The sequence below is a fragment of the Pezoporus flaviventris genome, unplaced genomic scaffold (assembly GCF_033815535.1).
Source record: "Pezoporus flaviventris isolate CSIRO_AGI_PZ_B2104156 unplaced genomic scaffold, CSIRO_AGI_Pfla_v1 ptg000021l, whole genome shotgun sequence".
NCBI lineage: Eukaryota > Metazoa > Chordata > Aves > Psittaciformes > Psittacidae > Pezoporus > Pezoporus flaviventris.
Genome location: NW_026892569.1, coordinates 4739224 through 4810632, shown reverse-complemented (window position 1 = coordinate 4810632; position 71409 = coordinate 4739224). Strand labels below are relative to the sequence as shown.

General features: G+C 43.0%; 2 protein-coding genes across 2 annotated transcripts; one reads left to right on the top strand and one right to left on the bottom strand.

Annotated features, from left to right (window-relative positions):
* Positions 1–1427: 1427 nt before the first annotated feature.
* LOC133270741 (2-epi-5-epi-valiolone synthase-like) lies at positions 1428–7746 on the bottom strand. Its single transcript, XM_061456220.1, has 5 exons — positions 7577–7746; positions 4843–5476; positions 3077–3310; positions 2218–2470; positions 1428–1528 (listed from the first exon to the last, which is right to left on the bottom strand). The coding sequence occupies exons 1-5, from the start codon at positions 7744–7746 to the stop codon at positions 1428–1430; spliced, it is 1392 nt and encodes a 463-aa protein (XP_061312204.1).
* Positions 7747–17918: 10172 nt separating this feature from the next.
* LOC133270738 (D-threitol dehydrogenase-like) lies at positions 17919–46011 on the top strand. The gene is made up of 9 exons (XM_061456218.1): positions 17919–17925; positions 18299–18531; positions 25571–25807; positions 27032–27109; positions 28339–28555; positions 33414–33622; positions 34147–34219; positions 39259–39376; positions 45464–46011. The coding sequence occupies exons 1-9, from the start codon at positions 17919–17921 to the stop codon at positions 45657–45659; spliced, it is 1368 nt and encodes a 455-aa protein (XP_061312202.1). The 3' UTR covers positions 45660–46011.
* The last annotated feature ends 25398 nt before the right edge of the window (positions 46012–71409 follow it).

Sequence of the window (71409 nt, the reverse complement as noted above, 5' to 3'; positions counted from 1 at the left end):
ACCATCTGTGTGAAAACCCATTCTGAAGCTAGAGCTACGTGTGGCTCTGAAGGAGGGACGAGGAAGTATTTTTGTGTATCTTTAGGCACATCTTCTCCAGGCTAAAGAGGAAAATGGATTTATTATGTCAGCTCTATTCCTCATCCCCCCAGTGTCTGTCTCTCGAGCTCGTGCAAATGTCCACAGGCACACAATGAGTGCAGTAATGAAATCATTATTTTAGAAGTTTTCCAGTTTTAATAGCTTTTATTACTTCAGCACAGCAGCACAAACAGGTATGGCATAAGGGGAAAAAATAATGCTGTAAATAATTCAAAGGTTGTTTGCTGATTGTGATCCATTTGATTTACCCTCCAGGGAGAAGGATGACATTACCTTTACATTTTTCAGCTAGCATCTGACGTACAATCTGCTGTGAGTCTGTCAGCATCCTGAGACGTGACGCCAAGGCTGCCTGAAGATGATGAACTCACTTGGAGTCCTCTTTCTCTTGGCTTTCCACAGCTCACCTTATCTACCCAGAAGGCACCACAATGGGGAAGCAGCCCCAGCCAGGTATGAGGAGACCCATGGCACATGCTCCATAGCGATGCCCATGGGGTTCTGTGCGATAGCCTGGTAGCTCAGCTTTGTTCATAGGCAACACCAATGCAAATCCTACCCTATTTGTCACACCACTTGTAGGGGGTGTGCAGTAAAACCACTGCTATACATTTTGGCAGCAAGATGAGTCTTGCCAGCATGTCCTCAGCGTCTCAAGAGTCCCAAGACATAGGGCTACCATGCTGTCAAGATACAGCTCCCATTGTGCTTCAACAGCAGTGATATCTGCTGATCTGTGGCTATGTAACGGTGCCTATAATCCAAGTGTGTCATTCCCTTATACCAGGAGTAAAGGCTGGTTCCTGAGTTACTTTTTTAGCTAGTTTCAGTGAGCTGAAAATCAAGAACAACCCAGAATGCCAAAACCAATGAAGGACATAACCCACTTCAAATATTTTCTATAGCATGGAGGCTTTTCATGGTGCCATGGAGATGCCCCACTTCTTTTTACATGCTATATGAGTGACATAAACCTCCTGGCTTCGGGGGTCCAACAACAAGCATTGGTGTGACAATGGGAGCTGGGAAAAGCTCTGGCAGGCCCAGGTTGGATTGAGTGAATGAATAAATATTGCTCACTACCTCAAAGGAGACAGTTTGCTATGAACTATGCTATGGGCACTTGGTGGTTTCACATCTGAGCCACCACTTCTTGAGCACTAATGAATTCATTTTAAATAGAGCAACTGAACGAGGTAAATCAGGTCAGAGAATACCTATATTCTTCTTGGTCCACGCAGCTCTGGGGTGTAATCCTGCCCACTAAGTTACGATGTGAACAGCTTCAGGTGTGGGACAGGACCATCAGCTCAGGATCACAGGTCTCAGAGAGCAGCTGGCTTTTCTTCCAGCTCCGTCTTGCAGTCCCTGATCCACAGCTTGTATGCTTTTTCCAGGGTCTCTTCACTAGTGTCATTAAATATCTCTGTGAAATAAGACTTGTAGTTAAGAGAACACCAGAGAAGCTTTTCCTGCTTTTCTGTGCTAACTTGTTATGGGGGAGAGTAGCTCCAAATAGTTTATGAGAGTCTGTTTTCTTGTGAGTGTGTAGGGACTGAGCTTCATGCAAATAGTCTGGATGGATACTGATGCAAGAGATCGCAACCTGGTCCCATGCATTGCTTCTATGCCAGGGGTTGGTTGTTTTGGGTTTTACTTCTAAATCTTATGAGTGTTTAATCCCAGCTATTGACAGATACTATTTAGTTTTCAAGTATTGTTTCTAGGCACACTAACATGTTTAATTCCTTTTGCTAAGGATTATTTAACAAATATTCTCAAGTCTTACAGAGGAATTGTTTTTCCCTTATGACATTGTTGGTTTGTCTGCCAGAGTACTACATTTAGACTGTCCATTTGCAAACACCTTTGTAAAGCGAATTGGTTGATCATACTATAATAAATTATACTCAGTCCTTAACTGAGTGGTTACACACAAGAGAAGGATCCTGTCTCTCAGTGGGTGTATTGAGATGTTAAGGAAAGCACAAGTAAAAGCAGGAATGCACAACTGCAGAGCTAAGGGCATGTTTTCCAGCATGTCACTGTGCTGGATGCCCATTGCCACCCAAGCACCCGCTCCTGGGCCCCCGTTGATGTCCCTCTTTGCAGTACCTGCTACACCGAGGCCGGTGGGGAGAGGCATCCGGGGCTGTCCCCCACTGTGTTTCAGGCGCTCCATGAGAGCTGTCTGGATGAGGGGCCAGCTGCAGCCCCTGTGCCACACGGGCAGCTCCAGGCCTCTCATGCACTGGATGATCTGCTCCTTCTCCTCGGCGGTGATGAGCCCGCGTGTGTGGGCAACGTATGTCATGAATGCCATGTCGATGTTCACAGCTTCTCCATGCATCAGTGCTGGCAAAACCCTCTGGAATGGAGCAAAGGCGTGTGGGAGGAAAGGTCTGGGTTGGCAAATAGTAAATACGTAGTTCTTTCCTTTCTAAAAGTACTCGTGAAAATTGACATTCAACTCGCAGCAGTACAGGTTTGTTGGATGTTAGCATCTTGATATTTATGGGCTGCAGAGGATGATCTGGTTTATATGTGATTAATTACATGTAAAATCTCTCATAGGGTTCCAGGATCTAATTTTCCTCCCATTCAAATTGCTAATAAAGAGCACTATGGCATGGAGGGAAGAGCTCTGAATGTTGCCTAAGGTCTAATCTTCCCCCTTCATTCCTTACTGGCAATTTCTGGTTGTCTTTGTGCTTTGGTAAGTGCCTGGTAAGAAGCAATAACTGGCCTGTGGTCTGAATTGGAAACACAGGTGGAAGTGTGGGAGAAAAGGGCATGGGTCTCTTTATCCAATAGGACCAGGCTGGGTGCATTGGGTGACCTGAGGTAGCATGCACAAACCTGGAGTTTAGCTACTTTTCCACAAAGTTTTCATGCTGCTGACTGAAAACATCTTTCTTTCTTTTTTTTAATATTTTTGTTCAATGGATGTTGCAATATAAAATCTGTCACTCACCATTTCCAGCTCTGGGCTTATAAGGTGACCAAAATCAACCAGTCTGTCCAGGTCATCCTCCCAGAGGTTGGGAGCCAGTTCTTCCAACATGGTTTCAATAGCAATCCTAGTAGTCTGCAGTGCTGCATCCCCGTGGTCAGCACAGCCACTGCAGGACTGGAACTTGGTGTCCAGCAGGTATTTTCCATGTCTTTTGAGCAGGTCGAACAGCCCTTTGTGTTTCATGAGTGCCATCTAGGACAAAGAATGGGAGAGGTAATTAAAAGATAACTGTGTGATCCCTGTATGTGCTGTTGAAAATGTGAGTTTCAATAGATTGAACTATAATACCACATTATCATATTATACACTAGCAAAGAAATCACAGAATCATAGAATGATTTGGGTTGGAAGTGACCTTAAGCATCATCTATTTCCAACCCTCCAGTACCTGAGCACTTGGTACATGGGCAATTTCTACCTCTACAACCTGAAAAAGTGTTTCTGTATTTCTGTAGACACAGCTCCTGGTTAGCATGTGTTTATTTGGTGAATATTCAACAGGTCCCTAGGGAATGTGACCTGTTACACATCTTCTCAGCTATGGTAAGTGAAGATGTGTGCAAAAGGTGGCATGGAAATGACCAGTGGGGCTCTGTTAAAATGGCAGAGATGATGGGAGCACTTGGGATTGCTCTTTGAGCAGGGGAAGATGGGAAAGCATTGCAGTATAGAGCCTCTGAGGGTTCAGAAGTGCTTTTGTTTTACAAGTGTGTAATTTTTTGCCCTCTGACTCAGGCATTTGCACTGTCTTGCAGTGGGGAATGGTAACCTGTGGCTTTCCCAGTGACTGCCAGAAACCTCCAGGTGTCCTGGGGAATTCCCACTGTGCAAGCACTGAAAAATGCTACTGACGAACTCATCTCTAATACACTTTAATAGCCTGAACCTTTGCTTTATCAAAAGTTTTCAGAGCTCTTCAGGCATAAAACCATTTACTGTGCACTTTCCAGGTAATTTTAGATGTAGACTTTATCTCACGGTGGATGGGTTGACCACACTCGACATAGCTAGCGAGGTAGGTGCAAATGATCTGGCAGATTGTTATTAATCCCCAGTATAATGAGCCTCGGGTTCTCTGCCAGCAGTTCATTTGAGTGCTATAGATCAGCCTCAATGGGAAGATGCTTTTTTTTCCCTGGTTGTGCTGTGTCTGTGTCTGGCCTTGAGTGCTGGGGTTTACTCCACAGGGTTAGTACCAGGCACTGTGTGTAAGGGGGTTCTAACAAGTTTAGCAGCTGTAAAAATATATATATCTGCTCAATGAGAGTTATAAGTCCCCATGCAGCCTAATGGCCAATCTTTGTTTCTATAAGATGGTTTATACAATGCCATGAATGCTGATGAACATTTTAACAGCACTGTGGCCTTTTGATACTTAAAAAGAATTTATAAGAAAGATGGGAACAGATTTTTTTAGTAGGCCCTGTTGTGGACAAGGGGTAATGGTTTAAACTAAAAGAGGGTAGATTCAGACTAGATATAAAGAATTTTTTATGATGAGTGTGGTGAAACACTGGAACACTTGCCCAGAGAAGGGCTAGATGACTCATCCCTGAAAATACTGAACATCAGGTTGGACGGGGCAGTGAGCCATCCGATCTAGTTGAAGATGTCCCTGCCTGTTGCGGGGGGGTTGGACTAGATGACCTTCAGTAATCCCTTCCAACCCAAACTATCGTTCTATGATTTCAGCTTTGGAAAACTGCAGTTGCAAAATTTCATACCTTTAAAATTTCACCAAGGCCGTTGGAGATGTGTCGCCGAGGAATGCTCTGGATGAAGGATCTATCCAGGAAACTGGCTACAGGGGGGGTGTAGCCCCCGAGCTTGTTCTTACACTGCAGAAAATTCACCCCAGTCTTTGCCCCCACACTGGCATCAACGTACGAGAGGAGGGTGGTTGGGACCCGAATGTAAGGGGTACGTCTTCTATAGAGAGATGCAGCCAGCCCTACGATGTCCAGGCAGACGCCTCCTCCAATGGCAATGATGGGCTCGGTTCGCCTGTCAATGCTGAAGTTCTGGACTTCTTGTAAGATGTTCAAGACCAAGTCCATGGATTTTGTCTCCTCAGTGGTAGGCAAGGCAAGGATTTTGTGCTGAACATTATTCTCTTCAAAGTATTCTCTGACTTTGGAGCCATAAAGTTCATCAACGACTTCATCTATGACAATAAAGCGCCTCAGCTTCTTATTGCCACTAGTGGCTAGCTCTAGTTGCTTTGGGTCAGTAATGTGACCCCAGAGCAGAGTCACGTTAGCAGGATCCAGTATATTGTATGTTTCTACCACTTTGTAGCAAAAATAGATTGGAGCTTCAATTGTCCAGGAAATCCCACCTTCGGAGATGCATTCACCTCTGGCAAGGGTCAGAAAACATGGCTTGAAATCAGTATGTTCTTCTTTTGTACTTTGCATGTCTGAACTAAGTTTAAGGATGTAGCTGGGAGGTGGGGAATGTGGAGTCTTCTGCCTGTGCACTGCAAAATGCAGGGCTGTGAGGGTGGGATGGCTCTCCTGGGTGTCAGGGCTCAACTGCTTTAGTACTGGAGAAACCTCCCATGTCTTAGTGTACAGTCAAATGTCTGAATTTCTATGTGGTAGTGATCAGACAGGGCTGGAGCATGTTATTCATGCTGGGAGTTGAAAACCTCAGCAGAAAACCCCAGACCAGTCATTTCAGCTTCCAAGATGTGAGCGGGGAAAAGATTGTCAAAATTTTCCAAAGTATTTATGGAGCAAACATCCTTTGCCCAATATATGTGGGTGATAAGAGTCGATTTATTCCTGTCTCTACACACAGCCACACACCTCCTTACCAAATAGTGTTTCTGCAATGCTCCAAATGGAGCCCTGGATCTCTTTACCTTGACAGAGGTATGATAGAAATTTATCCCAAATGGGAAAATAGTGATTTGAGGGTTGGGAAAGATTTCCATACTGGAGTTTTAAAGGATAGACAAAAGCCTACAAAGCCAACATGTAGTATCTTAAAACAGTGAACAAAGCCCTATGACTCACTTATTACTTCTGTGGGACAGGGGGAGCAAGGGGAAAAGAAGTGGCTGTTTTAGTTTGTTTGGAATCAAGAAAGAGAAACAAAAAAAGGAGAGAAGGAAACTGCAAAATCTATCTTATTTAAGACCTCTTCTTTGAGCTGCGTTTGGGTAAAACCTGACGGTTTCTGTGAACCTTTGTTCTGTGTTTTGAATGAGCAGATGGCTCATTGGATAATCAGATTTCCCTACATGCCCAATTTCTTTCCACATGACTGAAATTTCTCTTACAGGTCCAAATAGATGCTTCTCTGTTTTCTTTACCAAATTGCCTCTAAGTGAAACTTCAAAGTGTTAAAGAAAAACAGTGAGGATTTATATCTCCCAGAAAATGTCTTCTGGGCTTTTAAAATGCAGTATTAGAAAAAACATCATTGTGTGCATTTTAATGCACCAAACATACACCTTTTAGCTCTGCTTTATCTGCTTGTGCACCTTATCTCTGGTATGTTACCCTTCTAAGAGACAGGATGATTTTGAATGTTAGTTGGTGGAATCAGATTTGGATGCCACATGGCACAGCTAGCATCCATTGCAACCTAGGCCTTAGGCTCATTCTGCTATTGACCGAGGTCCAGTAGACTGCCTTTGAGTCTGCTGAGATCCTATTACATCTGCTGCAGCTCCCTCTGAGCAATGCTTGTGGGCATCCACAGCCCATTGCCAGCACTGTTGAAGATCCTTCCAACCTGCCTGAATAAAGGGTTAGATTTGTGACATTAAAACCTGAGTATGAGAAATGCTAGAAAACTGTCATGAAAAACGTAGCTGTATTAAAGAAGACTCGCATCAAAATGGGGCTCCATGTGCTCATGACAAGGAGTATCCTGTAATTAAAGGATAATTCACTGGAAGGAAGTAATATCAGCAAAGAGCTGTATGCATCCCCGGGGAAAATTTGTCTCTGTCCTCTGTCTGAAGCAGCATTAGGTGACTGAGAGATGTGTTATGTATGGGTTTTGCTCCTGTCAGTGACCTACTGTGTTTATTTTTCCCATCTAGGCATTTCATTTATCTACAGCTGTCTCTAGAAATGCATCTCTCTCCCATGCCTCTACATGAACGTTTGTACACAAAGATTTCATGTACATACAGGAGGGAAATGGAGCCCATGTGCAGCATTCAGAAATCCCTGCCTGAGCTTTCCACAAGTTTAAAGTAAACTTCTCATCTATAAAAATTGAGGCTGTTGATAAAAGTCCCTCCGTAACTTGGCTAAGTCATGCCAAGAACAACAAATAGCTGTGCTGCCATGTTGCACCTTGAAGCCCACTCTCCCATAGTTTTACACATAATGGTGGGTTTAAGGTTCTTCCATCTGAGATGCATCCCTCCATGGAGAGACCACACAGTCTGGCTAGCCAGAGCAGTCGTTCATGACCAACATGAGCTCTGATACTTACATTTTTGCTTCGGAGAGAGTTATCTTGTCCTCGCAGCCAGAAAGGGCTTCTCCTTTCTTGATCCGGCACCACGTGCTCTTGACTCGCACCAGTTGGAAGTCTGTCTGCCGGGGCTCCCGTGGCACAGTGACCAGGGCTGCAGTAGCAGAGGCCTCTTTGGACACCGGCATGCTTCCAGAAGGTAAAATCTCCCTGTCAAGAGATCTCCTGTAACTTGGTGGGTGGCTTTGAGGTGCCTTTTAAAGGCTGCAGGTGATCAGTTGTTGGGAGGGGAGGTCTTGTCTCCATGGAGGAAACTAATTACAAAACTAAGCTTACCTAATGCGGGATACATGTTAGGGATGGCAGGAGCTTTTGAAGACACGTGCAGGTACCAGGATGGGGTTGTATAATCGGCTGATTTTATAATGCGTAAGAAGTACAGTAGAGTGCATACATTAACTTCCAACACGATGCCCTACAGCAAATTTAAAGTTATGAAAGACAATCTGTGTGATTCGCCACAACGTTCTCCACTTTGCTGTGTGGAGCCTCTGGTCTGGCTGCGGCTTTAAGCCTCCCTTGTGAGGTGAGGCAGGAGCATGGGGCTGGGGTCAATACCAGCTGGTTAAACCTCTTTTGGGCTCACATTCCTGGCAATCTCTTGCATTGAGGAACTGATTTTTCTTTATTTGATGTTGTTTTTAGTTTTTATGGTTATGAAAACAAATAGAAGGGCTCTTTGAGGGATGAGCTGAGTTTTGAGACCCCATCGCCCTGCCCCAAAGGCACCTTGGTTCTGGCGGGGGTGGAGTCAGCCAGAGGGATGAATTCGCCTTCTCTAGGAAGCAATGGCGTGGTGGAGTGACCAAGGGATGCACAGTTCATCTTCCAGCTGGGGCTTTCAGAGGGCCCTGGGCTCAGCTTGCCACACCAAACATTCCCTTGGCATCCAGCTCTGTGTGCTGAGCACAGGGGAGATCTTCCTTTGATTTCACCAGCACTGCCCAGAGGTACAAACCTGTCTTCACCATCTTCTTGGCCATGTTTCTAAAAGCTATCCAGAAACAGAGATTAAGAAAAACAAAACTAGACGTAAAAGCAGAGGCTGGAAAAAGTGGTTCTTCAAGAGCCCATCAGGACAAGACCACTTCATTGCAGATAGATGTAACTACAGCCAAACTCACTTAGGAACCTACATTTACCTCAAAATTATTTTGGGAAAGAGCTATAAGCATAAACTTTAAAGCAATGTAGCCTTGCTTCAGGAAGGATAATAATTCCTAACATCTAGATCTCACTGCTACCTTCATCTCTGGATTGCAAAGAGGGAAGGTTGTTATCTCCATTTTACAGAAGAGGAATATAGAGTCACTGGAATAGAAAGAACTTGCTCAAAATCACCTCCAAAGCTAGTGGAGGGTGGATTAGATGTCGTACTAAGGCTTTTAGCCAGTTTATCAAATTCTATTCTGAATTTTTACCTCCCAATCCAAACACAATTTGGATTGCTTTCTGCAGGGACTACAGGTCTAATGCAGTTTGTTTACTAACTCATAAAATGGAATAATCTTATGCATTCAAGGAGGTCTGTCCTCTTTGCCTTGTTTATTTGTTCTGATTAATAGCAATCCACTGAGCACTGGGACTTTATTTGCTTTTCTTTCACTCTTTTGTCCTGTGCATTTACTTATTTTCCATTTATACTTCCCTATTCTATTCTGGGGGCACTGAAATACCTTCAGTTTCATTCTAGACATTTACAAAGTGACTTTCCAATGTCCATTTGCTTGCTGTGGCCAAGACCTGCTACGTCTTTGTACCATTGGTCGTGTGGAATGGATGCCAAGAGCCTTGAAGCAAAGACCTGCTCCTCACAGCTTGTTCACCTCCTCTGCCCACCCATGGACTCTAGCCACACTTTGCAGGAACATTGGGCTGGTCCTTGACTGAAGAAGCCAAGGGTGATACATCCCAGAGGTGAAAGATGCTACTCTGGTTATGGGGTAGTCCATGTTTCCTCATTAACTTCAGTTTGTGTTTCATCCGTGTGAAGAGGAGACGGCTGGCTGACCTCGGGTCCATCACATGCTCTTCAGTTACTTTGCTTTAATTCCTCACCAGCCTTTTCTGCTCCAGCTCTCCTGCCAGCCAACTTAGGCTTTTGAATACTTTGAATGTTCCCACTTGCTTCTCCTGATGCTTCCTCCAGCCAGTGCATTCCTGGGACCCTTTCTGGGGGTGCAGGTCAACTGGTACCTGTGTGACAACCTCCTCCTGCCCGTGCAGAGATCTGGCCTCTGAGCTGGACCCAGAGCATCTCTGATGTTCAGCTGTGCAGGGCGATGCTGATCTCATAATTATGGATCACTTGTAGGTAATCTGGGGTTCAAAATCTTGGGACTTTTTGGCCTCATACCTGATGCTTTAGCTGGGACACATGTCTATGTAACCAGAAGGTTATGAAACTGCTGATTACCTCCTTGAGACCCAGTAGCTTCCTGGGGTCAGGATGTGAGCATTGCTCTTACGTAAAGTGAAGGCACTGAGAGTCTTTTGTCTCTTTTCATGTGAGGTGGGGTTGGATCTCGCTTGCTCCTGTGCTCTGGGTGGGGGCAGACGGGTGCAGCTGGAATGGGTGCAGCCCCAGCCTGGGGCCATCCTCCCTGCGCATCCTCTGCTCAGGTGATTGCGGGTGAAGCCCATCCCCTCGACTAACACTGAGCGCCGCCGTGCTGTTCTCCAGGGCAGCAAGCCCAGGGCAGCAAAGCCACAGCAGCACCCTCTGCGGCCGGAGGACAAGAAGCAACATGCACAACCCTGCAGGTAAACTCCCCGTGTGGGGTGGGGACCTCCAAGGACAGATGGCGTGACAGGAGGGGACCCTGTGATGCCGCAGTCCTGGGTCACCCAGTACCTGCAGAGATGTGACCTGCAAGCTCTGTGGCTTGGCAGAAAGGAGCAAACAAAGGGCTTAATGTGGAGAGGAGTTTGAGGCTGAGCAAGGGAGACGTGTCTGCAGGAATCTGAAGTGGAGGGAGGAGGATGCTCCCAGGGGGAATCAATGGGTGGGAAGGTGGGCACTCGCAGTACCAAGAAAGCTTTGGCTGTAACTGCTTTCTGATGGATTGGGATGCTTGTATAAGTATTTTTTCTTCAGCTTTAACCTTGCCTTGGTGCTTCCGATGCTAGCCCTGTGTGCCTGGCGTGACACACACATGAGGTATTTGCTTCCTTTCTTGTCCCATTTCTGAAATCAACAGTTGAGGGTGGGAATACAGGCTGCTCTGAACAGAGGGACTTTGCTCTCTCACAGCTTCATGTAAAGCCCACTGGAGCTGTCAAAGACTCCCCTTGACTGCCTTGGGCTTTTCAGGTGTGTACCACTTACCCCTGCCTCATGCACTGTCCTTTAGTATGTATTAAAGGTGTACTTTGCATGCTGTCTGCCAGTGACTCCAGAGCCTCCCCAGTGCAAGCAGGGGAGCACAGGGCAGCATCCTGCTTTTCTACTGCTTTTTCAGCAGTGGAGCCTATAGAAAATGCACCAGTCTGCACATGTTTTCCTTGCCTTCCCCTGAAGTTCAGGTAGAGTTTAGCACCCTGGTTCCTCCCATGAGCAGCAGCTTCCCCGCCTCAGCTACTTCGGCTCTGCTCAGGATGCTCTGCAATGTTTAACAGCCAAGCAGTTGGGTTTGGCCCATGCTGCCTGGCTTTTTTCCCCTTGTGGGCCATGACAAGTCTGTGCCCAAGTGCATGGCCTTGCCTGGGCTAATGGGTGGTGGGTTTGGAGCCACTGAGCAGCCCCAGATGTGCCACAACCACATCCTGCTACCGCTCCATCCATATGGTGGGCATACATCACAGCTGGGTTTAATGTGTTTGGGTCAAAAAGTATCATAGGTTCTACTAAGAGGCTGCGATTTTGTGTGCAGGGTTCTGGTGGGTAAGGACATAGTTTGAGCATTTTATTGTAGGTTTCATAAACAGGGTGGCCTGGTATAATGCAATAGCTGAGGTGTATTTGCAGGCTAAAACAAAGTGGTGAGTGTTGTGATAAGCTGTTGTCAATGCCTGAGGTGCCTTGGTGAATGAGATGGCTGGAATTGCTCGGGATGGTTTAGCACTGAGCATCTCCTGCCTGAGCACTCGGTACCTGAGCATAGAGCTGTCTGGCAGCATGGTGTTTGAGTGGATCAGGATCAGTGCTCTGCCCTGGCTGGGAAGTGAAGCTCTTCTGGGGCTGCAATATTGACCTAGAGGCTGGAAGGTGAAATGGGAACCAAAAGCCCCAAAATGGGAACCAAAGATCTGGTCCTGCATCTTTGCTTTGATTTTGCCAAATCCAGACTGCCTCTGTGCCATCCCCTGGGCAGCACCCTACAAATCGGACCCTGTTGTTGGCTTTCCTGGCTCCCCCACCCAAAAAATGCCATCTAAGCCCAAGGCTCAGAGTTTAATTTCCCTTGTGGAGCAGCATGTCCATCCATGGTGCTGCACTGCTCAGGGAACGCTGATGTCCCCGCATACAACTTTGCCCCCACCTGCAATCCTGACTCCTGACTTTAGTATGAACCACAAGTGCGTGATTTCAGAATCAGTAGAAGCTGCAAACTGCTATTCAGCTTAGCTGTAAAACAGGCTGACTGCCCTTGGCATCTGCAAGGGAAGATGCTGGGAACCATCTTGCTGGCAACTGGGGCTCATTTCAAGAAGCTGCTGGAGGCTTTGAGCAATTCTTTCATACTCTTTCATAGTGGGACTTGAACCCCTCTGCTTTGCACTTGGCAGCATTTTCCTCTTCTGGGTGAGCTCTCCTTTAGTTTTACTGGCATTTTTTCTTTCTTTCTTTCTTTTCTTTTCTTACTGTTTTTCCCCCTTGTATGTATGGAAAAGATAATGCACGAGTAGATGGGGAAAGGAAAGACACGTCTGTGCATAGACAGAGCCATAGAGAGGCAGCCAGGTGATCTAGTTTAGTGCTTAATATAGTCCAGAAACTTTGCTGGGGTTGTGCAAAAGTATGCACTGAAATGAACCCTATCTCCTGCAGGAACATAAAAAGATAGTAGTTACATAAATTTCCTCTCACGTTAGTGCTCAGAGCCTTGAGCGCAGCCTGGCCATGAGCTCTGCTCCGTCTTGTCTGGTGCTTGCATAAATGAAGCCAATTCTGACCTCTGCTGTTGGCGCAAAGCATCACCAGGCTGCAAAAAGCACAGCATTTCCTGAAGAGGTTGTGTAATGTTAGAGATGGAGTTGCTCTTAGCAGGCACTGCATGCTCTCCCTCCCTGCTAGCACTTCTTGATGCTGGTGTTATAACACAGGTTACAAAACAGCTGGAGGTAAACCTTGTTTTCCTCCCCTTTGCATGCCAGCGGAATCTTGTCTGTTACTCATTCAGAAGCATAACATGATGATTACTAAAATCCGACATGGATTATAAACACGTTTTTACCCTTTAACAAAAAGCCTCAAGTGCTTGGCAGGAGGACGAGCAGATCCCAGCCTCCAGCGTCCTGCAGCTGTACAGCAGGAGCTGGAGATGCTCGCTCATGTAAACACACACAGTGTGTCTTCACACCACATGTAGCTGGGCTGAGGTCAACAGACTGACATGATCTGGGAAGGGACGGTTATTCCTGCATTATTTATAAACATTATTCCTGCAATTAATTATAAAACTACTGAAAGAGGTGTAAGCTGCCCCTGATGGTGAGAGATTGGCATGAGATGTAAACCAGGGGCTGCTATAGCCAGCCTCAATCTGCCTTCCTCCTGCATCAGACTGGGCTACTGAGAAGAGCATGATGCTGTTTAGATGACCCCTAAATCTGGTCTAAGCTGTAATTGCCATGTAAAATGCACATATGTTTTATGTTCCTTGTCTGCTTCCATAATTTTTTTGTAATCTGGATAACGAAACCCAGTGAAGTTGTCTCAAAACCCAACAGAGTTGTCACTGTAGTAACTCCAGAAAGCTGAGAAATGCTGTTCTGAGAAACAGACCTTTGGGGAAGTTTAGACCTTTTTCTGTTCCCAAAGACATGAGTTTATTCATGTGGTACCCCTTGGTACCAAGGGAAGGAGCAGTCCCCAGCACCCGGAAACCCTGGTGCTCTTCTGATGAAGTCATCTTGGTGTACTGGGGGGGGGGGTGTAAAAAGAGACACTCAAAGTGGTCATCTCCACAAGGAGGAGACTTGAGATTTCTCACATCCTGTGTTGAGGATGGGTTTTAACCAAGAGTGGGTTAAAACACCATCAGACCCAGTGTTTGGGGAATATATCCAAGCTGACATTTTAAGTAGATAGGAGAGAAATGGAAAACAGAGAAGTCAGAGGCATTTATGTATCTCCTGTTGCATTTGCCTTCCTACAGTCTTTCTCAGTGGTGGGCTATGGGGGAGTTGCCTGTATGAGGTAATACTTTGATGTCCTCGGTGGCTTTATACCAAAGCTCTGCCTGCAGGCTCTGGGGCAGTTGGATGCCTCCTCAGCGTCCAGGACCCCACCAGAAACCCATCCTGGGACGGGGACATGGTGCCTGCAACAACAGCGGTTCCACATGGACAAGCCTTTATCCCATTGCTGCTGAGCTTGTTCGGGCTAGTCCTCCAGAGGAAGCATGTCCTCTTTTGTGGAGAATAAAATCCTGCCAGGGGCAATCTGCTCCACCTCAGTTATACTCACAAGCTACTTGCCCTGTGTCTTTGAAATCTGGGCTCCTCAGTGCTTTCATAGCCCATCATGTTCTGTTACACTTGAGGACAGTTCTAAACCATGTCTTGTTCTGTGGGGCATAGCTTGCTGAGGTCCATCATTGTGTTGCTGCCATATGGGTTTTCTGGGTCTCAGGGCAAGTACATTGCCATGGGCAACATTGGCTTTGCCCCTAGGACAGGGTGATCTTGACCCTGGAGATGTTTCCACAGCCTTTGAAATGCTAACATGTTGTGTTGTGTGTGACTGTTTCTCTTTACCTAAACAATCAGCCGGTGGCAGGGTCTGACTTGTGAGAAGGTGTTGGGAGGTTCAATCGTAGTTATTTTTTGTGACCTGGGAAACAGAGGGTTCAGGGTGGTGCATCACCACTGTAAGCTGTTATGGCAGGTTGAAGGCAGAAGAAGGCTTAGGAGGTTGCATTCCTGCCAGGGCGATTTGCTGCATCACCTGCTTAAAATCATTAGCTGAAGAGTACCTTTGATTTTATGCCATCATGGATTTGGCACAGTAGTTTTTCATTGAAGTGTTTTCCAGTTCGATTGCATTAGGATGGGTGTAGTTGTATTTTAGGCATGAGCATCATGGGTTGCTCTGCAGACTCTTTGGCACAGATCGAGTGGTGCACAGGTTTTGGAGGCACTCATGCACCCTATTGGCCCATGGATAGTGTAGATCGTCCTTTTTACAAAACCAGACCCTATGCCTGCATGGCCTGGCAGAGAAGATCTGTCTGGTTTTGCAAGAGCAGTTTAAGAAACACCCTGTTTTCTCCATGGGAAAAGCTACCTATAAGAGTGGGCTTCATATGGAGTTGTTTGGTCAGTGATTGTCTCAGCACTTCAAAAGTGAAAATTCATGGTTTTGAAACATTCTTATCCTTTCCTCTCAGAAAAAAAATCAGCTAGGAGGGGGGAAAAAAGGAGAATTCCTGTAACAGAAAATGAATTAGAAGTATAATATATTTTTATTTAATTTTGATTCTTTTCATAGTCCTTCAAAAACCTGCATTTTGTATGAAAAAAAAAATATAGCCCTTGCTTTTTGCAGTCTAAATTCCTCTTTGGCTGATTTGAGCAGCTACAAAATCGTTGTTCTTCTTTTTATCCTCCATTTCAGAAACCCCAACTGGACTCATTGCTGAGAACCTTCTCAAAGCCAAAGAAATAGCCCTCAGTGACTCTCGTGTTCCTGAGCAGCTCAAGAATTACTTACAAAAAGCTCTCGATGTTGCTCTTGGGCTAGACCCCTACCTGGATGCAATGGCAACTTCAAAGAGGTATGGATACTCCTTGGCAATCTTGTGTTTTTTTTTGTGGTTGTATGAATATGTTCTTAGATTTTCTGTTCAGAATACACCATAAAAAGGGGTCAGTGGAAGGAAGAAAAATGAGAGTTAACTGAACCCATACAGCAGAGTGTGCACAGATGTGTGGTTTTGTGTCTGTGTGTGCCTACGGCCTGGAGGAGAGGAGATGAGATGAGATCAAAAAGTCCTAACTCTCAGTTTTGTAAGATATGGTACCAGCTGTCTACTGACTGTGGCCATGTCCTGTAAAATATCAGCAATCCAACCTCCATACAGTGCCCTCTGACGCACTCAGAGAATGAGCCCCCGGATCAAACTGGTGCTCTGACAAATAAAGCGTGAAGAAAACCCACCTCTGAATCTACCCTATAATAACAGCCTTTATATGCAGCTTTTATCTGCAAGCACTCAACAAACATTAATTAATCTGCTAACTAAATGACTCTAGTAACTAAACTAATTAATTAAACTAATTTAAGGTATCATTAATTCAGAAGTCCAACTGATACCCTCATTATTCTTTTCTTGAGCTACAGTATATTACCCAGCCACATGGGGTCCGCTGAACAATTCCCATTTATCAGTGTACATTTTGATATGTGGAAAAAGCCAGTTCTGTCTAAAATTGACAATGTGTAAACTGTTCCAGGCTGTGGATTGCAGGAACCCTGAGCGTTCGTTCTGTTGCCAAAATAATAGCTGATAGTTGTTTGACTTACACTTGCTGTACGATAATAGCTATACATTACCTTATTAAAGTTGTTAAAGCATTTGTGAGGGGCAGAAAAGAGGTTATATGAAATGTTCTCTCTAAGTCTTGGATTATCTGAGTGTGGCTGACATGGGTTATGAATTCTTTCTCATTTTACTGAGGAGTTAGGGGGGAGCTATGGAAAATAAAAGCTGAAATGGCTCTAAATTCTGGCCTGCAGAAGTCTCACCAGCAATTTCTGGTTGTTACTTTCTTCACATAAGGTAATCTAATCTGTCTGGAGACTATGGACTTCTTCCAGGTGCTTGTTCCCTCCTCTTTGTAATAGGTAGCATCTCACTTCATTCAGAGACATTGTCACAAGCCTGGCTTCTGTGAAATAGCACCTGAAGATACCCTGCTTTTCTCAGCAGTTTGTGAGGAAAACCAATTTTTTCTTGTCTTTCAAAAAATTTTAGATTTTTCCATCTTTTCATAATTTGCAATGAAATCTTATCTTTTTTTTTTTTCCCTGAAAAAAGAAAAATATCACCCTAGAGCTGAACAGAACCTGGCCAGTGCAGCTGGAGCCATTTATTCCAAACCAGCAATTGGGCCAACTGGAAATGGGAAAGATTTGGGGTTGAGCAGTGGGGAATGCTCTCCTGCAGTCTCACGACCCCTTGTTCTTCCCAATCCCTATGGCTGGAGGGGCTGCCAGCACTGAGGCAGGCCTATTGCCAAATGAGGTCCCTCTTCGGACTGTTATTTAGGGTTATTTGTGATGCTTCTAAGTTAATTTCTCATGCTCATGCACAGATGGACCTTTTTGAGGTATTTGCTCTTGATTGCTGGATTTATGAATAATGCTCAGATTTTGGGTTTTGTCATAATGTTGAAATTTACTTCTTTTCCTAGAAAAACTTCACCTGACCATGGCCCAGGGAATGCTGGAGGAACTGGAACCAGAGTTAAGCTGCAGGAAGAACGTGCCTTTGGATCTTTGAATGGCAAGTTGGTCAACCAAGAGGGTAAAATTGCACTGGATTGGTGTAAAGGTCGTCAGTGAACTTCATCCTTCTCTGCTCAGTATTGAGTGGGGAAAGGGTGAATAGCATAGAGGTGCTCAGAAAATGTGGAAAATTATTTAAAACGAAACATAAGAACTTCATGTAGGCTTTGATCTTCCTTTTGCATGAATTTTCCTTGTTCCCCACCTCCTGTGTCCTTGTGCTCATGCACATGTTTGTGAGTGCTTTAATTCACAGTGCCAGCCCCATCCCTCAGTGGGGATCAGCACATCGATCATCACCCTCACCAGAAGAGGAAGGAAGGGAAAAATCATGCTGGTTTGGTGTGTCTGATAGGCATTCATGTGCTTTTGTGGTTGAGATGGCCTGTGGCAAGGCACCATACTTTTTTAAGTAGCAATACCCAGGCTTGTATCCCCATATAAAGCCTATTACACTAAATCTATTCCCAGATTCATTCTTCCCAGATGTTCCCATCTTTTGAGTAATATATCATCACAGTGAAGTACTCTTATAATGTATTACACTAATACATTGTTCGAAGGACACCACTGATGATAAATTTATTAAATGATGGTGCTGTCTAAGGATAATGACTCTAAGAGCAAATGCAAGGTAATGTAGTGATTTCTTTCTTTTTACCGGGTTCCAGCAAGAATATGGAGACATCTTAAAGCCATTTTCATATGGGGGGAATGTTAAAGTATGCAATATTTCAAGCACTATTTAACAAGCGCTTGAACAATAGCAGCATTGATGATAAAGGTTCTGCATTTAAAACCAGTCCCTTTATTCTGTTGTCGTTTTAGCTGCATTTTAGGTGAAAATTTCTCAGATTCTGTGGTTAAACCCTTATTTTAAAGTGTTTTAAATTATATAAATAATTTTTTAAATGATCACTTATAAGGTACATCTAATTCTCATTGTGAACAAAGTACAGCCGTTCCTATGGCTTTATTTTTACATGTTCATTCTTGTCTTTCAACAGGCCACATTTTTAGGATGCTTGTTCATATGATCAGAGCCAGAAAGATTTTATTAATTGGCAAGCTTAAAGGTTACAGTATCCTTGCTATCGCAGAAGAATTGCCAGATGATGGCAAGATCTTTGCATGTGCTGAAGCGCCGTATCTCGGAGTGAACAGCCAAGAAGCATTTGATTACTCCTCAGATGGCAAAAAGATAAGCATGCGAGTGGGACCAATTGCAGACACTTTGGAGGTAAAGTCAGTTGGAAGGGGAGTTTGGGAGCTCTTGTACAGAGCAGATTAAAGAGTTTCAGGCAGGTCCAATCTCCTGCACCCAAAATGCTATACGATGACCTTAGTTTACTTGCAAATTAAGTGAACATGGTCTTGCATTATAGTTATTTCTTATTCATGATAAGGTGTGATGGGACAGCTTTCATGCAAGATAGTTTTTTTTTCCTTTTTAACTAAAATACTGTAGCTTTTTGATCAGAGGAATCAAAAGCTTTAAGTGTGGGTCAGTAGGCTTCGATGGCAGAGGTTTACTTTATGTGCATGGACTTTGTTTCAGGGTCTCTAATTCCAAGTATAACAAGCTGGAAGAGCGTATCTGTGCCCTTTGGAGGCAGCTCTTGAGGACAGCTTTCTCCCAGTGTTCACAAGAATCAGGAAAGTCCCAAAGAAGTTAGTTTGTAATTCAACCACAACCTCTCATTTTCCCCCACTGAAAACATTGCGGGCAATTAGACCCGAAGCTTCTCACCTCCAGAGCAATGTGATAAGCTTCAGACAAGGAAATGTGTGAGCTCTATTTGTTTCGTTCTCCCTACTGACTTTGTTCCAGGAAAGAGAAAAGCTTATGATTTCATGCAGCTAGAGGAGTCTCATGTTTAATTCCAGTTTACCCATCTCCATGAAGTTGCTGGAGGTCCAGCACACTAACAGGTGATGCCCGTGCCACGTCCATTACATAAATAGCCTTTCTATTATTAACGCAAACCAATTTGATCTGATTCTGTTTTCAATCTGGATGTGTCAGTGTGAACTTGATTGTAATTTTATTTGCATTAACAAGTACCATATTTATTTCTAAAATGAAATGGCCAGGAGCTTTCTGACCTCTGGCTCGCATGAACTCCAAGTCTGATAAGAAATCAACAGAGAGCTTTGCCAGGTATCTGAACAAACGAAACGTTACAGATCACCTGCAATGTGCAGCATTTAAAATCCCAGCTCCCCGCAGTGAGTGTGAAATTAATTGAATTGCTGTTGCTCTCTAGTGCCCATTCTGTGCAACTGACTTACTGTGACTGAATTAAAATATCTAGAGGCAGGCAGAGTACATGCTGCGTAGAGATTAAAGAGGGGAGCAAAGACATGAAAATTAAATCCTTAAAACAGAATGTTGCAATTGATTTTATACCCTCCGCTTGCAATGTAAAGGCACATCCTGACCCCAGTTCTGCAGGTACTCAGGACTTCAGATAGCTCTTGGAGCTGGTAGGAGCGGAGGTTGCTTGTGTTTGGCAGGAGAGATCCTAGCTCTGGAGACCCCTGTCTATGCAGGGTTTTTTCACTGGGTTCTGAACTGCTATTGCTCAGCCTGGCAGATATATTGTCGTTGGTATCAGGGTAATCAGGATTGTCCTTCAGGTCTTAATACACAATGGTCCCAGCCCACAATGGCAGTAAATGATGAAGCAGTGCATCTGGTGGCCTGTCTGATGCCTTTGAATTTTGGGCTCTTTGAAGTTTGCCCAGCTGGAGTGGGGCAGCTGTGTGTGAAACACACTCCTGGATGCATGGAAGAGACTCAAGCTGTGAACAGTGTGCTGTCTTTTCCCTCTTAGAGAAGACCAGTTTAGACTGGAGACCATGCTGACTTCCTCCACTGCCACATGGGCATGCTGAAAGGATGAGGCAGTCACAGGTGGGACATGGACCATGGATGGCACAGCCAAGCTCAGCTTAATGGAGGAGATAGAGAACAAGTGTTTCTGTCCTCCATCATCTGCAGGAAGGCTGTTCTAGAGCAGAGCAGGCTAACAGTTGTTGAAAAGCCTGGTGATTTTCAGGAAAGCTGGAACAAGCTCTGGCAAGTATTGTCTTTGTTGTCTATGGTGCCTGCAGCCCTAGGTTTCATCCTAGTCCCCTTGGAGAAATTAGAGGGCAGAGATGGTCACCAGCCCTTGCTCTTTGGAGGTGCCTGCTGCAGCTGGCTGCATTTTCCTTCCAAGCTGAGTGCAGTAGGGCAGGATTTCCACTTACCTGCCGCAGCTCAGATTTTTGCAGCAGTGCAAGCTCCTGGGAGCAGTGGATTTGCCTCGCTGCACTGGCTCCTTCAAAGCACAAAAATGTCATATGATACATAGATAACCCTGCCTGGCAGGGAAGTCCTTTTCTGCTGCATGAAGCTATGATTCAGAAAGCCCAGACTGGCAAAAGGCATATGATGTACTCTCACTTCTGGTGTAAAACTAGTCCACCCAAGAGTTACATCCTAACCTCAGGTAAAGGATACCATCCGCTGCTGTATCCACACCTCTCACTGATGTCCTTTACAAGGAAAGCTGCCAGATGTTGCAGTGGTTGCCACAAGGATAGACCTATTTGTGCCAGCACACCTCAGACAGCAGGGCCATTGTGGCACCCACATGGCTCTGTCTTTTCCACCTATAACAGTGACCCATCAGGGCTGTGAGCAAATGGAGAGCTATGCAAACACAGCACAGCAGTCCATGGCAGCACTTTGGCCAGGCTTCCTGAAGCCTCTTGCTGCTCCTTTCCTTTATCACAGAGTTGGTGAGGTCAGCCAGGTTCTGTGTCTCTTGTCCAAGATCAGAGCCAGCTGCAAAAAATCTGGGGTTTTGAGCTGTGAAAGGATGCTAAATAGCAGACAGGAGCTGTAGAGCTCTGGTACACAAGCGGGGGTGCATTTTGGTACCTGATGGCATGATGGAAAAAAACCCATGCATGAAGGACAGACACTGTCAAGCTAAGTTAGGTCTCCACCAAAGCATGTAGCTCACGGACACCATGGCACAAGCCCCTGTGCCAAATGACCTCTGTAATTTTTGCACAATACTTTTAAGTTAAATTCAAGTATTTCCCTGCGTCAGTCTTTGATACAGGTGCTTTCAGTGGGAATTGGCTACCTCTTCGATGTGTGATGGGCCAGGGTTTAAAAACATGTCCCAACAAGCTCCTTAAACCTAAACTCTGCCGTGCTGTGCCTGAATAATGAACCTTGCCACGCATCAGCTGTGAGCAAGAGGCCTGATCCTGCACAAAGAGCTTCCTTTAATTCCCAGTGGGCCTTTGGTTGAACAATGAATGCAGGATTGAGTCCAGAGGGAGTGCAAACTACCAGGAAATTATTCCCATCCATGATTTTGATCCTTCCGTTTTAAAACCGAAAAGGCAAGGCAAAAAATAACACCATGTTTATGGCAGATTCTGCTGATTGCAGGGCATTGTGTAAGCATGTCGGGGCTTTCTTTTTCCTTTTTTCCCCTCCTTTTACCAGGCAGAATAGGTGAAGAGGTTGAGCTGCAGATCTCATTTCTCCTGTTTTGCTGCTTGTGAAGTCTGCCAACAGAATCCACCTTGACAAAGTCAAGGACTCTGCGTTTAATGTTGAACTGAGTGAATAAATTATGCATGAAATTGTGTCGGAGTCTCTAGTGTGCTCTAGAATTGCTCCTTTTGATATGAAAGGTTAATTCAGAAAGGAGTCCAAAATAGCTGGAAATTGTGGGGATAAGTGGATAGTATTCACTGTTGTGAGCTGTTATTACTAGAAATTGCATTCCCTCTCTAGCTTCCCTAGAGATTAAGCTTTGCCGGTGAATATAAACTGTACTCAATAGAATAGCATTTAGGAGTAACAAGAGTGTATGTCCACATACAGTAAAATATTCTAATGGTGTTTTAAAAGGAAGCTGTACGTTTTCATGTATTCTGTGTACCCTAAGGATGGATTGCTATTACATTTAGGTCAAGAACAAGGCAAAGGGAAGGTAATAAGTTTTGAGTACATCTCTATTACAAATATGCTGACTGTATGATCCATATCAAAGGAACCGGACAGTCGTTTTTTTCAGACTGAGTTTGTATGTGCCTTATGAGGGAGTGGTCTCTCATCAGGACTCCAATCAGGTTTTCTCTGAGCTTTGGCAGAAGATTCTGTCATGTTTTTATTTGGGATGTCCTCTCCCTGATCTTTTGCCGTATCCATCAACAGTGTTGCTGTGCCCTTCCTCATGCTCGCTTTTGGTTTATCTCTTTGATGGAATGCAGTGATAACATTTTGGGGTTTTTGTTTTAATCCAAAAGGAAGTCAATGACTTGCTGTAAGTAAAAGCATTAATTTCAGCCAAGTTTGCTCTGAATTAAGACACTTCTTGTTGCCATATGTTACCATCTATGATGCCTCTGTAGCAAGGAGCAGGGACTGCACTGTAAACATTCAGGAAATTAGTTTCAGCAGGATATTTTGCAGGCAGATTATTTCGTTCTGGATCTCAACTTTCCTCACAGTTGGAGAAGTTTTGGCTCTGCCTCTCTCCTAGCAGAGGACAAAGGCATCTCCAGCGTTCTGTGAGGTCCCAGGCAGGTCCTGACCCAGTCTGTTCTGGGAGGACAGGGGTTGTCAATCCCTCCTCTTAAACCCCCTCATCCGTTTTGAGAGGGACAGCAGTGTGTTCTCCTCTTCCTCACTGCACTGATAGTTCCACTGCTTACCTCTGCAGTCAGAGCTACCAGTAAAGCAGCTTTTTTCCCTCCTGGCTGTCTTAGTTCAGCAGTGGGTGTTAGCAGTGAAGAAACCCTCTCCAGTGTGGTACCCTGGCCATGGTGCCCACCCGTTCCTGTGGCTGTTATCTTCTTGTGTAGAGGCTGCTTTAAAGGCAAAGCTGGTTCAAAGAAACTAATGGATTCCCCTTATAGGCCTGGAGCTGTTTCCAGTTAAATATGGAAAACCCTACAGCAGTCTTGAAGCTGTGGAAACAAGAAGCCCAAGTGATGGCAAGATCCCAGTACAAACTCCAGTGCAGTGTCTCAGGCATTTCCACAGAGGTATCTAGTACTGGGTATGTAGAAGAAATGAAAGGTTCCTTCATGGCTGACTGTTCAGGACTTGAACTGGCAAAATAGAAATGCCTTCTAATCAGTGGCCTTGCATATCCAGGCAGTGCAAGGACGAGACAGGCATGTGCTGGATACATAAACAACACAGGCACCCTCCTGGGATGAAAGCTGTGAAGTTAAAAGGTGGTTTATCTGTATCAGAAGATAGATAAGAAGGAGATAAGCTATCAGCAGGTAGACAGTACAGAAGGAAGGCTGAAATGAGAAGTCCAGCTAATATCCAAAGAGCTGCACAACTCCATATGGACCTAATGAAGTCAGTGCATAAAAGTGAGATTCTTTTTCATTAGGGAGCCATACCATGCAGCAGTCATAACATATGTTCAGAGATGGCCACATCTGCCTCTGAATGTCTGCCCCCCATCTCCTCTGCTTGGGAAGGTTACAAGTCAGAAAGTAGTGATAACTCATGATAATTACTTGACTTTTGCTTTGGCTCTTCTCTCTGGGGAATGAGGCCTCTAATCCCTCTTCCTGATGAACTCCTCCCAGCTTTTATCTTCTGACCCTTCCTGAAGTTTCTACATTGGACAGACTGGCTGAGTTGCACCCTGATGTAAGATGCTCTTCTACAGTAGCAAAAATGTTCCTGCTGCTTTCCCCCAATACAGATCAAGAGAGAACAGGGGCAAAATTTTCTTATTGGTTATGAAATGAAAAGATGAATTGTAGGAAACCAGATGTCTCAGTTTCTGCTACGTTCACTGTAAATGAGCATATATTTGGCCTGGTCTTCTTTCATTATAGTGTAGTATCCAAAGGTGTCCTAAATGTGGATTTGTGAATGCTTCTGGCAGAGCTTCTGTGTTATCAAGCATCTGTAGTAAAGTGTGACTTACCTGTCAAGCCTGTCCAGGCTCTCAGGCAGGGTTAATTTCTTAACCACTAGCAAGCTCACAGTGAAACCAGTTTGCACAGTGGAGTAATTCAGAACTTCAGTGATCCACTTCCCACTATTTCCTTGTCTGATTGACACATTCCCTGCTTCAGAAAGGCTCCTGAAATCTCTGTTTGGGAGCCATCAAACTCACTCTTGAAAACAAATTAGTTTTTCACATTCTGTTGCCATTTGTTATTGATGCTTTAACGTCTCGGGAGATCGCTCATCACTCATTGGGAGCAATGTCTCCAAACACAAAAGGGAAATCTGGACGCAAGAAGTACTGTTAAAAGTTGTGGTAGAAACAGTGAGTTCTGGAAAACATAATTGTTTCTCTTTTCACTTGAAATGCCAAGACTTTAAAGCATTTCTGCTTGCCGAGATAGGTGGATGAGCCGTTGTTTCACTGCAACGCACACAGATGCAGTTAAATAGTCCCAGATGGAATCTGAAATATTCCATAGCAGCCTCTTGGGCAGCGAGTGCATTAACTGCCACAGGAGAAGGCTGTAAAGGCTCCCATCTGGTCATCCATCAACACTTTTATACATTATCATCAGCAGCCTGCTTGGAGGGAAGGTGTGCCACATTTCTGAAAATCCAATTAGATGATAGCAGCCAGTTCTCTTTTATCCTCTCTGTTGCTGAGCCATCCAAAGCATTTTTTTAGATTAAAGAAACATCATTTTCCTTCATATGAGCTGTGCTGCTTTATCTCTATCATGACCTGTTCTTTTATGTGCTTTATAATTCTATTATTAATTGGGATTTCAACCATTTTCCTGCTACTGAAGTGGGACTCGCTAGTTTGCAATTCCCAGGATCAGCCTTATGCTTCTTTATCGCAGACTGATATAATTGCCACTCTTCAATTTGTTGATAGCTACTCTTCTGAGAAGAGATAACTTATTGCAGCACCTCAGCTGCAGGGTTTGATGCCAGTCCTCTCCGTTACCCTGATGGATCAATTCACTTTGACTGTAAATATGCAGATGTTTCTGCTGTGACTTTCAACACCACAAGCTGGGATGAACCATCCTCTTTTGTATCCTGATTTTCTTTGATAGTTTCAGAGTTTGGGGCATCTGCATTTCTGAAAAATTCTTTGCAAAGGATGGAAAATTCCAGAAGTAATTCTAGCAATTTTACCTTAAAATAAGAGGGTTCCCTCTGGTCTGGGCTTTATATAAAGGACATTGTAATGAAAAAACTTAAAATTGTCAAGTAAATAATGAGTGTTTTCTCCAACATATTTTTTTTCCAGGCATTACATGCTGAGGATGAAGACTTTGATATAGTCTTTATTGATGCTGATCAAAGGAACGCTGTTAGCTACTACACCTTTGTCATGGATAACCACTTGCTGAGAATGGATGCAGTGATCTGTGTAGAGAATACACTCATGAAAGGACAAGTCTACCTGGAGAATGTATCTGATGAAAATGTACTAGCTGTCAGAAAATTAAACACAGTGATTAATTCAGATCCTCGTGTTGAGCAGGTTAGTGCAATGCAATTGGTTAAGGTGCCTGTGGTACTGTACCTATGGATTTTGCAAAGTACTCTTTAAAATGTTTCTTTTGTTGGTGCCATTATCCAGAGGACCTAAACTGAACTCAAATTTTATTATCATTCACCTCACTTGAGCTCTGTGTATGAGTTTCCGTATTCAGAAATGGCCCCTACTTCCTGTCTGCATCATACAATGTATGAAAGGCAAGATAAAAGTGGAGCACTTAAGAGTGAATAATCAGCTCTACAGTATAACCAAGGAACTGCTGCTCTGCTTTAAAAACTCTGGAGGCTGTAGGGCATCATGAGCACAACAGGAGCCAACAAAGTCCTACTCCAGCAGGAGAAAAAATGAAGTAATAGGATGTATAAACAACATATTGTGGTTTGAGAGGCAAAAGTAGACGCATATCCTCCAAGGTTTTAAAAGCAGGGTTGCATGATGCTACCCCAGGGCAGTAGCTATCAGCCTGCAAAGCTTGTTTACATGCCATAGCCACACCAGTGTGGCAGAGGGGCTGCTGGGGCTGGGGTAGCCACAGAGGATAGCTGGATCCCTGCCTCCTTCTCTGCACTGTGAGGCTGGTCCCATGGTGGGAGAACTGACGTCTTCCACCTCCCTAGGAAAGATTAACAACAATTTTCCATGCCCTGAATCTTACTGTTAGCTATCCAATGCAGGTAAACCATGTGGGGTTTCACATCTAATATTTGATATTGGTGTTGAATCTCCAGCACAGTGCAGTTTTCACTGAAGTGTGTTAATGGTGCCAGAGAAGGTATGTGGCAAACCCACTGATGCTCATCTATATGTGCAGGACAGATGTTCTAGCAAATGTTGAGGAACGCCAAAGTGTTGGTAATTATGATTTGCTGACCTGCAAGCATAAGACTGGAATACCCTCATGACAGCATTAACCAGGCTGTGGAAACCCAGAAATTGCTGTAGCTGACACTGATTTAGAAAACAGAGAGACAAAATTGCATTTTTTCTCTTGCTGGCATTTGTGGAAGCCGTGAGTTTGGAAGAGGAATGTGAGTGAATACAAATGCCTGACATATTTACGTTGGAAGGAATTTCAGTTAAAGCATAGGAGAAAAGCTACTGTGGCCTAAGGAAGGACGGACTATCCTTCATATCAGTGGGATCTGGGTGATAGAAAGCTAAGTACAAAGCAGTTGAGAATTGTGTGTGTATGTGTTCCATTTGCAGGTAATTTTACCTGTGCAGAGTGGACTGAGCATCATTCGAAGGAGCCCTGTGCCTCCAGACGCAGTGGTTGAATCCAAGGTGTGTATTTCCTTTCTGTGAGAACTTCTGGGGAAAGCTGATGTCAATGACAAAATGATTTGCACGGGTTTGGTGTCAAGAGCCCAAACTCGTGTTCTATTGTGCCATGGTGCTGTGCAGCATGGGTTTACCAGCTTAGGGCTTGGCAAATACTAGCCACACTAGTCCAAGGTTACACTAAGCCTATTAAATGCTGATTCCTTGCAAAGATTTTTGGCTCAGCCATGCTGGCAAGCTGCTCACTGGGTATCCATGCCCAGTGCTCTCCAGTCCTTCCTGTACAGGGGAGTGTGGGCATATGGAGCTAGGGGCCAGCGGTAATGAACTCATGCAATAGAGCTGAAGTAGCTCTATTTCTGCCTAAAGGCAGCACATGGTGCCCTCCTGTGGTCTCTGAACTGCATATTTTCATGGCTTTAGGTTTTGTTTGTCCTGTGGAAAAGATGCTCCTTTTATCTGTCTCCATTTTATATAGTGGACATCATTCAGCTATAATGAAATTCCCATCTGGAATCATAACGGCCTATCTCAGTAAATCCAGACCCAAACATCCTGATTGTTTTGCAGTTCCTGAGTGCTCCCAAAGCTACACCCACTGGTAATTCCTGGCATTTCAAACTCAATATTTTAAACATCTTGTATTTTCCATCTTGATTCCAGTCAGGGGGAAATGATGCATGGCAGCTGATCAGATGACAGCTTGGTTTGAGATATTGGCTGATATCTTTATTTGCGCATCAGCCTTGTGAAGATATTTTGATTGCACTACACTTGAGCCAAATCTTGCCTTTGGAAATGTGTTCTTAGCCTCCGGGCCTTCCTGGATCCAGCTGAGCCTCAGGGCAGGATTGGGCCCTGGGGGTGAAATAACTGGAAGACTTAATCAGTCATTTTCTAAGACACTGTACCTGACCTATCTCCCGTGGGAAGCTGAATCAGGAAATACCATACCCTACCCTCATGTATGGAGAATGATCGGTGCAGCTCCTCAGATCACAGCCCTTCTGCTGCATTGTCTTGCACATTAGAGCTCCTGATGAGACTAGTATCTGGAGGGGTAAAGGTGCTTTTTGGCTTGAATTAGTATTAGAATTGTATTAAATAGTGGGACAACGAGGCATGGATCTCTGTTTGTGCTCCCACCTCATTCTTACAGGCAGAGTCCTTCATAGCTATCACTTACTGACCTTTCCATCTTACTGTGCAATGTATATATGTTTTTGTTTTAGAAAGAAGTGGTGAGGGATGATGTCTTCTGGGGTTATAACAGGCACCGCATCCTGGACCGGCTGCGTTTGGATGGCAAAGTGGCCTATGTCACAGGCGGAGGGCAGGGAATTGGAAGAGCCTTTGCTCATGCACTGGGGGAAGCTGGTGCTAAAGTGGCTGTTGTGGATCTGGTCCTTGCAAAGGCAAAAGCAGTGGCTTGTGAGCTCAGCCTCAAAGGTAAGCATGGGTCCTGCTGTATGGTCACTAAGCTGTATGTCAGCATTGTCACAGCAGTCATAGATATCACATCGTCTGTGAGTTACTTATCAACATGAATTCAACCAGAGAAGCAAAACTAAAATTCCTTGCCAAGAATGCCCAAAGGAAACACAGCAGTGAAACATGACTGACAGGGACAAAGAAGGGCCACCTCTTGCCAAAGAGATCTGTATAACCTGCATTGAATGAACATGGTATTCCTCAGATTAAACCATGCAGCAGCCAAGGCACCTCAGTCTTCCCTAAGGATGTGTGACAGACATGGTCTATGAGCTCATTAGCACATATCCCTTCCCTGGCACCTCTTCAATGCCTAATGTCTGGACCAAAAACCAAAACACCAAAACAAGTTAGAGGCGTTATCAGCCTTAATCTCTCATTGTGCCCTCATATTGAAGCAAAGGCACTTTTGAAACCCTCAGCTATAGTTCTTTCAAGCATGCATACAAGGTCAGATATAGGAACAAAATACTAATAGACATAATAACTAAAATCCCCCTCAAAGAGGTAAAATCTCTACAAGCCACTTCTATTTTAACAGTAAAAACAGAAAATGTAACATAAAACTGAATTTCCCCCTGGAGTCGTGCTAAATGCAGTTGTAAAGGGGAAAAAGAAAACTGGAAATATAATTTTAATGAGGAAAGAAAGGAAGTGTTTCTCATTTTATAATTCCTTTTGTGAGATCACAACTGAGCCTTCTTCAGAGATCAGTACTTCATTTCCTCTAAGGATAGAGCTTTACCCAGAAAATTTTCACATTCTTATTTGAATAAAGTCACTGGTATTTGTTTCCACTCTGACTTCAGAAAGGGATTGGGCCATTATTAACCATATTCTCCAGCAAAACCATCCCTTGCAGATGTATTTCTATCCCTCGTCTCAAACAACATCCTTAGGAAGGGTTGAGGAATGGTTCCGTTCTGGTTTTGACACCATCCTTAGCTTCCCCAGAGAACATCTTAAACAAAAAGTCTCAGTCTGTATGATCCCAGCTTTAGTAAGCAGAGACACTTTACACTGAGTATCAGCATTAAAGCTTTGGTTTTATTGGTTAAAGCTTTCATTGCTGGTCTGATCCCAAATAACAACCCAGAGCAGAGTATGTCCAGCTCCTATTACAAATTCTTGAGTCATCCAGTCCCTCCTTCCCTGAAGCTTTTCATTTTCTTATGCACTGAAGCCATATGGTCTTGGCACAAAGTAGCTGTGCCCTACAAGTTAACTTGCCTTTTGGACATTTTTTCTCAGTGAGATCCTGCATATCAAGTAGGGCTATTCAGATAGAAATGGGTTCCTTGATAGAGCCATGAGACTGTGGATGCCAACAGTCTATTTGAAAACTAACTTAAGCTATCTCCAGGGCATTTTCAGTAGAAGTTTGATCATCCATCTTTCAATGGCTGCCCTACATCTCTGCTCCTTTACTGGTGGGCTGCAAGCCCAGAGGAGGTGGGGGAGTGATACAAAGTGCAGTCAGAGAGGTCACGAGGCATAGCAAATATTATTGCAGTCTAAAGTAAAGAAAATCTCACTTCTCAGTCTTTTCACATCTTTATCCTTTGAGGTCAAATACTCTCTATCAACTTGACCAGTGCAGCTGGTCAGGGCACAGCTATTCCATCTCATGATGTTTTTTGAGGTTTCAAATTTATTGTCATTCCTTGTTGGAACAAAACCCAAACTTTGTAATGCTTTTGTGAAAGGGAATTATATCCAAATGCCCGTTTTTGGACAGGATCTGAAAAGGTCAGGTTTTCAATCTCTTTCTCTCCAAAGGTAACTACAGAGTCTAGCCTGGACCTCAGAAGCATTCCCTTGAAAATTTTTGTTGAAATCATTATGTTTCCATGAAACATTTGGCTTCAAAGAAGTAACACACTCTGTTGGAAAAAAATTTTGATGAAAAGCTTCAACTAGCCTTACTCTTGAAATATTCACATGAGTAAATTGAAGCAATCGTAGTATTGATACATATTTTTCCTGCTATAATACACACAAAGTAGCTGTGATTCCCCCTTCCCCCCACCTTGGTTGTGGGGGGAAGTTGGAAACGCAGTGCCCCAAGGCATAGAATCATAGAATAGTTAGGGTTGGAAAGGACCTTAAGATCATCAAGTTCCAACCCCCCTGCCATGGGCAGGGACACCTCACACTAAACCATGTCACCCAAGGCTCTGTCCAACCTGGCCTTGAACACTGCCAAGGATGGAGCATTCACAGCTTCCCTGGGCAACCTATTCCAGTGCCTCACCACCCTAACAGGAAAGAAAGTCATTCCCATATTGATGCTTTTCCAAAACATTTTGCTCAGCTTGCTTAAACCCTCTTTGCTGCTTATACCAAGGAGCCCTTTACTGCCTTTTAGGATGGTGCCGTCATTTGGCGATGAGTTTTAAACATCAGAACTGCTGTGATCTCAGTTTCTGATTTGTTAGACAGCTCATGTGTATGTCCCTTGGCTACTGGGGTCTTTGTTTTTAGATCCTGTGTGAATACCTTTTTCAGCAGTTGCTAATGGATCCTGACAGAAGAACCAAAAATGATGAAACGTAACCAAAAAATCCTAAGGGTTACCTTCCACTACATATGCCCTTGTCTTCAGGGGGAATCACTGCCTGTACCTTAAGGGAAGAATTAGTCTGAAGGGATTTTTAAAAAGTGCATTTTCACCATAAACTATGCAAATGCCTTCCACACAATGTCACTTCTGATCTTCTTGTCTATATGCGATGTATTACTTCCACTTACACTGAGAGACCAGAGATGAAGCCTGAGGCAGGGGGCTGTGTACATGTCCCCTGAAGAAGGGCAAGGGCACCTCAGGCAGATTCAGCACATTGATGTCCCTCCAGCACAGAGCCACTAGGCTCCTCTCCTGCCCATCTCATCACAAAACTAAACTGTGTACTGTAGAGATGCACTGACACCATCATACATGTAACGGCGCAGCCATGTGTTGGGTTTCTTACCTCTGGTCAGGACTACGGATTTTTAAGCTATTTTTCCATAGTTTAGTTTTCATTTTTAACAGATGGTTTTGGGGGGACAGTGGAGAGACAGAAAGTGGGTTTTCCCCCCTCTCTCAGAGTGCAGGGATATCAGCTGAATTGATTAAGGTCAAGTGTGGGACTCTGGTTTGAAGTGAGCGTGCCTTCCCTGCTTCTTCACTAGACACTCACGTGTGGCACCTTCTGTCTTGTTTTTATGAACTATCATATAACATGAAGACATAAATGGGGTGAAAGTTGGAGGGCAGGTGAAGAGCCTCATTCTGTTACTGTTAATAACACGCTTGCACCCTTTTTGTCTGTAAATCGAATACGAAAGATTGCAACAGCTCCCTGTACATTGTGTGTCCTGATAACAATCAGGAGGAGCAATGGGAGCTGTCTGGCTATTCTTATTCTTTCAGCATATTTAGCATAAAGCCTCCTATAAAATAACAGGTCTTGTTTTGTGGCTGAAGACGCACTCATTTTTGTAGGTGCCTGTGTTATGGGTATGCCTTTTTCTCTGCCTTGGACCATAGCTGAAGGCCAGAGGGGACATTAGGTCCCATGACCTGGCATGGGGAGCATCCCAGACCAGCATCATCTCAGGGCGAGCTCTCTGGCAAGCTCCTGGAGGCACTGGAGATCAAGAGCAGCTTTTCCATACAAAAGCCTCTTTCTTGTCATTTTCTTCAACATTGCTGGGCAGTTATTGCTTTGCCTTGCTTTCATGGAAGCCTCCATCTCAAAGGGGGAGTCTTCTCCTTTTCTCCTAGGATAAGTTTAAGCCTTCTTTTAAATTTTTTATTAGAGTGATCTAAAAGATGGACCAGTGGGTAATAAATTTTCTGTTTAAACAGAAGTAGAAAACTCTTGCTTTAACAGCTGTAACTTCCTCCCTCTGCACTTTCTGCCTGCAGACTGCTGACCTACAGTCCATCCCTGGTGGCTGCCTCCCTCCTTGTGAGTGAAGGCCCACTTCACCACAGCCTTGCTTAACTTTCAGGATGAGTATAATCCCATTGGCAAAAGGTGCTTCTTTTGTTTAATAATAATAGCATTTAAAGCAGATTTTGATAGTAAGTTAAGTTATGCTATTTACAGATCAGCACTAGTGCAAAAGTCAATACTTGGAGTTTTCTAGGGAAAAAATGCATGATTCAAAATGAGTAGATGTCTTAATTTCTGAACGTTTGTGTTATTATAGTAGTGTGATTTGCAATAAATAAGGCCAGATGCCATGACTACTGCACCTGTGAACCTGCAGGTATGCCCAATTAGCTCCCTCCTAAAAATGGTTTGGTTTTGTCTGAGGCTCCCAGCTGTGTCTGGATGCTGTAGTTCAACCAGAGAGGACTTTCCGGACAAATAAGCTTGACCTTTTGCAGCATCTTGGGGGGAACTGGCATAAAAAACATCTAAATTTGAGCAAATTTAAGAGTCCTTGGCTTTCTCTTGCTGCTGAGTGGCTACCATCCAGTCCCGAGTGATCTCTCTGGAGCTGCTCAGGGATGGGGAAGCTGCAGTTGAGGGTTTGGACAGAAGATGGTGCAGTGTTCAAAGCTTCGTCCTGGTGGAGTGGCACGCTCGGCTCCCACCTGAGTTTTGCGTTGGCCTCCAACAAGCAAACCTCGCACCAGTGAGCAACGTTATAATGGCAGTATTCAAAATAACAAACGCACATTTTGCTATAATTTGTGGAGCAATAAATTAAAGTGGCATATAAATAATACATATAGGAATGAATAGATAATCATAAACCAGAATACTTTTATTTCTCTGTGAATTCCTGTACTGACTTCATCACTCTTATATTAACACAGGGATTAAAAGCATTGCCATTGCAGCAGATGTAAGCAAACCCGAGGATGTGCAAAGGATTGTGGATATGATCGTAGCTTGCTGGGGCACAGTTCACATTGCATGCAACAATGCAGGAATCAATATGAACTCTGCAAGTGAAGATACTTCCCTAGAAGAATGGGACAAAACTTTTAATGTTAATTTACGAGGATTGTTTTTGTGCTGCCAAGTAAGTGTGAGATGCTGTACTGGTTTGTTTTACAAATAGGTAATCAGTTCATAAGCATTTACTTTACCAATAGTTAATAACGCTTTATTACTAATAATCACAATAAAATCAATCCTAGATTTGGTAGAGTTAGAGAGATTTGCTTTATAGCAATTACAGATTTTGGTCAATATTTTCAAAAGCAGTTGGTACTCACTGGCTGCCCAAGGCCAAGCATTTAAGAATGGCCAGATTTTTTGGAGGGTGGTTATTTGCCACATCCTGAAAACCAAAAAGCTTTTGGGGTCCGTTCCCAACATTAGTGATTACTTTGAGAAAATACTGCCCACAGTGAAGAGAGTCTGAAATGGCAATGGGATTTTTCCTGCATCAGCCATTTTTATACCAAGTTTTTATATCAAGTGCTTCAAAGAAACGTGTTAGCACATAAACTCTTCTGAAAAGTGAAGACTAATTTATTATCATGTCATTATTAGCACAATCACAGAAAGGGTCACTGGTCTTTCCTTTAATTTCTGTCACAGGCTGCAGGCCGCATTATGCTGAATCAAGGATATGGGAAGATAATTAACACAGCATCTATGGCAAGTTTAATAGGTGAGTGATGAGAGCTAACAGTTGTGCTTCAGAATCCATATTTTAATTACTACTGATGCTATTTGAATCAATTAAACCTGTATTGGGAAGGAGTAAATCACTGACATTTTGTATTAGAGGAAATGTACTACAAAATTTTTATTGATATCATTTTTCAACATTTGCCTGTCCTCTGTGTTTTAGAGCACTTATTACTTTTTATAGAAGAGGTGGAGTCACCTTCCCTGATTCCAAGGCACTGATGGCACAGGAGAGGTGCTGGTGCACTCCCCAGTGATTTCAGGCAGATGTGGTTGAGTATGGGAAGCTGTGCCCCTGTCATGTTTACAAGCAACCCAAAAGCTTTTTGCACTGGTTTTCTCCCCGGTACCCGGGGTTTTATTTCATTATCCTTGCCAACAGGTGTCTCCACCAACGCTGCTGAATCAGCAGCATCGTCAAAAGCGCCAATAAACCATTGTAACATATGGAATGAAATCCCTACTGCTGAGCTAATCTGGAAGGCAGTTACATGCTGGTGAACTGAAGCCCATGTAACAAAAATTGATCAATTACACAAATTAAGCATAGCCCTTTAGGAATTTATTTTATTGGTCTGGACATCTGTTGCAGTATTGTCCAAATCCAAAAATCAAATGGTGCCTTGGGTTGCCAAGTTAGGCAAGAAAATCTAGTAGCTATAAAAGTACAACCGAAAACCCCTGTATTAATATCATGTCCATCTGCTGAATGTTATATAAATATGCAGTCTTTTTATTTTCCTTCAGAATAACATTTATTTTTACTGTGCCCAGTTTGACATTCTGTGACATTCTGCTCAGTTTATTGCACAGTAACTTTCAATGCTTCTTCAAAACTACATTTATAATGTTGTTGTTAATCTTTTCTTCTTTTTTTCAAGTGCCTTTACCAGCTGTTTTACTTACACTTAAAACGCAGGCACCATCCCTTTACCCCACCTTTGTGGAGTCGCAAAGTCTCCCCAAGAGAAATAGTATTGAAAAGAATTTAGAGCTTTAAATTTCAAATGCCCCAGACCTTTCATGCTTTGTTTTGCACTGTGAAATCCTGGTCTGGGCTCGGGCTGTGACTGTCCACATCATTGCCACAAAGCAAAAGTTTCTGGGAGGTATTGCACCCTACAGAAAGTTACAAAGCTCTGGAAACTGGCACCAGCTGGGGTCTGCTGGTTTGGCACACAGCTCCCACACTCCCTCTTGCAGCCCAGAATTGCTCTCTGTGGCTTAAGAAGCATTTCCCTATTTCTTCATCATGCCCTGGCACAGCTCTGCTGAGCCAGCAGGCGATGCCATTCCACCACAGCATCCATCCCAGCCCCAGCTGCACCTCCTTGGTTGGCATGCCAAGACCGCCGAGACCCCCATGGGGTCATGTTTGAGGCCATATTAGTCCTAGAGCAGGAATGAAAGCTGGAAAGCAGCCCTGAGAGCAGCCTGGAAGGGTCAATGCAAGATGTGTTTAAATGTCACTGAAAGTCAATGCATGCTAGGCCAGGAGTTAAGAGATGAAGAGATGTGTTTACCTTCTGAACCTGTTTGAATCTTGGCATTGAAAAAATCTAGTAGTTATAAAACTACAACTGAAAACCACGATGTTCATATCATGTCCATCTGCTGAATGTTAAATAAATATGTTGGTTGGTTGGTTATTTAAGTATGTTGGCCAACTGGCATAGTATAAAATGTTTCTAGAAATAGTTAGGGGATATTTTTTTTGTTGTTGTTGTAGGTTGAGTCCTTCCTCAGAGATACAGGAAAATGAGGAGACACTTAGCAGGATAGGGAGGGTTTTGTTTGTGATTCTTTTTCCCAGATACACTGCTCAGAATCAGTTTTAATTAATTGAAGATGAGCCGCATACATTTTGCATATGTGCATTTTGATTCTGGTATTTCACTGGAGTTATTCCAGACGTATGCTTCAGCAGTGGAGACGAGGCTGCTGCGGCTCTGCGGTTTGTGCAGGTGTAACTCGGATCTGTAATCTTTACAGTGCATATCTTTAGTGGTAAGTGGTCTGGTCTTCTCTATCTCTGTGCACCTCTCATTAACATTACACGCCTGCTTCAAGGTCAGGCTAGAAGCCTTATGTGCTAAAGAACGTTGCAAAAACATAGTGTCAGGTTGTTGTGGTTTAACCTGTCAGGCAGCTAAACACCACACAGCCATTCACTCGCTGCCCCAGAGGGATGAGGGAGAGAATGGGAAAACAGGTAAAACTTATGGGTTGAGATAAAGGCTGTTTACTAGGACACAAAAAGAAGGGGAAATAATAATAAGAATCATTAAAGAATTTACGAAACAAGTGATGCACAATGCAATTGCTCACCACCTGCTGACTGATGCCTGTCCCATCCCTAAGGCAGCGGTCAACCCCTCCCAGCCAATTCCCCCCAGTTTTATTGTTCATTATGACATTATATGTTATGGAATATCCCTTGGGTCAGCTGTTCCCTCTGTGTCCCCTCCCAGCTTCTTGTGCCCACCCGCAGTCTCCTGGCTTGCAGGGCAGCATGAAAAGCTGGAAAGTCCTTGACTTTGTGTAAGCACTGCTCAGGAACAACTGAAAACATCGGTGTGCTATCAACATGACTCTTATCCTAAATCCAAAACCAGCTACTAGGAATAAAATTAACTCTGTCCCAGCTGAAATCAGGACACAGGTGTTTAAAATGTAACGCACTTGATGTTGGCAGCATTTTTATCTGCTTTCCTCCTATGTTTGTCTGAAACAGAAGTGAGTGTTCTCCCTTCCCAGAAGCCTTTCAAATTCAGACTGTTTTGGTGGTATTGCTGAAAGACCCTGTTTTGTATGAGTTTGAGGGAATGCAGGTTTCTTCTGTGTGTAAGAGACCACCTTAGGTAAGGGAAGAGAAGGTGGCGTGGGGTCTGAGTCTCAGAAAACCCACCCATGGGTGTCAGACCTTTGCAGCACCCTTTGGCTTCTTGAGCTCTTCCAATTGAGATGGTCTAAGTGTCTCAGGAAGGGGAAATTCCATCTTCTGCATTACCTTGCTTAGATATTCTTCTGAAGACAGAAGGATTTGCATGGAAAGACTCTTGAAAACCCAGTCTCAGCACCCACCCCTAATTGGAAAGCTAATTCTGATAGCTTGCAGCAACTTGCTGTTCTCACCATCACGCTCTAGAGGTGCAGAGCCTGTGCCAAAACTCTTATCCTCTTAGCAAATGGCGAATGATTTATCACAGACAGACATGTTTAGAAAGTTTAGCAAAGAACTGCTTTTGGGAGGTTACAAGGTTAACTACCGAAGTTGTATGTAACTTGGAGCTGATGCACGGCAATTAATCAAGAAATGATGTTCCACATCTATTTGATAGCACACACAGCGCGCTGCTTTGGGGGGCAATAGTCACATGCAGAGGGCAAAGTGGTTCTGCTGGTTGAAATGGGAACTATTTCATATTGCACAAAAAATGAGTGCAAATTATGTGCTGTAAAAGGGTTACATGGTATGGAATGCTCTCTGTAGCAAGTAAAAAGCCTCCAAATTCTGAGCAAACCTTCTGCACATGAAGTAAAAAGAAACACTAAGAGTTGCTTCCATCATGTGTGTGATATAAATCTATTCACAAACGTTTGTGTTCCAGGTGAAACTCCTTATTCACAGGCTTAGTAATTTGCAGCAAGGTTTTTGGCTCTTTCAGAGTTTGGATTAACTCAATTTGTTATCATCTTCTTTTCACCCTTTAAACTGACATACTCAAAACCAATAGTTTTAGTCAATAAAAGCAGTAGTGGATGTGTTGGCATACCAGGGATGGTAGTGATCTAGAGCTGATGCACCAGTTTAACTTAATAAATTAAGACCAATTTAATGCCATCTACTGATGCTGCTTACGTGCTTCTATCAAAATGCACTGGGGTTTGCCTGCTTACCTTACACAAAGGCAACGATTCACTTTCTTCCAGGGTTCAGCGTTACCTAACCCTGCAGGCTACAATTGCTTGCCTTTGTGATTACTGATATTTTGCACTGATTTTCCCCACTCTTCCTCCATGAAAGAGTCAGTGGTGCTCAGTACTGGTACAGCACTAATTATGGATCAGTGCTTTGCACTTGATTTGTTTAATGATGTCCTAATGGAAGCCAAAAAAGTCCAAGGAGAGACACTTTGTGGGTGTAAATCCCAGCAGCCCAACCAGCCCGACTCCCGTGGGTTTAAAGCACTTTACACCCCCTGGGGATTTGTCCTTAAGTAGCTTTCCCGGGAACGCTGCAAGCGTGAGAGCTGGTGGAGGGGCAGAGCCACCTGAGCACGCAGCACTAACAAGCTTGAACATTGTAATTAGCAAGCCGATCATTTTCCCTCTCTGACTGACATGTGACATCTCTGAAACACTTTCAAAAGCCTCACATTTTGAAAGTGGTGGGTGTTCTGCATTTTTGGGGCGCACCTGCGCTCACATCCACACAAACACTGATTAGATAATGTGATGTGTTTGCTTCAGACGATGGATAGGATAAAAATCACGGAGAATAATTTGTTCCAAAAAGCTTTATATAATATCATATAATATGTTATATAAAATCTATTATGCACTTACATCATACCATTATGCTACATTATATTTTATTAGTATTAAAGTGTACAAGCATTTCATATATAAATACATATATATGTATAATATATGAATGTGCATGTGTGTATATGATTATTTACTTTGCTTGGGAATAGTCAAATATTGCAGATGTATTTTTAATACATTGGGTTTGGCTTTGCCAAAACATGGTACCTATTAAATTTATTATTTTCTTTCTTTCCTTCTTTTTCATTTTTTTTTTTTTTTTCCCAGTAGCCCAGCTGCTGAGGCAAAAGTGTTAGATGGCAAAATACAGATTTAGAGTTTTCTGTTGTGGGTGGCTAAATTCTTGTTGCTCCTTGCCTAGTATCAGGGAAAATGGTTCATCTCAGTGCAGCGACTTGCCCATGTTAGTGCCTCAGCTATCTGAATTTGTGCAGAATAAATCATTTTCTATTTCTGAATCCCTTCTAGTCCCGCACCCACAGAAGCAGGTGGCATACAACACCTCAAAAGCCGGGGTCGTAAAATTAACACAGACATTAGGAACCGAGTGGATTGACAGAGGAGTAAAAGTCAACTGCATTTCCCCGTAAGTAATATGTAGTCTCATTTTGAAAGTACAAAGAGAATGAAATGTTCTAAAAAGCTCAAACGAACAGTATCTCAGCAAATAAAGTTTCTAATTAGCAGGTGGATTGCATCCCTTTTTATGTTGTCTTTTCTTTAACAAAGGTTTAAATACTTAGAACCAAGCCTGCTCTGTTGCTGTGTATACTCAGGGATTTAAGAAGAGGTTTTAGCATTTGATAATAGGTTTTCCAATGATGTGAAGGGTAGTTTTTAGCATTTCTCTTCCAGATGAAATATTTCCTTAGTCTGTCCAAGCCTTCTGCAGTTAAAGAAAAGGCTTTTGACACTTAATAGACAATACTTCTTTCCCCTTTTTACTTGAGACAAATATATAGGCACTTTAAAAGCCACATTGTACTGCTGTAATTGAGCTACTGTTCAGCTCTGACAATCACAGGAGGCCAGGTGTAATTTTGTAAATATATATATATTTATTACAAATTACATTTTCCTTATTTTTAGATGTTTAAAGCTGTATGTTTTATGGCATTTATTCACAAAGAAAAGTTTTTGTACCACATACACTTTTTCACTCCCTGTGTCTCAGTCACACACTCAACACAGTCATTGTATAAAACAGTTAACAGTGCATGTTAGTGCTCAGCAGAAACCCAAGTGGATAGTGTTAATTGGAAGTGGTCAAATACTGTAGACCATTGAAGTCAATTAGAGTAAATAAGAAGTGCAGGATTTTAACCCTGGAGTTAAATCGTAATAATGAAGATATAATGTACATCAAATTAGGAAAACAAATGCAATATTTTAATTCACAAAGTGGAGTAAAAAAAAATAATCAGAGAGCCCAATGGCAAATGTCTCTGTTTTTACTGTCGGTCTGCTCTCCGCTTGCTTGTGCTAGCTGTCTTCCTTATGATTATTTATTACTAATTATATCAGGGGCTCCAGCCGTCGCTCTATGTGATCCACAGATTCTTTAAACAGCATCTTCATATGGGATTTTCCCCATGCGAATGCTAGCAAGACTGCAATAGTGTTCCCACAACTAGTGCCTGTGAGTTTACACCAGCTTTCGGGAGCCAGGGGAGATGAAGGGAATTAAGGAAGCTCAGCAGGACCTGGCAGAAATTGTGTCTGAAAACACACAGGTAATCTGAACCAACAGAGGTGAGATTGTAGTGCCACATTCACAGCAATCACAGATGAGAAGGCTCTTAGATGAGGAATTACCCATTTCTAGGGGGCTTACATGAATTTAAAAAATATCCACTGAATGATAAAAACTCATTGTTTTGTGTAAGTTGGGAGCATATACTTATAGCTGAAGAAGTTATGTTTCTGGAGGCATTTGTCAGGGCATAGAGAAAAAACAGTCACGCTTCTCTGTTTCTGCTTTCATGCTAAAACGGGGCTGCATTTTGATCATCCCTACAGCAGCTCTGAGCTCAAAGTCCTACAACATGAAGGGGGGGTTCTTTGTGCAGGAATAGGCAGAAAGGGTGCACAGAGGACTAAAGTTTTGCTGTCTTTAAGGCTTTTGGTTCTGGACAAGGCAGTTCCCCCTTATGCTGCTGGAACCTGGACTGAGCAGCTCCGGGAGCCAGGCAGAGTTTTCCCCCAAGCAGTTCAAAGAATTGGCTGAGCCCCTTGTGTTGGGGCCACTGACAGAACTCTGGGTATCATTCAGAGGAATTAGCCTTCATACAGCTCAGATCCGTCCTCACCACGAGCAAAAGCTACATATGCTTGAGAGTGAATAAATCCTCACACTTCTGCATGTACGAGATGTCAACCTGCTTTGCAGTGCAGATTTAGACCCATTCCCAGAACCACAGGGCCCACTGGTCTCACTGTGTTTCTAGACACGACTCACCAAGGCACAGCAGCATTTTTTACCAGGCAATAGCCTCAGTGCCATCAGAGTACTATGAAGGGTTGAAAAATGTCCCAAATGAACAAGTCTTTCTGAGCACAGATGTCCAACCTGGCATGTAGTTATCTTAAGAGGAGGGGATTTTGAGGAGCTCAGAGGTAGATATAGGACATGATGGTAACCAAGATTATCGCTGAATAAGTAAAATTGTAAGTGTGTCCTTAAGTACTTTCCCCCTCCTACTCATGGTTGCATTAATGCTTTCAGGCACTGTCAGCGTACCTCTGTAGCTCCAAACACTCCAGTCTGGTTTTAAATATTATTTCACCATGCAAACCTTCTGGCCTTTTTCCCTCTTCCTATTTGGTCACTTTTTATCAAGTTAATTTCTTAATGAGTGCATAAAACTTATGCAGAGCAATGCATAAAAGTTATCAATGCATAAAATGTTATGGCAGAGTCCTCAGGATAATTTACTGCATTTATAAAATTGAAGATTGAGGTTTCTCCTGCTGGCCAGACAAGCCTCACGCCCATGGGGAGGAGGTGGCCAAAACTCCCTGGGTGCTTTGGCTGGCTTAGGCCCTTGCTCTATGCAAAGGGAAGCATTTCTGGGTATTGTGGAAACTATGCTCAGCCCTTCTGCCACCATCAAGTGCAATCGCCTTACAGCCTGCTACACAGCTGAGGCTCTGCAAAATTAAGAAGGTGCTGGAGTCTTCCCGAAAGAGATTTGGAGGGTGGGATGAAGAGGGGACCTGGGTGTTAATAGGGACATTTATACAACACTGATGCCTGTCTGCCTATAGTGTTAGTCCCTTTGCTGATCCCTGGGTGTGATGGAGCAGGAGTATCTTGAGAATCTCTGGTTTGTGGCACATGCAACATTGGAATGCTTCATTTTTGCACCCATTGCACTGAATCGGTGTCCATGTTGGGGGCTAATTGCATCTCCCTGCTTGACTTGCAAGGCATAAAATGCCGTATTGGCATATTGACCTTTGGGATGGGCAGCTGGAAGTTGATCTTCAGCTTAACCTAGTGCCACAGCCAGCCCAGTTTGCTGGAGACTCAGTGAAACTCAGCAGCCCCAGCGGCTGAACCATGTTACCCACTGCTGAGCTGCAGGAATTTGGGTTTGGTCTGCGATGGGCAGAGGCTTTGTCCCCTGCATGCCCACCTTGCTCTCCTGGGACAGTGCAGAGGCAGCTGTGCAGTGCTGTACCAGGCTTTTAGCATGGTGGGTATGAGGAATAAGAAAGCAGGTATGGCAAGCTCATCACAGGTTTTGGGTGTACCCCATCATGGGGGAAGGTGAGGTGGAGCTGGCAGGAGAAGCAGCACCCCAGCATCACCTGAAGGCATCCCAATTAAGCAGCATAGCTTTCCCCATTAAGCAGCAGTCATTGCTAGTAAGTATCTTTGGACTTAAATCTTAATTCCTTGGGAGATGTCCCAATTAAGTGGATCTCGTGATTAAACATTTCCTGATTAAGTGGAGTGTACTTAACTCATTCAAATTAATAACTCATCTGAAAGAAATCAAGTTACACACAGATGGAATCTTTTTTTTTTTGCTCTCATTTGGGGATTGAGCACACGTAACAATTCCAGTTAAGTATCTGGTAAGTGATATTTTTCCTAATGTGTCTCTTGAAGTGGAAATGTTTTAGGCAATTTTTTTTTTTCCTGTTGGGTTTTGTTGTTTTTTTTTTCCCCCTAATGTCTCAAATTGTCCTGCGTATCAATAATGAAATATTGATGCTCATATCTAACATTAAGAAACCAGCAGTTTGATATTACATTGACATGCAACAGAAAGTACTGATAGGCTCAGCACTGCATACAAGATGAGGTAGGGAATTAATGCATTGGCAGTTGTCTTTGCTGGAACTGGTTAGAAGCCAACTAAAATCTGCCTAAAAGGGTTCGACAACATTAAATTGCCCAACTTGGCACCAAAGCTTTCCCAGAAGATGTGTAGTATCAATGACATGCCTAATATTTATAGTGCCATCAGTATGTGTGTTTGCAACTTTTAAGTTTTGTGCTATATTCCTTTCTCATTTATGTAACAAAAAATTTGTAATTAAGTTTTGTTACACATCTAAATTTTTGCTACTTGAAGTGAACCTGAGGGAAGGTCCAGCAAGAGGCACGGCGCTGTGATTTGCAGGTTACAGTGATCAGACCAAAGATCATTTTTTTTCTGAACAGCTTGAATAATGTCCTCTTTTTAGCAAAATCTGTTGTGCTGGAGAACTATGTGTCGTGTTTCCTAATCTGCATTCCCTTGGGGTTAAAACATATATGTAAATTAACAAAAACCCAACAAAATCATATGGATCTTATTCTGGTCTCTGATAGTGTAAAGCCAGAATGATTATGTTGATGGCTTTGTGAGCACTGTGAGAGGCACGTAAGGGAAAGGAGTCCAATATATTTCACATCTGCTGCTCAAAGCATGTTTCTCTCTGAAGAAAACCAGTTCTCAAGGAGTTTGGGAGAATAAGGAGGGAGAGTGGGGAGCTGTACTTGGGGGAAATAAGTAAACCGTCTGCAGTCCTATACTGGAATGCATTTGATTTTATTATGCTGCCAGAGTTGCATTGCTTGGTTTCTGAACCGCTCTGGTGTTTATTGGCGATTACAATAAAAAATAAAGCTGATATTTAAATCCTGCCCGATTAGTGAAAACAGAAATGTTTGGGGGAAAGTCTGAATTAGTTCCACTTCGTAACTGAGTAAATAGCAGTTTTCAACCTTCATTTGAAACAAAAGGTAAATCTCATACCCAGAATCCAATGTGTCTCAAGAAATTATTTCCTTGGAAGTATAAATTGGGATGCCGACGAAGTTTCAGAACAAAACGGGCATTTTTATACTTTGTTCATTTCATATTTATCACTAGCTTGTTTGCTAATTTTCATTTGCAAGAGGCAATTCTTCCAGCTAACTGGCTGCCTCAATGGGCCACTGATTTCTTTGAAGTGACAGTCTGTAAATATGCATAAAAAAGAGATGCAATTAGCGTGTGTGTGGTTCAGTGCAGCCTGATTTCATTGGCAAGTTTACCCACAGTGTTGATAAGCTACATTATCTAGAAAATTGGCCGCTGAAAAACAGCACCTCTGATTGCCAGCAAAGGTTCCAGATAACAGGGTGCTGAAGAGAAATATAATTGAGGTTGAATATGTTAACCAAGGTGTCACATGCTCCTTAGAAGCGCTAATTTATCAGCATGTTGGAATTTTTATTAACATTTGGAATGCATTTCTACCACACTAATGAAGTGGAATTGGCAGTTCAGGTTTTAGTTATTGTCATTTCTGAGAAGTTAAATGTAATTTCTCGTTAGACACAGTTATGTAAATATATTTGTTCAGGGGCTGAAAAAATTATACATTTTGCAAAATACAAATATGTTGTTAAGGAGGAGTATGACAAATCAGTTGTAGTTATAGTCATGAAAGCCAGCCAAATGTTCGCCCTGCATTGTGCTTTCTGGAGCATCACTCAATTTTAGGGGACCTGAAGAAAATGAACTTTGCAGAGTTTTAATAAATGGTGTAGTCACTCATTACTGTGAAAGAGGCAAGGCAGGTAAATGCAGTGGGATTTGTTGGGGTGTTGGTTTAAAAGGAATTGTGCTGGGTGTGCTGTGCTTATCTTTGTCTCTTTTTTTGTGTGTGTGGAAAGGCTCTGGTGCCCAGAAGGGCGCTGGCTTTTGTTTCCCCCTTTTTTTGGCATATGGAAAGTCAGGCTGTTTTCAGTTTCTGGGCTGTACACAAATACGCTGTGTGACGTTACGCTGAAAAGCAGTGAGAAGAGACATCAGTAGGATGACAGTTCCCAAGAGACATGACAGACCAGGTTCAAGGTGCTTTTGATTCCAATGCCATGCTTGTTCTCTATGAAAAACATTAAACTGGTGATTAGAATCAGTAAGCTAAAAGCAAGGGGGTACTGCTGTTAGCTAAGAAGATAGTATGTGTTTAAAGAAAACCTCTAAGCCTGTCCATTGGCAGCAAAAGACATATGGAAAGAAGTTTACACTGTGACTTCTAGCAAAGGCAGAGCAGGTCTGACTTGTGCATCCCCTCTGTGCCATTCCACAGTTTTCCTTCTGAATCAGCATCTTGAACACCTATAAATACTGCCTTTTCTTCTGGGCCAAACCTGATCCTAAACTATCAGTGTGTGTGCTTGTTGCAGGGGCATCGTTGACACACCGCTCATCCGCTCCAAGGACCTGCAGCCACTGGTGCAGGGCTGGCTATCGGGCATCCCTGCTGGGAGGCTGGCGCAGGCCACCGACCTGCAGGCTGCTGTCGTCTATTTGGCCTCTGAAGCCTCCGACTATATGACTGGCCATAATCTGGTCATTGAGGGTGGCCAGAGTCTGTGGTGAGGGGTATCCTCCAACCTCCCCTCTCAGGGATATAGGTCACTTTGGAATGTGCTTATTAGAATTTAGCCAAGTCCTAGTTTTGGCTTGAGCTAGTGGCTAGTTAATATGATATAATTGTTTTCTTCTTTCAGGTGTTGCTTTGGAGACTTATATAATGAAAAAAAAAAAGAAAAAAAAGGAAAAGCAATCTTTCATTTCCAACATTTTCATATTTTTCACTATGCATTCAGATTTCTGTTAAATTAGTATTTAATGATATAAAGGCACATTTACTGCAGTGAGATTTGGCTATTATTTAGTTTAACAGGGGGGATTTTTATAGCAATCAATATTAGCTGGTCTGTGCAGTGTATTGTTCTTAGGCGATTTCTTTGTATTCAAGTTGTTCCAGTGACATCTGTGAGTGGTGAAAAACAGTTGGCTGTAGTGTTAAAAAAAATAAATTAGTTCATTGCATTTGAACCTGAATGTTGCCATTTTATCTTTACTGGTGTTCTTAGTTTTTGACAGTGTTTTTATACAAACACCCACATAAATGGCCCTGAAAGAAAAGTACTGCACTTAATAGAGAGTCATGGTTGGTGATTATAATGGCTCTAATCCAAAGCCCGTTGAGGTAAGTAGGGACTGCTCATACACTTTAAGTTAAATGCATGTATAGGTGTTGATACAACCAGGTCTTTGTTTTCCTTGATAGGTAGATGTAAGCAAAGGTTGTCTTCCACATTTTTTTCTTCCTCCTGTAAAATTCTGAAGACAGCTCTCAGGTGTAAATCAGGGCCAGCTCAAATGATATCAATACAGTTCTGTTGGCTGAAGAGCTCATTTCAGCAACAGCACTGGGTTCATTGCTTGCAGGCAGTAAAACATGGCAAAATAACACCACCGTTTTGATAACACACTGAATTTATATAGACTTCCATCCTGAGGGCCTTTAAGCATAACCTAAAGAGAATTTACGGGAAGGAATTCACTTGCAAATCCTCATGTCATTTGTTTTGCATTTGGCAGCTCTTTGTTACCATAACATAAATAATTGTGGATGAACGTCATTACTTTGATTAAGTGCTACAAGTCCATACATTGGCTAGCCATTATTGTGGTGAATTGCTATAATGGCTTCAGACTTGACATTCACCGCCACGTTGTAAGGTATGCGTCTCGCTGACGTATCATCATCGTTATCATGGATAAAGTGCAAGAAGATACTCGTCTTCATTAAATTTTCTATTAGACCATTGATAATTAATACATATCTCATGTTTCATCTTGAGTCGTTTTTCTGGGGAGTGTTGCTGTTAAACGATTCAGGGCTAGAGCTTTTTGGCTTGAAATCCTTGCCTTGTGTGCATGATCTAATTTATTGACAATGCTCTGCAAACTCACAGACTTCAGAAGAGCTCAGTTTTGGATAAATCTTCAAGAAAAACAATTAAGGATTTAAGTGTTTTATTGTTTTTTCTGGGCTCACAAAACCTTTTCTCTCCCAGCTCCCACACTTGCATCATTTTGTGTCATGCTCTGGAGGGCTCGGTGGAGTTCTCACATCCCTCTGGCTGGCTTTTTACCCAGAGGTTAATGTGCAAACATTGGTGAACTCATCAGGAGCTCTTCCAAGGGATCCTAGCGGGGCTTGTATACTATCGCTTGGACTGCTGGTGAGCAGTTTGTTGCAGCTCCTACCTAAAGTGTAAAATAACAAACTTTAGTTAATTTGAAACATGAACTGCAGCTGGCACTGGTGCTGTAACCAGTGCTCTCACTTGCTCAGTAGAAAGACAAAGGGCTGATCTCGCTGCTGGTCTCCAGCTCCCTTTGCCTGTCTGAAGATGCTTCCAGGTTAGCACTAAAGGCACTGGCAGGGCAGTGCAGGAAGCTGAAGTTCATTGCCCTGGTGTGGGGTATTTTTGCGAAGAAGGTTTTTCAGCCAGCAAGGGCCATGCTGTGACTTTCACAAGCTTCAAATTAACTTTAAAAACAAAACATAGACAGGAAAAAAAACCCACCCAGACTTAAAATGATCTCTTAACTAAGCAGCCTTCAGTGTTTAGACTAGAGCTTGTCTCACTGGGATCTGTTTGCCCTCAGGCTCTGCCTTTGAAGGGCTGATGGGGCAGAGCAGAGGAGTGAGCTTTCTGACACAGGATGACGTGGGGCTTGGACTATGGAGGCATGGCCAGGTGTGCAAGTGGACCCCAGCTCTGCCTCTTGGTGGCGTGAAGAGGTCGGTGGGAGAGCCTGTCTCTCACTGTTTTGGAGGAGGAGCTCAAGACTAAGCAACCCAAGGGAGTAGGGCAGTTGCTGGGGTTATGGGCTAACACCCTCATGGCACTTTTGGTTTGCATGGCATCCTCACTGGTCGAAGAAATGAATCCTTTGAGGATTCACAGGAAAAGAGCAGGTGCCAGGAAGAAAATGCCTCTCCTGACTTATGTGTAAGCCGGCCTGTCTCCTTCACATGCCTGTATTCAGGGCTTCATCCATCCAGGGGCTTCGGCAATGGCATTGTGGGTTTTTATGGTCTCCCCTGTAATTTCCTGGAGGAAAAAACTGATTTCCACTCAAAGGCAGGGCTGAACATGCAGAGGTGCTTCTCTCTGATAAGACCAAGCTTTGCATTTGGGTTGGGATCTGTGCCTTGCTACATGGCAGTGGCTCCCTGGGCACAGGGCTACTGCTGGGTGCAGGATCACATCCTGCCTCATGCAGAAAGGAGTGGTCATTGCTGCAGCTGTGGGGTCTATTCTGGACAAAACATCCCTGAAGCAGCAATTTCCCCGTGTAAGGGAAAAACAAAGCTCAAGATGGATTCCCAGTCCCTGCCAGAGTTCATGAGCAAGCTGGATGGGGCTATGAGCAACCCGCTCTAGTGGAAGGCATTGCTGTCCGTGGCAGGGGTTGGGACTGGACGAGCTTTAAGGTCCCTTCCAACCCAAACCATTCTATGATTGCATGATCCTATGACTGAGATTCAAGAGGGATGCAAGAAAAGCCTTTTCCCCCTCTAAGCACAGAAGACCTGAGGAAAAGGTGGAAAATAAGGAAACAATTTGGAAAACCGCATTTTTCTGAGGGTTGCGGGTGTAGCTGTGAAACGGCAGCAGCTGTGCGCAGTGAGGGTGCTGAGGGCAGCATGCGGCTCTCAGCCGCGGGGGGATGCGGTGCGGTGAGGACGCGCAAGGGGCGGCTGCGGGCGGAGGAGCCGTTCCCAGCGGTACCTCTAGGAGGAAACCTCAACCTGTGTTGTGTCTGCGGGAGCCGGGCTTGCCGGCGCTGCCGCTCAACTTCCCCATCGCGGCTAAGTTCGTACTTCTGATTTTTCTAAGTTATTTCTTCTTTTTTTTTCTTTCTTTTTTTTTTTTTTAAACATTTATGTAGAACACCACATAATTGCAGAAAAGATAATAGTCACATACCCTAGGGCTTGGTGTACACTTATGTTAAAAGTACAGCTTTTATTGGCAACTAAAGTAATAACCTTTCCATGTCAAATTGCTTTAAATTAAACTTAAAAAAAAATATGCTGGCTGATACCCACACTTAGTAATTGTCAAACATTAGCATAATGTGGAATACTAAAGCTGCTTAAATCTCAGGTTTAAAAATAATTATTTACTTAGGTAAATTCTCTATTCAAAAGCATAATATTAGATTTTTTTTTTTTTTTTAGCACAGCCTCCTCCATGTGGGTGTTAAAATGCAGGCCTAAGCTTGACATGGAAGTGGGACTGCACGTTATCGTGGCCTCTGAGAGTTAAAAAGGATTTTATAACTTTAGCTTATCCATCCGTCACTGGTTACCCTGAAAGAAAGGTTTTGAGGTGACACCTCCAAAGACATAGGTGCTGTAGCTGACATCTAGGGACCCCAGACCAGCGACATGGAATATGTGCACTCTGCAGCCCTGAAGTGCACACACATTTCTCATGCTGGAGGACACCTGGGAGGTAGGTGTCTCCAGTATGCAGGTGTGCAAAACCAAGGGCAGCAGGGCAGGAACGTGTTTCATACAGGAAGGTGAGTTTTGCTTACCTGTTTCAGCACAGAACTGGAGCAAATGCACGGGGGGAACCATTCAAATTTCCAGTGTGGAGAAGGAGAGGAAACTGTGGGATGTGGTTCTTGGGGCTCTCTGCTGCAGCTGGAGGAAACTGGACCTACCAGATGCAGTGAGGACACAAGTCCTCGTGGTTTGCTGCTTTTTGGGAGGCCCTGGCTCTGACGTGCCCTGCTGAAGACTTCCATCCCTCTTGCAGGGGCTCCCTGTGGAGTCCACCACAGCACCATGATTTCTCCAGAAACATGCCAATATTTTGCTGGAAGTTCACCAAACCCCATTTTGGATCATTTTCGTATAGAAATCAGCAGTTCCCTTAGGGCAAAAAGTTTTGTGGCAAATTCCTGCACCTTTGGCTAGCAAAGTAGAAAGGGATTGCCTTTCTCACTCCTTCAGGGAGCAAGAAGCTGGGCAGCTCTTGCTGCCTTTCTGGCCAGCTGATGCGGGAACAGAAGGGAGAGGTAGCACCTGGGAACAAGAGGTTTATGATCTTCGAGAGAGACTTAAAACAGTTGTTGTGAGGGGAAATGCAAGAAGCTGAAGACTGAAAATTGGATACCTTTCACAGCCTTGCCTAATACCGTATGTGTTTTACACTGTGATTATGAATCTGATTATATATTAATTTCCACACTGTTTTAATTCTTTAAAGCAGGGAAGGAAAATACATGCTCTTCCTTGGAGAACCCCAATGCAGTCTTACAGCATATGCCTTCTCACCAGAACAGGTTGAAATTCTTCAAAACTCTCAGATCACAGTGAGTGTTCGCTGCTAGATTTTCACCTACCCTGTGCCTTTTCTCCATTCAGTGCCTCTTTCCTCTTTCTCTAGAGCTCTCCCTTCCCCACCTGCCCTATCTGACCTCTCCTGCCAGCGTTCCTCCTGTTGCCCTATTGCACCAAAGCTAATAGAAAAGGGTGGAAAAGGACCAAACAGAGTATGCTGACACTGCACACTCACTACCAAGAAATACCCCTCAATACCCAGGCCTGGATTTAGCTTTCATTTACTTGCTCCATCACAACCCATGAAGCTTCTGATACCAGGACTCTGCTGACGATAGTAAACGCAGGAAGACTTTTGTTCATGGGTGAGTACAAGTAATTCCCATCTCAATCCCTTCCCATTTGGATATGTGAACGTGTTGTTAAATCTAGGGCTGGCCTGAAAATGTATCCAGGCATAAGGGAAGGCTGTAGATCCTATTCCCACTTTTGTTAAGGGTCCTTTCCTGAACTAATTCAGCCCTTGCTGGCTTGGGTGTGGAGACATGTCCTCCCCTGGAGGATGTCCTTTGGGACACAACCCCACACTGCAGCTGCAAGTGCTTTCTTCCATGCTTTATTTGCTCCCCTTTCAGCAGCATAGCATGCTGTGTGCAGACACAGTTTGTGTCTTTAGGAAGCCTCATTAATTCACAAGATACATACTTTTTTTTTTGCTTGACAGTTTGCAACAGCTTCTTCAATGTGTAAACTAGCATTTTCAGATCTGTATTAGAATACCGACAAATAGATTTGTTTCCATAGGCTACTTCCTATGTCTGGACAGACTACTGACACTACCTTGCATGTACAGTTGTGGCATAAATGATATGTTAACACATGAGAGAAGCCATTCACTTGAAACTCTTCAGGATGATTAAGGGCTTTAATTACAGCCCTGATTAAAACAAGGCTTTTGGTAAGTAGCAAAATGGCAAATACGGTGCTATTCCATTACAAACCTCTCTTGATGACGGTGTGGTTTGTCTCTGTTGCTTCTCTTATTGTCATATCACTCATCCAATTCTGATGTTCAAATCCCACCTAAGAAATGGTAACAGGCTTTACTTCAGTGCTTACCTGTGAATAAAGTGTTGGAAATGTTGATTTACTTTTGATACACTGCACAGTGCCTACGCTGGAATAGATGAATTAGTTGTGGGTCTAGGTTCACTACCACATATTACTTTTTCCAGATCTGAAGTAGATGTACTCACCATCTTGCACAAAACTGCGTTAATGCCTTTCAGCAGGATTTCTCAGGGCAGTGTGATCATCTGGGAAATCAGTTTTGTCCCCTTTTGCAGGGGACTGTTGCCTCTGGTGGAAGAAATGCTGGTTATATTTAGAGCCTCCAAGCAGTGCCACGCAGAACACAAGCTTCAGTGAACTTCAGCATCTCTCTGTCCAAACATTTCACGCGCTCCTTAATCTTCTACATAAGGGTTTTTTCTTTATTTCTAATTTTAAATGGATCTTTCACTGCAGAAATGTTGGGAAGTCTCTTCTGAGTGACAGAAATGGCTTGAGTGGGTCGCAAATGCTAGGAAGTTGTCCTCCCTCTTTCTCTCCTCTGGTACTTCCTAGAGTTAGTCTAGTGGTCCTGAATGAAGAAGCAAATCTTCCCTCTTCCGAAGCTCCTCATAAATGTGCTTGCAGTTAATATGAGTCCTTTTATATTCTCTCCCTTCAAATTCTTTGGATTAAAACAAATACCGTCTGGTTCTTTTAGCTCTTTGATTATATATTCAGAACTATTGTGTATCCTGGAAAATGAGTTCTTTTCAGTTTTCACTTTTCTTGACAACAAGCTGAAAAATTTCCCCAAATGAAAATTTTCTGCAAAAGTCTTGGTTTGTTCCAAGACCCATTTTTCAAATAAGTAACGTTTTGATGAAAAAATGCCAACCTGTTCTACTTAACAACTGTTCGTAGAACTGACGAGAGAAAAACAAGGAATTGGAGAAAAAAATTACCGAGTCTTTTATGTAGAGTTAATCTTTGAATATTCCTGTTGTTTCAGTAACAGACAAGATGTTGGTACAAGTAGATGAATATTTAAACATTAGCGTTGACACTGACTTATCTTCTTGATAGCATATTGATCGCTTTCTTTCTATAGAGATTATTATGGACTTCCCATAGAGTCAGTGAGCATCTCAATGAAGTCACAGCCTGGATGTTTATGCAGGTATTTCCTTAGAGATTGCTTATACAATCTATGCACCAAATAAGCCCCCACAACTGCACCTCAAGTGTAAACCTAGTGCACATTTCTGCCTTTTTATTACCGCTAGCATGTGTGATTCAGTATCAAAGTTGGTGTCATGATGCAGTCTTAGCTTAATATCTGTTATTCATTGCATTTAAAATGACCAATAGCTTTTCTCTTTACCAAAGCATATGTCAGCTGATTTAGGCTGTCCTCCCTATGGAAATGGATGTTTTTCAGGCACTAACATTGTGCCTGAGAAATTAGAAACTCCACATCTCTTCCCATGGACACCTATAAATCTGTGTCCATGCCTTCAGGAAGTCTCTGAAGGGTGCTGTGTTCACAAGGGTGTCCCAGCACACCCAAGGGACCACAGCCAGGGAGCTGGCTGCTGCTCCTGATAGCAGGTGAGAAGATGACTGCCAGGCTGTCACTGCTGCAGAATTTAACCACGATAGAAGTATGCTGCGTGGATTAATACAGGATCTGTGTTGTGTTAGTGGCACCAAATGAATTTTACAGTGGCTGGAGATGTATGGAAAGAGGAGTTTTAAAATGAAAACCATGTTTAGTGCAGTAGAATATATGCTAGTGTCTTTCAAGAGAACTTTATAAAAAAAATGAACAGTATCAGGAAGGAAAAATAGAAGTACATAATAAATTATGACTCAGAGAAAAGCTCACATTGACTCTAAGAGGAAGGCAGGATTTAATTTTCACTGTAGTTAAGAAATGCCTCTCACTGACATGAAGATGAGAGGCAAAAACCACTGATCTGTGGGATAGTTTTTAATGTCATTAATATTTAAACTGGACAGTAGGTTTGGCGTTATTCTTATAAATAGCTGCTTTTTGCAAGTCTTGCAGAGTCGTATAAGTGCTCCAAGACTCTAAAAATCTTCAAAGAATAGTTTGTCAGCCTCGCAGTTCCCAGCCTCCAGCTCTCTCTGAACACCTGGATGAAGAAGAGTGTCACACAGGCAAGAGGGTGTCTTTCTTCTAAAAGGTGTTCAGGACAGTAGCAGTTTTGGGTCGTTGAAACTCCTCTGGGTTGTTGAAACTATTTTTGTGTGGAAGGTCCCCCCATCTAGGTTGGAGGTGTCAGTTCTTGGGGTGGTGGGCATCCCTTCTCCCCACCAGTGCTCTGGGGAACAAGCAGGTGGGTTTTCTGAAGCTAGGTAGCATGGATTTACCTGGCCTGCAGACATGTCTCCTTGCTGATACCCTGCACTGAGTGCCATCAGATAGTGATATTGGAAACCGCGATTTCCCCAGGGCATTTGTGTGCTTCTTTGAGCATCAGCTTTGGGCAATAAGGAGAGACTTTATGTCATGGGATTGCTCTAAATATAGTTAGCCAAATTGTCATGCTTGGCTGGTTTCTGTACAGGCATTTTTAGGTTTCAATCCATGTAAGTTTACCTCTAATTTGAGCTCCAACCTTGAATAAACCCTAGACGTGGAGTCAAACTGGAGATGTATGATACAATTTTTGATAACACAAGGACCTGAAATTTGGACAGTGCCAGAATAAGTGCACATATTGATCCAGAGTTGTTTTAAATTAAACTGGGTTCGCTTAAAATATTCATGAACTGGAAGGGGTCAGTTAAAAGCTTCAAGCTGTGAGATTTATAGCAGACTTTATCAAAGCAGATGCGTTTTGCATCATTTCTAACTTTTGACTGGTGAGAAGTTTAGATTTTTTTATAAATACATATACATTTTCTCTAGCAAATGTGTGTGTATATTTATATATGTATAATTTTTTTCAAATACATCCCCATATGCACCCTCACTCTCAGAACATTTTGCTTTTACTCTCCCTGCGATTCAGTAACTTGCCTCAGCTGTGCGCCTTGTTGCCTTCCAAATGCAATGCATCATAAAATCATGATGGTTTGCCAAGCAAAAGAGGGCATTGAGCTTCTTTATGAAGAGGATATTTTTGCAAACTGGACTTCTTGTATATCCCAGTGGAATTTTCTGATGCTTCCATATTACTCCTGTACAAAACTTTTAGAGAGTTATAGATCGGACATCAAAAACAGTAATTAATGTCCAACTTAGTCGTCTTCAATATATGTCTATCCTTTTCATTAGGGAGCAGAGACATACCTTTCCTCTCCTATAACAGTCAGTTTAATGACCAGCCATCAGTGCTTCTGCTTCTCAGCTTTCAAACCTTGGTTGGAGGATATTGCTTATACTGCTTTGTGCGTCGTTAGGTTTACGTCATGCTAAGTCCCATATGCGTAGCTGGGTATTCAAAAATACTTGCACGTAAACAATTAAGTGCAGAAAGCAGTTACCAGGTGAACAGTTTGTGCTTTGGGTGCCAGTAGTGGACATAGGCATTGAAACTGTACTGGTACCCATTTACTGAGAGTAGTCACAAGGGACTGGGCATTTCTGAAATGTTTAAAGCAAGCCTCATCTCTTTTAGAGAGGGAATTTTTTTATTCAAGCATATTTTGAAAGCTCACAGAGTGAAATAAACCTAAAGAGGCTGTGCATACTACTGAGGTTTGATACTGGCGGTCATGGCATTGCTGCAGTCTGCATCACTATTTATACCAGTTTTACTGTACCACTGTACACCCTTCACACGCATGTCCTGATCCTACAGTTTGCTCTCCTTTGCTCATACTACCCCTGAAAAACCTAATGAAAACAATAAGCATGAGAATGCAGCACAACTCTCTTGGCAAACACATGTCCTTGATATTTTGGTAGATTTGTTTGGGTATTTTTTCCGGTTTTGGTTGGTGTTGGGTTTTTTTTTGTGGTGGTTTGGGTTTGGGTTTTTGGGTGCTGGCAGAACTTCGCTTCAATGACTGTAGCCTGGCACTCAGATGCTTCATCTGGTTTTGAGTCTGAAGAAGTTTCTGAGATGCATGAAGAGAGGAAAACCTGCCCATAGCCATGTTCTGGACCTTGTTCCTAGTACTGCTTCAGTGTCTTATGGAAGAAAAGCCATCCTGGGAAAGCAGTGCAAGTTTAGTAGACATGACCTCATGTACTGGAAGGATCTGGCTGTGTAAAGATCTCACAGACCACTTTTAACTTTGGGAATGGGGCTGGGTAAACCCCATACAAATGCATCAGTACAGTGTTACCTGCATTTGCCTCAGGAGGCACGTGATGCTCTATGGAGACCTTGGGTCCCCATACTTGAGGAGCCAAGAGATCCTTTATCACCAGCAGATGAGAGCTCATGCTGAGTACAGCTGAAGAGTTTCATTAGTTTGCGGCTTCTGCCTTAACGAGATCTGATTTAACATCCTCAAGAGCACAGAAGATCCTGGAGCTCTTGCTGGGATGATGGGCCTTTGCAAAGATCTGGCTCCTCACTGCTATTCAAGCCTTAGAGGGGTAATTATGCCACAACTGACTCACAAGCAAGAGAAAGCTTGTAGGCTTTCAGCTGTCTTTAATTTTACATTAGACAAAAAGCGATAAAGAACTTGTTTTCTGTAATCTATGGATTTAACTTTGAATAGCAGGTGGTAAATGTTCCAACAAATATGTATATACATATAAAATCTGTAAGTGCCCAAATATTTACATCTTCAGCCAAACAAAGGCTGGAGACTCACGTTGCCTGAGGGGAAGATTGTTTTAGAGGAACAGGTTGAAAGGAAATAAAGAACGGGAACTACAAATTTTCTCTCAGAGATGAGTGGTTGTGGTAGGGAAGAATCATGTTCTTGGTAGATCATTGGCTTATCTCTCCAAGCTGGGTTGCAAAAAGGAGTGTCCTGTTGTCTCTTTTGCCTTGGTCTTGGTTCTCTGAGTCCTGTGTACATTTGAATTGAAGTCTATACAGGGAGCACACCAGCAGTAGTCAAAATTTGTACCAGCTTTCCCAGCATGGGCTGTCAAGCTGATTATATGGTTAGGGTATATGATCTGTAGCTAGATGTATGCATCTGTGTTAGATGCCAACATTAGTAAGCCTATCAGTTCTTCATTGCTAGGGTGGGACTCAATAAGAGCATCAGTGGATTTATGGTGGTCCATAAGCCCCAGAATTCTGAGAAGTCTAACATTTGTAATGTAAACCCCAACAATAAGGAGATACAAACTTTTTGGTTTCCACAATGATCTGCCATATCAAAATCTAAGAATGGGTAAAATCATGACGTGTTTACCAAATGGCTGTTAAGAGAGCTAGAGCTTCTCTGGATAGTAGAATCTTGCAAGGCTGTAGGCTTCAAGGACTTTCTGTTGCACTTGAGCAACTGGGAGAATATGAGTAACCATCAGTTTTTAATTTGCCATCTTTTACTGTTCCCCTTATGTTTTGGGTCAGGGAGACAAGAAGGTCCTAGTTGTTCTCTACCATCCCGCTTCTCTTGTATGCCCTTTTCTTTAGGGTGAACAATCTTGAGTCATTTCCTGCTCTTCATATAAGGATCTTTCCACGGCTTTGATTATTCTTTCTCTTGCCTATGGAATACTTCCGAGTAACACTGATGTGTTAGCCTATAACACAGGTTCTGGTCCATACGCTAGAACTGTAATTCACCAAATTTTGTGGTTTCTTCTCCCAGAGATTGTGCATCAGTTGCAGATGTAAACTTCAGCTGGACTGACAGACCTCAGAGATATAACGCATTGGTGTGTTTTCCCACTGGAAAATTCCCTGTTTTTTTTCAGATAGTGTTGCATGTCTCTGTTTCTCCATTACTGCTAACAGAAGACAAAAATGTTGTGTCTGTGCACTAGTGGGGAGTCTTAATCTTCTAGAAGATATTCTAGAGTGTCAATAAAAATACTGTTAGTATATGAAACACAAGGGCTAAAGACTTCCTTTGACCTTTGTTTGTGGGCTACTTACAACAAGCTGGAATCAGATTTGAACTGCACTGCCTGAGCAGTGTCAAAACCAAGGCAAGGCCAGGATAAATGCCAGGACAAACAGGTGTACTTTGTGATGCTTTCGATGTATTCTGTGACAGACGCTGAAGCTTGGCTTTTGCGTGGCTATATGTTGCCTATCATAAGCTGCAGATAGATCCAGGCCTTCTTTAGAGAATCAAGGAAATGCAGGTAAGTGCAGCACTCTTAAAGCAGAATGAGAAAAACAGTGAAAAATGTTGTCTCTCCTCCTATTGTGGCTGATGCAGCCATCCCTGTGTTGCAGAATGACTCTAAGAGCAGAACCACAGAGTTCTGGAGGACTGTGCAAGCAAGGCAGGGGGTGGCCCCCACAGGTAGCCGGAGACCGGACCTGGGAGGAGAATGTGGAGGAAGCTGTGGGGGCTAACCAATACTGTTATGCCAAGAAGGAGTGGCTGAATACCACTCCTATATATGTGTGAACTGCGTCACAAATAAAGTAGAAGTTGCTTATCACCCATATTGGGTTGGCCTGTCTGCTTCTCCTCGCCGCTTACATCCCTGTACATTAACTATACTTAAATCTCTTTCATCTGGACTTCCATCATATAGTATCTCCTTTGCTGCTGCATATTTTAGTCTTAGACACAAGCTGCTGAAGTTCCTATTCAAGACCCTTCTTGGTCTATCTTGAAATATGTATTCATTGGTGAAATTTTGCCATTCTCTCTCCAGCAGAGATGGGGATTTTTCTGTGGCATCTTCGTATAATGGTGTAAAGGCTTTTTGGTTGAACGCTTCGTAACAATGTGCAAGCCCCATTTTCCCTCCAGCTCCTTCCTTTCCTTCAATGCTTGCAAGAATAGCTATGGCTGGAGTTAGATGTTACCCACTCATTTCCAAACAGGAACAGTTGACACATTAAACAGCACTGATATCTGGTGCTTCTTGACCAGTATGGCTGGGGGAATAAGGTATGTATTAGTGATCCAGACATAAAAGTAGGAGTTTGCATCGTATAAAAATAAACTTGGACATAATTTACAGGCCATGTCACATGGGCAGGACTCTGAATAGCTTGGTAGAATAGTAGATGGAAAAATGAAATGATTAATTGCACATATCTGAAGCACAGTAAGTAAAAAAATAACAGTGAAGTTAAAGGGACATTTTTTTCCTTTTTAATTAGATTCTGATGTATCTGTAACTTCATGAAAAGAAAGATAAAAACATTCTGGAATTCAGCTTTTCAGTTTGCTATATTTTACCATATGATTGAGTTTAAATGTATTGATGTATTGGATATGTTTTTCCATTTAAAAAGCTCTTGTAAATGAACTATTTATTTACATGAAAGAAAAGGATTCCCAGTGCAGCCCACAATACTTTTCCCTCCAAGCCTGCCTTGAAAGAAGGTTGCCTTTTCATATTTGGCTCTAGCTTTCAACGTTCTCAAAATTAGAAGAAAGTATTCTTAAAACTAAATAAAACATATATATCAGTATTTCTGGCTGAATGAATGAGCACTTCCCCTGAATAGACTTATTTGAATGGCTACTCAGTGTTATGTTAGGGAAGTATATTAAAAAGTTGAAACAGCCTGCTGGATAAAGGTGAGGGACAGAAACAAAATCTAAAATGTGTCATGTGAAAAAAAAGAGCCCGTTATCCAAGCAGATCTTGGTAAAACTTTAAATGGAAAAGTGACACTCATCAAATGATTTCTATATCATCTGCACTGAATAATTTACTTTTGGGTGAGATTCACTAACATCATTGCAGAGGAAGTGTAATTGAAAATTATGAAAGCTATATCTTTATTGTGTATTACAGCACATGCCTTTGATACGGCGTTATGTCTGCCACAGCGGGAAGTGTTTTTCAGAAAAAAGTAAAATCTCTGGGACATATTCTCAGTGGTGTAAATCAGTTTGCTTTACTTAGAGCATTCCATGTGAGCAAGCTTCTGCTGGTACACCCAGAGTCCCAGATCTCTGTAAACACCTGCACAAATTACTGATTAATGCCAGAGAAAGTTTACATGGGTAGAGCTAAGGAAGAGCTCTGTTATTTTGTTTAGAATTGACAGTTCCAGTGTGATTTTGAAATTCATGTGTCTTCTGCTTGTAGTTTATATAAGTATATGTTTTCTGCAAGTGCGGTTTGAGTAAGCCTTGTTAACAATCACTATATAGTGTCACAGATCCCCATGGCACTGCATGCATCCTCAGTCTGAGCAGCCTGTTATTTGAGGTCTTGACCATGCACTGGCTTTGATAGCACAGACCCTTCAGCTTCAAAAGGTGCTTCAGAAATAGGAGTCTGAGTAGAAGCCGATCTGAATACAGAACTGATGTTTAAATTGATGAAGATATGCTGGCTAAAGACTTGCTAAATGTCTTTTACAGTGTACATGGCAAGTCCAATGTACTTTTCTAATTCCTCTGAGTACCTGAATGGCTAAGGCCCAATCCTTAGGTGATTTATAGAAACCCACACCTTACCAGGATGCTGGCAAAAAGGGGCAATGCTGGCTTAAGGCTCTTAAATAATGTTTGAGCAAAGGGTTTTAGCCTGGCCATGTGTGCTGGGGTGAGCTCTGGCTGGACAGAGCCCCAGTGCCGCAGGAGAAGGGCCACCAGCCCCTCCAAGCTCAGCCGTTTCCCAGATGACTTGTGCTGGTGGAGAAAACTCTGCCCAAAGTAGAACACCATGAGTGACATTAGCATTCGGAGAGCATCTGTTCAGCCATCCCCAGTTAGCGTATGACTGTCAAACTGAGACACACGTCTATTCCCAATCCAACTCCTTAACCCCTGCTTTGCCTAGCCCCCTGCCACATCTCCCAAGGTTGTTTCTTATGGGAGAGGCAGGCCAGTGCTGTGCTCATCAGTAGGCACATGAATTAATTATAAAGGCCTGAGTAGCTTATTAGCAAGTATCTTGTTTGCCAGTGCAAAGAAAGTGTGCATGAACCCCCTCTGGACAGTTCTTCGATGTAGCCTATATACACCTTTCTTGGCCATGTGCCCTATCCTTTTCAGGGACACAGTTTTACTGTGCTGGAAAGAGAGGTGGAAATGTTGGCAGCCTCAATAGCTAGGAGGTATTAACTATCATGGGTGAAAACGTATGAGTGTGGTGTAACAATCAGGATCCAGTGAGGTGCAGATTTCTTCTTGATTTCGTCAGAGGAGCCTTGGCTAAAAAAGGTCAACCACCACCCTGGAAGTCTGCATGAAACAGTGCCTGAAATAGCCCAGGATGCAGAATAGCATACCAGCATTTCCGGGATTTACTGGTACTTTTCCACAAAGGGCAATGGCACAAAGCAGTTTTTTACGTGGTTTCCATGATCTTTCGTGCAAATTCCATTTCCATCTCTGACAGAAGCCCTCATCTGTCCTCCCCTCCCAAAGTATGCATATGTAGATGAGCAGAATTTGAACGTTAATCAAGACTTACATAGTACTTCAGAGCTCTTTTTGCAGCAATTTCCTCTTTGGAAGAATGGACAGTGTTTTTGTTACTTTTAAAGACAGACTGATGAAGAAGAACTTGTTTTACGGGCTCTGTGTTGGAGATATCTACTTCATCATTGAATTGTTAGCATTTGCCAAGAGATAACCACAGGTTTTGTGGTGGTAGCACCTTGGTTCCCTCAAGGAGCTCAGTGTAGGATCAAGAACTGTGGTATGAATCCAGAGAGGCTTTTGGCTTTTAATATCCTTTCAATAGCAATCACTGTGAGTCCTGTGAGACATGTATCACCCTTGGTCACATCATCATAACACATGCTTCCTCCCTAGGCCAGCAAAGATGTTCGATTAGAGGTTGGCTTTCTGGTAGTGTATTGGATTGAAACCCTCAGGGCTACAGATTTGACTGTCCAAAGGCCTTCTTCTGTGACCTTGGGCAAATGCCTTAATTCCTCTGCTCATGTGTCCATCTGCATCCTACCCAGATGTTTGGGGATGTTCTGGCATACTTGTGCCTTGATCTTGTTTTAAGCTCTTGTGGTGCAACTGTAACATGAATGTCAGGATTTACAAAGATGCATTGAGTGCTTTGCTTTTGTTTTAAATGGAAGAGATTTTGAATTTTCGATGAGTTCATTTGTTTATTAGCACAGAATGGCTTTTAATCAAATCTGCTACTTAAAACTTTGCAGGCAATTAAGTGGGTTTGCTCAGCAATGGCAAATGACTATTTTCCAAGACTTGTGAAACATGCCACTGCGTTTATATTCCAGCCCCTGAACTGTTAAAACCCCACATTCTCATAGGTGTTTTAAATGTAATGCATTTCCTGATACCATTTATAAATGTCCAGTGGATAGAATTTTATTATTTTTTTAATTTCCTTCATCTGATCTGGGTCTTTGATAAATACTACAGACAAACTGAGTGCTGTAGGATCAATCTTGACAGTTCTTCAATAAAAGGCTGTGTGGTTCTTCGTCAGTGTCTTCCTTTCAGTGACAGCTGCTTTGTTCTTTTTCAGTCAGATTTTCTAGTTAACACATCAAAAGTGTATCTGTGTACACGAAGTACTGAGAAAACAGTTCAAAGAGGCAGGAGATTCACTTTTAACTCTTCACTGCATCTCCCTGCACTTGTCACAGAAGATAGCTTATACAGAAAGCTTCAGAGCAGGGTGAGGAGTTCACCAAAGAGCACTGTGAAGTACAGCACATGTGGATTAGTCTTAATGCACAAATTGGTCAGTCAATCCACTTACCATCCCAAATTAGCTTTCTTTCATGACAAGCCATTAAGCGATAAGAAGTTTTCAAGTTTAGGCAGCAAAAGCCTCACATCGGACACAGATAAAGCCATATGCTTGATCAAGCACTGAAGTTCTGTCTGATGGTTCTTGTTGTGGTGTCAATACCTTAAAACTAATTAAACTGAGTTCAGTGTTCAGTTTAAACTCATTTCTTTGGAGAGTTGCCATCAGTTTCGAAACTAAGCTAAACAGTAAGGACAAGCAACTGCTTTGTATATCTCTTCTCTTATCTACTGTAGCTGAAAACTTATTTCTGACTACATTTTTATTGTCCATGCTTCACGCACCAGCTCAGCAACATAGCACAAAACTTGGAATGCTTTCTGCTTCTTTATGGCTTTTTATGGCTTTATTAAGCATTGCTCAGGTAAGAAGCCAGGTCAGCACACCAAAGTGTTAGCTCAGGAGAGCATATTCCAAGCACTGTATCCCAGTCTGAGCAAGGTTTCAAACCCGTGCTAAAATCCAGTGATGTTAAGTCTTACAGGAAGGTCTATTTTTGAGTGCTCGTCCTCATGAGCTATCTCCTGAGTAAGACCAAGGAAAATAGCTGTGGTTAGCAGTGATGTAAGCTTTCTCCAGGATTTCTGTCAGCCTTACAGCACTACAACAGTCACAGTTGCAAACTGTTGCTTGTACCCTCAGGAAGCCTCGGCTAACTGGAGAGCCTGTTTGGAAGTGGGGCCTCCGTGGAGGCAGAATGACATTTCTAGCAAGCACGTGTGCCTGTCAGGTGAATCATTCACCTATCGTGTTACTCTACTTCAGGCCCACTCACTGGCTCACTGTGCTGTTAGGTCTCTGTCTCTCCCGTTTGGAGGCCAAGTCCTGTCTGGCAGGTGGGAATGGCAGTGACACCCCATAATGTGAGCACAGCAAATGGACCCACTTCACAGCCTCATTGTCAATAGCCAGGGAGGAAACACATTCCCTCCCAACTTGAGTTTCTCCTTTCTCTTTTTATTGCTTCCTTCATTTCTCTTATTTCACTGTTTCTTTCTTGTTTTAGTTGCACAGCAGTCCAGAGTATCCATGTGCCTCCATAACCAAGAGCTACGCTTTGTATCTTAAGCACTGGTGGGAAGCAAGAAGAGACTTCATTATCTCAACAGTGCCAGGACGTAGGAGTTGAGCAGTGACCTCGTCTTTCCCTCCTTCCATTCTTCACCCTGTGCTCCTCCAACCCTTGTGTGGTCTATGTCTGCAGGTACAGCGTCTGGCAGTGAAATTTCCTGTGTTATCCAGACCTTGCCTGTGAAGTGTGAGTTGTTAAAGGCACACAGGACCTGTATTTGTTCAGAGGCGGCTGTGTTCTCCTTAGCTCAGCACTACCCATCAGCTCACACTGACACGTCCTCTGTTTGACTCCTGCAGATAATGGAGACCAGAAACACACATCTTCCTGGAACGAGCCCCACCAGACAAGCTCTCCTCAGGCTGCCATTGTTGTACCCTCCTGCGGTATGTACAGCCTCAGACATGAGGCGACAGAGCATGTGGGAAGATAACATCAAAGCAAGTGCTTGTAACAGACCCTTCCTCGGGTCCTGTCATCTCAGGAGTGGGCTGGATACCCTGGTGGCAAAATCACCACATTTCCACAGAATGGGATTTACACAATCTGGGGACGTTGTGTAGCAATCGTGGTAGAAACCATCAAAGGGAGGACAGCTGGTTACAGGAACAGATAAGGAGGTATGTACCACAGAATGAGGATTCTTCCAAGAAAACAAGGGGGAGCTGATGATTTATGTGTGGTGGAAATTAGTCATCATTAAAACAGATGGGTTAGAGGAATGACAAGGGGAATTCAGTCTTAGGGTAGACTCCTGGGAGATGAAGAATGAGTCCAGCAGACGTTCTCCAGGAGAAGCACAAAACTACGCTAGGCTCCTCTTGGGTACAGAGGCAGCAGAGACACGTGCTTCTGGACTGTAACACCTGTGAACATCCAATTGCTCTGCAAACACCAGTGAACAGTGCACCATTGCCTGGCAGGAATCTCTATCCCTGTGTCTGCCCTTTTTTAGAGCTGTAAATGCATCTTTTGAGTGACTGGAAAACAGCAGGTGTTATAAATAAGTTAAATATTTAAAAATGCCCAATGGAATAGAATACTCCCTTTGGGTAGCTGGATATATGTTTATGTGTATTTGTTTTGCAGAAAGATGGCTTTGCAGCTAGCTGATGAAGGACGCAGAGTACAGGGCAGCTCCCTTCCAGTCAACGTGTGTGGGTGCGAGAAAGAGGTGCTGGAGCAACCAGGTCTATCACTTTGTCCTCCTCTGATCATTCCTGTGAGATCCCATTTCCAAAACACTGGGAATTGTCCAGCAAGTTTACGTCAACTTGGTTTCTTGCACTTCTACCTCTGTCTTTCCTCCCTCGCACCACACCAGCTGAGATAGAAAATCTTCAGCACTGGCTCTGTTTTAGCCAAATCTCTAAATTCTTTTTCCATGCTGGAAAACATCAGTGGGAATAGTAGCATTAGTTTCAGCCCTCTGGTATTAGCAGTAGTGAGTGAAGGATCTGAAAAAATGTGTTTTATATACTGTCAGCCAGGTAGAAAGGTGGCAAAAGGAGTGCATAGAAAAAAATCTGCATTTATTTGTCAATATCAGAGTGTGCACTGTCAGTAACCTCTGGCTTACATTGTTTTATCATGTCAATATTTCATAGCATCATAATGCTATTATACGGCTGACTAATGGGAATGGCTATTAGCAGTGTTGATGTAGTTTGAAAATAGCAATCCATATTTTATGGACCAGAAAGAGACCAAGCCTTTACCTTAGACCTTAGCAAGCATAAAAAGGGAGATAATGTAAATGAAATTTACCTTCTCATTTCCATCTTCCCCCAATTAGTTCATAATTCACATATTGTCCATCTGCTTTCATGCTTTGAATGCACTTACACAAATTAAAATATCCTGAGGAGGTCTGTTGAAAACTCAACCTTTTCTAGCTTGAGGTAACACAGACAGCTCTGTCTCAGCCTGAGAGCTTTACTAAATCACAGCTGTCCTTTATATTGTGGGCTAGGCAGTATTTTGAATGATGTATTTAAGTTAGCAAATAAGTATATGGATCATTACTGCAGGGTCTCTTGACAGGGAGAAACAGGAGACCGTGACTCCACAAGTTCTCAGCCACTGACCATAATATCTGTGACCATAGCCAGGCTTGGTGTAGATGTAGTAGTTTAATTGTGAATGCACATGACCCAGTCCTTACCGTGAGGGAATACATGCTGATGGACTGATCCATTGGCTTGAACCCTGGCCTCAGCACCCACCTGGTCTGAAATCCAGGGCTGCAAGCACGGACTCTTCCCCTTGGTGCTCACTGCAGTGCTGGACCTGCTTGTGCTGCTCCATCCCTGCTGCTCAGAGCATGGGTGGCAGATGAACTGTGCTGGTCCCTGAGCACTAGCAGAAGCTTGCATGCAACTATCTTCTCGACCAGGAGGAAGCACAGTCTTTTGACCCAGTAGGATGCAGAACTGGAGCTGTACAGTTCGTGGACAAGTATGCCTTTGGCCACAACCCTAACTGGAGCTGAGGTAGGAATGCAAGACAGATGTAACACATTGCGCATTGCATTGAATGGAAAGTCCTCACACAGTAGCTGAGACACTGTTAGTTCCATGGCACTAGGTTTAAAGACACTGGCCCTGTTTACCTGCCTGAGTATCCAAATATATTAAACACTTCTGGCTTAGCAGAGAGCCAGAGCAGGATAGCTCTGCCTGAAATCCCAGTTCCTTATACCTAAAACGCAGCTTCCCCTTACCTTCTAGGCCAGGAGAAGGCAGGCACATCGCTGCTGTGAATCTGTGAATTCACATGCTGGGGGCGGGGGGGCAAGAAAAAAAACCTATTAGGCTGTAATCGTCAATCTAACCTGCTCTAGACCTTCATGAAGTTAAGTCTATGACATTAAAAAGAGAAGAGTAATGAAAATTGCAAATGGCCTGTGAATAGCCTGGCTCTGAAAAGCTGCCATAATGTGGTTTTACACAGGCCAACTAAGTATACTTTAATAGTAACCTAATGGCGGAGCTGGAAATTAAATAGATTGTGTGTTAATTAGGTATTGGTTAATGCTATTATTTCACTTCATTTTTCCACCCCTGAGAACTGGAAATCCTCCCTAGTGCTGAGAGGCTGAAGTTCTCCCAGGCAGCACAGACCTGAAGAAGACCCTATACATGCATCACTTATGCCACTTACACCCTGTTGAAGCTTTCAGAGTGTGTCATAAGCACATTTACTCAGTGAGAACGGCTGGAATAACACACCTGAACTTTGGTACTTCAACAAATAGCAGCATATTATTTGTACATTATGAACTTGTTTCTAAGAAAAAATCCTCCTCAAGATAGAAGTTTATCAGTAAAGTATTTAGAGAAGGTGATGGGAAGCTTTCATCAGGACATCCCGTTAAGGAGTTTTACATTTCTTACCTTGGCCTTTATTGTCCTCATTACACATTATGCATTATTTATTAAAAATGCTGCGCACACAGCAGTGGGCAGCAAATTGCCCTTTAAACTAAGTATTAATGAGCAAGTGTGAAAACTTCCCGAGAAGGGGAAGATTTGAAAACCCAGTGGTCAGGCTGCAGCATCCGAGAGAGCCAGGTGTGCTGTGAAAGTTCATTGTACAGTTACGGACATGACGTCAACTCTTCATGTGAATGCAGTGCGTGGTCAGTGCTGAGGTAGGCTTGCTTGAAAGAGTGGTAAAGTAGCTTAAATTAGTGAAAACTGAATTTATCTCAAGGCTTCTTCAAACTTCTTTCTTGTGCTCCCCTTTGGATTAAGGCACTAACAATACACAGCATTTTTTTTGGCACAATCATTGATGATCCAGCAATGGGAGTGAGATACACTACATTGTGGCAACAGTCAGTTGTAGAATGAAAAGGAGAGGAATGTAAAAGGTAACTAAGTTAAAAAAAAGTCTAATGTATTTGAGTCAGCGTTATAGGTGCTTAAAAATGACATAATTTTCCAGTGCGATTTTGAAAAAAAGCTGGTTTTTTTATTGTGCTGGTTATGAGCAAAACTTGTTTCTTTTTCTATTTTTTTTCTTTTTTTTTGGTAGTCATGTCATGTTTAAGATCCTACACTTTCAGAAACAATTGGCATGCCCTCACCTGTCCTTTGGGACGCTTTATTAGCTCCTGATTCACAGTGAGCCCAAGCCTTTGCTCTCTGGCAATCAATTCTCTTGGGCAGCCACCCAAAAAGAGCAACTAAACCCAGAAATCCTTTTCTGAGATTCAGAGCAGTGTGCAGTTCATACCATCAGTCGTGCTAGGATGGGCTTTAGCATTCCTCTAATGCCTGCATGGAGGTGCTGCCCACACCCCAACTCCCACTCCTCCCCCCCCCCCCAGAAGTAACATGGGGTCCCACATAAGTGGCCAGGACTTTATGAATCACTGACATGATTCTTCACCCCTCTGGGATCTTATCCAGCCTGAACACTTGTAGGAGTAGGTTTACAGGGTTGGGAGACCGCATGATTTTCTCCCTTGACTGTTTTACTGTTAGCCTCACTTAAACATTGTGTCCTATGGAATCTATGTGACTGGAGTTTATATCCTTCCTAAACTTTATAAAAACATCCTCTGCATACCTTGAACTTTTAGTATCATGGCACTTGCCAAGTTAATTTTCAGTTTTGTCTTTGTTTACTCCTGCCTTAACATTTCCCAGCCCCTGCCCTGGCACAGCTACAAGTCCTCTGTTTCAAAGTCTGCCCTATTAGAGACCAACAGCCACTTATCAGAGCAAGAAGGGAAGAACCCGGTCTTCAGTAATTAATGTAGAAACCATCAGATCATAAAAGACCCCAGGCTATGGAGGCCTAATTTTGTGAGTCAAAATGACCTGTAAGAGCTGCCGTGGAGCTACATGCAGTAATCTTTACAGTAGGTCAAACCAAGAAAGCAGGCCAAAGGAAATACCTCCTCCTTGCTCGTGTTCTTTACGGGCTGGCGCATGTCTTATATTTTAAGATATTTCAAGCACTTTCTGCTCTAATTATGTACAATGGTCTCTTCCTCCCACCTCTCTTTTAAAATAATTTGCTAAGATCTTTCTTTCAGGGATGTCTTTTGGCAATGGGCTTTGTCAGCTGCCTACTATGCAGTGTTTCTGTTTTATTCCAAACTAGCACTGCTCTATTAACGCAACAATATTGTTTTTCCTCCCTCTCAACTAGTTGGGTTGGAATGCTGCAGGATAAGTGTCCTCATCATAGAGTGAGGTTTAAAAGCATATGATTTAGTCTAGGAAATTTAAGTGGAAATATTTTAGGGCAATGTTTTCATGTTTCTGGTAGTTAAAATGAAATGGGAAGCATTAGCTTGGAGAGCTGAGCACAAATCAAGCACTTATTAAACACAGACAAATTATTACCCCAGGTCAGTGAAACACAAATAGTAAGTTGGGTCTTCTTTTGGTTTTGTTTTTATTTTCTTTAAGGAAATTGTAAATATGAACTTTTAATCCAATATTTGTTGGCCTTGGTTTCTTCAAAATATATAGTTTCCAAATCAGAATTTAAACATTTATGCAGTAGCACATATTCCTGTTACAGCTAATATAAGTAATATATTTATCTTTCAAAGCAGCAATATCTTTCAAAGCAGCAATATTTTTTCACTCAACCTTGACTTGTACATTTAAATATGTGGTTAAGAAGTGGTGCTATCTAGAAGTTGTTGTCACTTATTTCTATGTACAAATCAAGATAATTCAGACTGCTCTTTTAAGAGGTAGCATTTTTATTTCTGTGCTTCAGCTGATCAAGCAGATTATGGTGGTTTATTGTCAGTTTTCATTTTCCTTCCTTGTGTCCTTAGACACATTTCCATATGTACCTTCCAAAATGAGGAGGTGAATTTCCAGTGCTGGTGGAATTGGTGGGAAAAAGTTTAATGATAAATTATGCTTTTCTCTGTAAAAATCCAGGATAAGATTTTCATGCACATGAAGCATCACTGCTTGCATCATTTGCACACTTTAAAGGGCATATGATGGATGTATATTAAGAAGAGCATGAGAGGGATTTAGGGTAACTGAGACTCTTGTCCTTATCTCTGAGTAGGTGGAAACATCTGTTTCTGTAGGACATTTTTGATAGATCCCTGGCATGCTCTTGTCTAGTATCAAACCCAGTACAGTTACAGCTGTTTACTCCTGCAGAGGAAGTGATCCCGAGACCCTTCCAGTTCTTACTTCTTGAGTTTCTAATCCTCAGTTTTGCTTTGGCACTGAATTTTCTTTTATTTAGACAGAATCCCTAGATGCAGTGCGTTTTACCTTATTGTTCTAGTGCTCAAGGGATAACTTTTCCCCTGAGGAAGCCTTTCCTCTATCAATTTTTCTTCCTTTTCTTTGTTTTTCAGCCAGCTGTATAGCAAAAGCAGCTGGCAAATGAAGTATTTATTCCCCTCTGCAATAGGCCACTAGTGCCTGCATTGGTATCTTAGTAAATGAGCCCCTGCCAGAGGCCATGAGCTCACTGCCTGGGGAAAGGCAGTGCTACAGCAGATGACTAGCTGGGTACATGAGAGGGAAACATGCCACATGGCACCTTTGTCCTGGGGAAGCAGTTTTGTCCTCTTTTGGGAGAAGGCAATGTTGGTTTCCTTCCATCCTGCTGAGGAGGTTCGAGCTGGCTCTGAGAAACAGTACAATCAGCTCCTAAAGAGGTTTCAGAATTGATCCTTGGCCTTATTGCCCCATAGCAGACTATGCACAAAGTCTCATTTTCTGAGGTGCTGGTTTGTAAAGGCAGCTCCCACTGGTTTTCACTGAAGTTTTGAGTCTTTATCCCACCAGTCAGTCCAAAAAGAATTTCATGGGCTGCAGACTCTGTAGCTGCACCTCAGTCATTATATCTTAAGCTTTTTGTCCAGGAGGACAGTGGTGGAAGAGTCCTCCCTTCCTCCGTTTCAAAAAGGAAAGTCTCATAAACCAGAATTGCAAAAGAAGTGTGATTTTGTCAATAAAATGGCCTTTGGGATGACAATGGAAAAAGTTAAAAAACTTGAAGTTGAGAGAAAAGCTTAATACAGTTGCACTGACTTTGCATATACTTTGAATGAGCCATCACTGTGTCAGTCAAGTGTCTAAGACTGAGCAATCTCACAACGTCAATGCAAGCTCTGTGAGAAAATCAGTGGCTGAGTTCCTATTAATATTTGGAATCTCTATTTTCTTAGCCTCTTAATGCTATTTTCATATCTTTTGAATATTCATTAATGCATGTGAGAAATATTGCTGCTCTTCTGCAGTCTTGTTTTCTGCATTAGAACTTGTGTGACAGTAACAGTTTTTTATGAACCCACTTGCTGTCTCCTTTTTGCACAAGGGTGCCTTGAAAAGATCTCTGATCAGCTCTGTGCATGTATATTAAAAGAACAAAATGTTCCCTCTGTGGTGAAACTCCCTGTGGTTTCTGAACTTGTCATCGCCGCCTCTTGCTTGCTTGGGCCTAGCAGAAGAGCAACCTTGGACCAATTTGAAAAAGCTTGAGTGCTGGTGCAGGCAGACTTCTCTCTGCTCCTGCACAGACACCAGCCTGACCTAAATGCTTGCAATAACTTAATGCATAAACCCAATCACCTGGAATTATCTGACTTCTCCCATAATTTTGTAAACTATAAGGGGACTTATCAATGGCCTTAAAATCATTATCCAATGCCCCATTAATTCTCCCTGCAGCTGAGTTATAAGATGGGAAATAAGAGTCGGCAAGCAGAGAATATCATTCCTCGGCATGGTATAGCCATCTACTGTACCAAAAGAGCAGAAGGTGAAGCAACAGCGGGTTTCTGGAGATAATGCCTGCACATCAGCATTAGGCAATAATGGAGAATGTATTCCTCATCCTTCTTCTCTCCCAGACAGTTAGAGGTGATATATCTTTTGGCACTGTCAGCCTAATCTAGGTCAGTCCTATTGTCAGGCTCCTCAAATAGTACCTGTCCACAGTTAAAATTTATGTTGGAAAAGCATTAATGCAAGCTTTTAATAAGATGAAGAATTTAACAGTA

Bases quoted from the DNA above. Each gene is read 5' to 3' on its own strand.
- LOC133270741 (XM_061456220.1), bottom strand. From the start codon at position 7,746: ATGCCGGTGTCCAAAGAGGCCTCTGCTACTGCAGCCCTGGTCACTGTG. The intron at 5,477-7,576 runs GTAAGTATCAGA...GACCCTTGCCAG, and splicing joins ACTCTCTCCGAAGCAAAAAT to AGGTGAATGCATCTCCGAAG. The intron at 1,529-2,217 runs GTACTGCAAAGA...CTTATTTCACAG, and splicing joins CACCGGCCTCGGTGTAGCAG to AGATATTTAATGACACTAGT.
- LOC133270738 (XM_061456218.1), top strand. The intron at 34,220-39,258 runs GTGAGTGATGAG...AATCCCTTCTAG, and splicing joins ATCTATGGCAAGTTTAATAG to TCCCGCACCCACAGAAGCAG. The intron at 39,377-45,463 runs GTAAGTAATATG...TGCTTGTTGCAG, and splicing joins AAAGTCAACTGCATTTCCCC to GGGCATCGTTGACACACCGC.